We start from the raw sequence: 69759 nt of genomic DNA, 5'->3' as shown, positions 1-69759 counted from the left end.
TATTTTGGTGTATTGTTTTCTGAGTTCCAACAAATCTCGAGGACCTACAGAGACTGCATACTTTTTTTTTTTTTCATTTTTATTATTTTAATTGTGAGATAACCAAGCATAGGCAATTCGTTTTTTTGTTTTTGTTTTTCAGACAGGATTTTACTTTGTTGCCCAGGCTGGAGTGCAGTGACGTAATCATAGTTCACTGCTTCCTCAAACTTCTAGGCTCAAGAGATCCTCCCATCTTAACCACAACTGAGAGGTGCTACTAGCATTTAGTGAGTATAAGACAGATATGACTAGAGGCTCATTGAGTGTTTTGAGCCTTTACAGCTTTAAAATTGTCTTTGCTAACCCCTAACTTTTGGATGCTACAGAGGACCCCTGGAATATAAGAAGGAGAGGTAAACAGGATTATTTGACATGTTTAGTTATATAAGATTGTTGAAATAAGATGGTATTTGATCTTCAGGTTATATTTTAGTGAAAACTGTGAATGTGTGTTCCAAAATTATACAGGATTTCTAGAGTTCTGATATCTGAGTTTGTGTTATCAGTTATAATTAAGAGTTATTGTGTTAGGTTATTGTAAATCACACAGGTGATCAAATTTCTTTGTCAATTGTGTTTTTGACTGTGACTACCCTAGGACATTTTAACATTCATAGACAAATGTTGTCTTGTTTTGAAACTCTTCGAAGGATGGATTATAACCCTCGATTGCAGGTTTCCGATAACTTTGAAGATTGTGAACAGGAGTTAACTAGGTGAGCTGAACTATTGGAAGACTAATCTTCTTGACTCTTCCCTGTGTATGTAATTCTTCCTGGACGCAGGACAAGAACTGCAGCAAAGGTGCTGCAGCATAAAGTCTGGCCAGAGAAACTGACACTCCAGATGTTTTGTAACAATATTTTATGTTAAATAATTTATACATATTTCCTATTCTAAGCATTTCAAATGATTGTAAAAACTCAACTCATGAAAGCGTATAGCTGAGACGATGTATACTGTGATTTTTAACTCAACTTGACACCAATCTAAATTGATAAGCATTCTTACAAAGTTTAAGAAATTAAGATTTGCCATATTAAGTATTGTCTTAAGATTTTTAAGAATCGAAAAATTTGGAGCAGTTTTGCTCATTAGTCAATTGGATGCTTTAAAAGTCCAGTATGTCAGATTTAAAAAATGCAATTTATAAGTTTTTTCTTAAAGTTGGTCAAACTGCAAAAGCCTTGTCAAAAATGAATGTTAAAAATTTGGTAGATTATTTGTTCTATGGGTTCTATGGGGAAAAATTGGTAGATTAATAAATGCCAATAGTGAGCATTGTAAATTGAATTTAAAAGTTTAAGGAAGAGCTGTTAATTTAATTTTGTCATAATAATGAATTGAATATTATGTTTTTTAAGTGCCATAGTACTTGTTGAACGATCTTTCTGTATGGAAAAGGATGTAAAAATGCACATTGGTAACATCAACTCTATTTCAGTGGCGAGATGGTGGGGTGAGCTTATCTCCAGGTTTGGGGAGAATTTGTTGTATCATCTGCCCCTTGTGCGTGTACTACCTGCCATTGCTGCTTGGCGGCCAGCATCCACCTTGGTGAGTCCTATTTCCCTCTAAAAGACTCGAGCTGTGCTGTTCAATCCAGTAGCCCCTAGTTACATGTAGCTATTGTAATGAATTAAAATTAAGTAAAATAAACATTCTGCTCCTCAGACACCAGTCACATTTCAAGTGCACAATCGTCACAAGTGGTCAGTAGCTGGTTTTGAGCAGTGTGGAAAGATTTCTGTCATCACAGAGCATTCTATTAGCACTGTTGTAAAGCATTCTCTAGCTCTTGCAAACTTGTCAGATCCCTTGAAAGTTCTCAAAATAATTCGTTCCAATTTTGCTCAGACTAATTTTCAGGGAAGCCTTTTTCTGGATGCGTGGAATTGTGATCTCCATAATTCATCCCTTCTACTATGTGAGTTACCTTGGGCTGCCATAGCACAATACCATAGATTTAGTTGCCAAAAAAAAATAACTTTCTCACAGTTCTGGAAGCTCAGAACTCCAAGATCCAGGTGCTGGCCAATTCAGTTTCTAGGTGAACGCTCTCTTCCTGGCTTGTTGGTGGCAGCCTTCTCACTACGTGCTCACGTGGTGTCCTCTTTGTGCTTGTAGGGCTTGGGGAGTGGAGAGAAGAAGGAGAGTAAAAGAGGTCTCTCTGTTTTCTCCTTTTCCTGAGACAGGTCCTTGTGTAGCCCAGGCTAGACAGCAGTGGCTCACTGCAGCCTCCTCCTGGGCTCAAGTGATCCTCCCACCTCAACCTCCAGAGTAGCTGGGGTCTCACATGTGCACCGTCACACCTAGTTCATTTTTCAAATTTTTAGAAGATGGGGATCTCACTATTTTGTCCAAGCTGGTCTTGAACTCCTGGGCTAAAGTGATCCTCCTGCCTCAGCCTGTCATAGTGTTGGAATTATAGGCATCAGCTACAGCACCTGGCTTTATTGTCATTTTTTTTTTTTTTTTTTTTTTTGGGATGGAGTCTCTATCACCCAAGCTGGAGTACAGTGGTGTGATCTCACTGCAACTTCCACCTCACGGGTTCAAGGGATTCTCCTGCCTCAGCCTTCTAAGTAGCTGGGATTACAAGCATGCACCACCACACCTGGCTAATTTTGTATTTTTAGTAGACACGGGGTTTCACCATGTTGGCCAGGCTGGTCTCGAACTCCCGACCTCAGGTGATCCACCCACCTTGGCCTCCGAAAGTGCTGGGATTACAGGCTTGAGCCACCACACCTGGTCTGTTGTCTATTTTAATAAGGGCATGAATTTCATCATGAGAGACACATCCCGATGAGTTTGTCTAACTATAATGACTTCCCAAAGGCCCCAGCTCCAAGTGCCATCACATTGGGCATAAGGGTTTCAATTTATGAATTTTGGGACAGGGAGAGACAATTCAGTCCATAACACCTATTGTATTAGTTGTCTGGGGCTGTAGTAACAAAGTACCTCAAACTCGGTAGCTTAACAACAGATATTTATCGTCACACAGTCCTGGAAGCTGGAAGTCTGAAATCAAAGTATCATTAGGTTTGATTCCTTCTGATGGCAGTGAGGGATAATCTGTTCCAGGTTTCTCTCCCAGCTTCTGGTATCCCCAGACTAACTGCTTGACTCGAATGGAGATTCTCCCAGTGTCTACTCACCACATTTTCTCTCTATAGGTGTCAGTCTCTGTGTACAACATTTCTCCTTTTTATAAAGTCACCATTTATGTTGGGTTAGAGCCCACTCTTATCTTAACTGATCACGTGCAAAGACCCTATTTCCAAATGAGGCCACATTCACAGGTACTGATACAGGAGGGGGAAAGTGCTGGGAAGGGAAGGGTGTGGTCCCTTTAAATGATATGGGAGTGGAGAAGGGAAGGGCATGGTCCCTGGCTAGGGCTCCACCCCCAGGTCTGTGCCCAGGGACCACAGTGAGGACAGGCATTTTTGTTTTTCTACCCAAATGTTGCATTTCCCAAGATCTCCCCTGGCCTGCCGCAAGACACAAGCAGCTGGATGTCCAGGGGAGCACACTGGCAGAAGAGCACACAACAAACGTTTGCCTGGCAAAGTGAGGCGGAATTTGGCTGGAGCGGTTGGAGGAGAGCCCAGGCCACTGAGTGGCTGACTCCAAGGGAAAACTTTCCCACTCCATCCACTTTTGACTTCCCCCAACTGCTGAGACCTACCTCCACTTAATAAAACCTTGCACTCTTTCTCTAAGCCCAGGTGTGGTCTGATTTCTTCTGGTACACCAAGGCAAAAACCTGGGATACAGAAAGCCCTCTGTCACTGGGACAAGGTAGATGGTCTAATTGAGCTAGTTAACACCAGCTGCCTATAAATGACAAAACTAAGAGAGCACCGTGTAACACACACCCACTGTGGCTTCAGGAGCTGTAAACATTCAACCCTAGACACTGTTGTGGGGTTGTGGGGTTGGAGGCCCACAACCTGCCTGCCTTTATGTTCCCCTAGAGACTTGAGCAGTCAGGCACTGAAGAAATGAGCCACACCCCCATCACATGCCCTGTGAGGGGGACGAGGGAACTTTTCTCATTTTGGTACTGGAGGTTAGGAATTCAACAACTTTATTTTTGTGGGAAGGCATACTTCAACCCATAATATGAGAGTTCCTAGAATGTGGAGGAGGGCTGAGGCTGAAGCACTACCTAAGGGCCTGAGGCCAGCCTGCAGTTGGTTTCTGATTCTCATGAGTCAGCTAACATCTTGGGAGGGAGGAAGATAGGCCTAGGAAGAGCAGAGCCCAGGATTCGTTCTTCATTCCACCTCTGCTCTTCAGAACCTCCTTCAGTCTATGTGATCAGCCATCAGACCTCTTGGGGGGAAATGGTGCTGCCGTGCCTAGCCGTTTTTGATTGTGTTACCATGCTGAGCTTACTGAGGGACCAGGAAGGCCTGAACTCAGACCATATAGAGTGCCACCCTAGTGGGAATGGAACCTGTCAGTGCTGGATGAATGTGACCGTCCCATGATGAGAAGACAGACACTCTTGCCAAGCTGAGCATGGAGACCTGAATGGGATACTCATTATCATGAGGGGATAAAGATTCAAGCTCTCAAAGTTGGTACCACAGGGTGGCTATGGCAGGTACAGGGGTTTAGGATGAAGGACCCAGAATATAACATGCTGGCGAGGTAGGGAAAGGAGTCAGAAATTCAGTCTTGTTGAACCCTAAATATTGCATCTGTCTCTCTCTCTCTTTTTTTTTGGTCTGGAGATGGGGGTCTGACTCTATCATCTAGGCTGGGGTGTAGTGGCATGATCTCGGCTCACTGCAGTCTCCGCCTTCTGGGTTCAAGTGATTCTCCCACTTCAGCTTCCTGAGTAGCTGGGACTACAGGTGCACACCACCACTCCCAGCTCATTTTTGTACTTTTTGGTAGAGACATGGTCTCACCATGTTGTCCAGGCTGGTCTCAAATTCCTGGGCTTAAGTGATCTGTCGCCTCGGCCTCCCAAGAAGGATTGGGATTACAGGGCCTGAGCCACTGTGACCGGCCAACATTGCATCTAATTTTAGGGTATTTATCTGACTTTCATTAACACTGCTTCTTGGGTGCTCAGTTTAGCAGGCATTTGGCCATAGGTAGATTTAAAGTTTTGGTGGGTTTTGCTGTTTTTTTTGAGACAAAGTCTCACTCTGTTGCCCAGGTTGGAGTGCAGTGGCACAATCTCAGCTAACTTCAACCTCCATCTCTGCACTTCAAGTGAGTCTCCTGCCTCAGGCTCCCGAGTAGCTGGGACGACAGGTGTGTGCCACCATGCCCTGCTAATTTTTTGTATTTTTAGTAGAGACAGGGTTTCGCCATGTTGGCCAGGCTAGTGTCGACCTCCTGACTTAAGATGATCCGCCCACCTCGTCCTCCCGAAGTGCTGGCAGTACAGGCGTGAGCCACAACCCCTGGCCAAAGTTTTCTGAAAAAGTTATTCTAATCAGGTAGGAAAGCTGGGAAGCGGGTAGCAGGGTGTAATTTTTTCTGCATATTCAGTTGCAGGGTCCCAGACCAGAGAACAATCTTCAGTCTCTTAACTTCAATCTCCCTTCATGGAAGTCAGTGCTCTGCCCTGGCCATTTACTCTGTCCAGTAAGTGTGACGTAGAAAACCTCTAATCCTCCATGTCTACCTGCCAGGAACAATATACACAAAGGTGTGTGTGTGTGTTTTGTGGATTCTTCCAGGTAGTTTTGTGGACATCTAATCCATTGCTTCCAACTCTATACTGAGCAGTGACTTCATTTTACCTCCAGCTCTCTCTGCGAAGAATATAGGTCTGCCCACACCTTCCTGTCAGCTTTATGGGATATGTTTGAGATGATATTTGGAAAACATTCCCAGGAATGGGGTTAAAGCCCCAGTGTGCACTGCCCGCAGCAGTGCATGAGAACTCCTGAGTCTCCATATCCACACCAATACTGAGCATTATTCAGTTCTCTAATTTGTTAACGTTCTCTTTTACATGCAAAAGGACATATCACTTTACCTTTCTTTCATTACCAAGTGCTTTGGATTTTCCTGTATCTAAATTTCTTGTTCGTTTCTTTCATATATATATAGACATATACATATATATACACACACACATATATATACACTCCATGTGATCTTGGTTCACTGAAACCTCCACCTCTTGAGTTCAAGCGATTCTCCTACCTCAGCCTCCCAAGTAGCTGGGATTACAGGCACCCACTACCATGCCTGGCTATTTTTTTGTATTTTTTGTAGAGACAGGGTTTCACGATGTTGGCCAGCCTGGTCTCAAACTCCTGATCCGCCCACCCCGGCCTCCGAAAGTGCTGGGATTACAGGCATGAGCCACCGCGCCCAGCCTCATACATTTTTTATGTGGAGTTTCTGTTTTGTTCTTCTTGGCCTTGTGCATTCTAATTACTAATCCTTGTGTCTGTTTCAGACATTGCATTTAATTCTCTATCACCTTTACAGCAGTGTCTTAACTTTATCCATGGGATCCTTCATTGAACCGGAATTCTTAATTTTGACACAAACGATTCATCAATTTCTATTTTTTTGTGTGTTGTTTTGTTTGTGTGTGGTTTGTGTTTTTGACATTTCTGAGTATGACCTAGATTTATCCTTTGATAACTTCTTCTCACTTCCCCAATTTCCTCCACTGGAGGTCACGTATATGTGTGTGAGAGGGTTAGGTATATGTGGATGTATAGAGAAAGTTTAGGTATATATATATATGTGGAGAGGTCAGATAAATATGTATATATGGGAGAGATATTGGGTGTATATTTGGGAAGGGGAGGTCAGGTATATGTGGACATACGGAGAAGGGAAATCACAGCTCTCCTGGAGTCACCCTCTTCCTCTTCCCTTTTGGGGAGGTAAGCGTGGGGAGCGAGAGGGTGTTCCTCCCTTCCTATTATTAGCCCCTGGATACTTTAGGATCTCTAGTGGTTATTTTTCACAGAATTTTAACTGATAATTAATAAACAAATGTTTTCCCCCACAGAAACATCTTTACACCTTTTAAAATCATTTTTATTTTTTATGCCATAACTTTATTAATATTTGCCAATTTACTTGGGGTAGGACTTTGAATATTTTGTTTAACTTAAGGGAGGAGACCACCCCTCATATTGTCTTATGCCCAATTTCTGCCTCCAAAGAAAGAACAAGTAAAAACTAAAAGGGAGAAATGAAATCCACAGGCAGACAGCCCGGCGCCGCATCCTGAGTCCGGTTACAGATCGACACCCGACCTAACTGGTTATGTTATGTATAGATTCCAGACATTGTATGGAAATTCTTTGTGAAAATCTCTGTTCTGTTCTGTTCTGTTCTGTTCTGTTCTGTTCTGTCTGATTACCGGTGCATGCAGCCCCAGTCATGTACCCCCTGCTTGCTCAATCTATCAGGACTCTCTCACATGGAACCCCTTAGAGTTGTAAGCCTTTAAAAGGGACAGGAATTGCTCACTCAGGGAGCTGGTTTTTGGAGAGGTGAGAATTGCTGAAGCTCCCGGCTGAATAAAGCCCTTCCTTCTTTAACTCTGTGTCTGAGGGGTTTTGTCTGTGGCTTGTCCTGCTACATTTCTTGGTTCCCTGACCTAGAAGCGAGGTGATTAACAGACGGTCGAGGCAGCCCCTTAGGCGGCTTAGGCCTGCCCTGTGGAGCATCCCTACGGGGAACTCCAGCCAGCCTGAGCGACATAGATCCTGAGAGTGCTCCCAGGTAGGCAATTGCCCTGGTGGAACGCCGCACCAGAGCAGTGTGTGGCAGGCCCCCTTGGAGGATCAACACAGTGGCTGAGCACCGGGAAGGAACTGGCACTTTGCTGTCAGGGTATATTCCAAAAGCACTGAGACCTTCTTATCAAAAATCCTTAACCCAGTAACCCACGGATGGCCCAAATGCATTCAATCTGTAGCGGCAACTGCTTTGCTAACAGAAGAAAGTAAAACAAAACAAAACCAAAAAAGCTTTTAGAGGAAACTTCATTGTGAGCACACCTCACCAGTTCAGAAGTATCCTACCAAAAAAAAAAAAAGATGATTTAACATAAACCACTGAAAATTCCCTTAACCCAGCAGGTTTCCTAACAGGGGAGTTAAATCTTAGTTACCATGTGAAGGTCCGACCAGACCTAGGAGAAACTCCCTTCAGGACAGGAGTATAGATGTTTCCTCCCAGGTAATTAAAATAAAAAAAAAAAAAAACCATCTATACCAATTCTAAGTTAATTTGGACTAAGTAAGGTCTTATTAATAGCAAAGGATAATTGAAATCCCAAACTTACAAGGTTTTCAACAAAAAAGTTTACTAAAAGTTAACAGTGTAACATATATTATAGCAATGTCTAATCTTGTGGCCTTAGACAGTGTAGTCCACAGACATAAAGGAAGTTCGCTTTGGAAAAGAATGGTTATCATCCTTGGGGAAAAAAAAAAGAGGAAATAAAGGAGAGGCAGAATTTATATAAAAAAGAATGTTATATGGAAAATCCTTGTCCTGAAATAAATTAACTAGTTGTTTAAAGAAAGGGATGTTTGCAATAAGTCAGAAAGTTGAGGCATGTCGAAGAATTGTCTGTGAAAGTCATGAAAAAAAAAGGTGCGTTAGAAAAAGAAATTTATGCAAGAAATGTTGTATAATTTAAAAGTAATTAGGCCTCCTGAATGTAAAACTATTGAAGAAACAGTTTATGTACAAGGTATATAAGGAAAGTAAAATATACCTTTGGTAAAAGGATTATAAGGAGGCATAAGAATGTGGATTTTTACCTACATTAAAAGGTTACAAAAATTGTTTTGAAGGTTTAAGCAATTTTTGAAACATTAATTGTAAAGAAAATTCTGTGTCTAAACATATTGGCTAAAGTTAAAGGGGTATCATCCAGTTTTTCTGTGAACTGAACATTAAAATAAAAACACAACGGGTTTTTCTTAAAGCACTAACCTGTTTTTTAACAAAAATTATAAAAGGTTAAAAAAAGTATATAAAAATCTTACCTTATGGTCAGACATTAAATATTAAATAAATATGTCTACAAAGTTTTATTAAAACTAAGTTTAACATTAATAACACGCTAATATAAAGGTGAAATCTAGCTTATCTGGTATAAACATACAGGAAGTGTTGTCAAATATGAAATAGTGTTTGACTTTCTTTGGTCTAAAAACTAATAAACATAGGTGCTAAAGGAAATTTCTCAGTAAGAAGGCATCAGGGACTATAAAGTCCACTGCTGATGTCCCCACATTTTAAACAAAAGGTCAATTTCTTAAAAATTATATGCTTGGTTTATCTTCCACTTTCCTTTCCCTCAAAACTAAAAGTCTTTTAGCACATGTACCACCCCTAGAATTTCTGATAAACCAGCACCAGCCTGAAGATCATGTTCTCATCAAAGGGTGGGAAGAAGGAAAACTCGAGCCAGCCTAGGAAGGACCCTACCTTGTGCTGCTAACCACTGAGACTGCTGTTCATACAGTGAAAAAGGGATGGACTCATCACACCCAAGTCAAGAAAGTGCCACCCCCTGCAGAGTCATGGGAGACTGGGCTACATGGTCAGCTAACTGCAAAAACAAATTTCTTGTTCCCCTTAGTCCCAGGGTAAAACTCTACCAAACTAAAGCTAAGAAAAATTTAACTCCTTCATCTATTCTATTACTCTTTCTTCTTTCCTCACTCTATTTCTGACCATCTAGTTATTAACATAACCAAGTCAATTTTGCCTCAAACTGTTGAATTTAATGCTTGCCTTGTTATACCCTGTGGGGACTTGCCAAGTCAAAGACAACTCTCTACTTCAGAAAAGTACCTCTGTCCCTCCTGACTCTCCTTAGACTGGGCATTAGTGAATTGGAACCATTTAATCCAGGGAGATTTCGATAAAGACACCAGTGTCAACCAGGAGTCTTGCCCCCCAATATAGAGCTTTTATGCCATAGTTGGTCCAACATTGCATGGACCACTAAAGAGCAAGGATGGACTGCCCCAACCAGTTTTTGTAATTTCCTGAAATCATACATTCATTTTACTAGAGGATCATAGAAGTTAAAGACTTAAAACAAAATTTGGCAATTAAGCAGGATACCAAGATGCAAATGCCTGGTTGGAATTGATCAAATATTCCATCCGCACATTAAACAAAAGCAATTGTTATGCTTGTGCACATGGCAGGCCAGAGGCCCAGATTGTCCCTTTTCCACTTAGGTGGTCCTCCAGTTGACCAGACATGGTCTGCATGGTAACTGTTTTACAGCATTCTACAGCCTGGGGTAATAAGTCATGCCAAGCTCTCTCTGCTATATCTCAAAATCCGGCACCCTGCAGGTCAGCCCCTAAGGACCATCCAGTTTCCATATCCTAACACAAAATTCACTTCTTGTTTAATGACAGGGAGGAAACAGCATTCCTTGGAGACCTGAAGGGATGCAGAGAACTTAAGAATTTTCAAGAGCTTATCAATCAGTCAGCTCTTGTTCATCCCCGAGTGGATGTGTAGTGGTATTGTGGTAGACCTTTACTGGGCGCTCTGCCAAATAACTGGAGTGGCACTTGTACTTTAGTCCAGTTGGCTATCCCTTTCACCCTGGCATTTCATCAACCAGAGGGAGGAAAAACAAGACATCGTAAAGGGAGAGAAGCCCCTTATAGGTCTTTCAACTCTCACATCTGTTTAGAAGCAATTGGAGTTCCATGGGGAATACTAGATCAATTTAAAGCCCAAATCAAATAGTTGCAGGATTTGAGTCAATATTTTGGTGGGTGACAGTTAATAAAAATTTAGATTGGATAAACTACATCTATTACAACCAACAGGAATGAGTTTTTCGTGAGTTAAAGAAAAACTCATGTCGGCCCCAGCCATGGTGCTACCTGACCTGACAAAGCCCTTTATACTCTATGTGTCAGAAAGAGAAAAAATGGCGGTTGGAGTTTTACCCCAGACTGTAGGGCCCTGGCAGCGGCCAGTAGCCTACCTCTCCAAACAGCTAGATGGAGTTTCTAAGGGTTGGCCTCCGTGCTTAAGAGCCTTGGCAGTGACAGCCCCGCTAGCACAAGAGGCAGATAAGCTAATTCTTGGACAAAACCTAAACTTAAAGGCCTCTCATGCTGTGGTGACTTTAATGAATACATCATTGGCTAACAAATGCTAGATTAACCAAGAACCAAAACTTGCTATGTGAAAATCCCCGCAAGTTTACAATACCCTAAACCCCGCCACCTTGCTCCTGGTATCAGAGAGCCCAGTTGAACATAATTGTGTAGAGGTATTGGACTTAGTTTATTCTAGTGGGCCCAACCTCCAAAAGCATCCTTGAACATCAGTAGACTGTGAGCTGTATGTGGCAGCTTCGCCAACCCCTGCAAAGTGACTCTGAAGAAGGCAACAAGGCCTGCTCCAGTCACTCCTGGAAGCTGACTAGTCCATGCATGGCCGAAGCATGAGAAAACACATCACAGGACTCATTTTCCTTAAAATTTGAACTTGGACTGTAAAGACTTCAACTGATCTTCCTCAGACTGAGGACTCTTCCCAGTGTATACATCAAGTCACTGAGGTAGGACAAAAAGTTGCTACAGTCCTATTATTTCATGGTTATTATAAGTGTACAGGGACTCTAAAAAGAACTTGTTTGTATAATGCTATTCTATACAAGGTATATAGCCCAGGAAATGGCCAACCTGATGTGTGTTATGACCCATCTGAGCCTCCCATGACCACAGTTTTTGAAATAAGATTAAGGACTGAAGACTGGTGGGGGCTCATAAATGATATGAGTAAAGTGTTAGCCAAAACAGAAGAAAAAGGAGTGCCCAAACAAGTCACCTTGAAATTTGATGCCTGTGCTGTCATTAACAGTAATAAGTTAGAAATAGGATGTGGTTCTCTTAATTAGGAATGAGGCTATATGGCAGAAAATAAGTACATTTGTCATGAATTAGGACTGTGTGGAAATAAATCTAGATACTGGTCTTGTGTCATTTAGGCTACTTCGATAAAAAATAAAAATAATCCTGTCCACCTTCAGAAAGGGAAAAGTGGCCTTTCCTGTAACAGTGGTCAGTGTAACCCCTTAGACCTAGTGATAACCAATCCCCTTGATTCTCGCTGGAAAAAAGGGGAGCATGTAACCCTAGAAATAGATGGGGCTGGACTGGATCCTCGAATAAATATGGTGGTTTGAGGAGAAATTTATAAATGCTCTCCTGAGCCAGTATTTCAAACCTTCTATGATGAACGGAATGTGCCAGTACCAGAAATTCCAGGAAAAACAAGAAATTTGTTTTTGCAGTTAGCTGAGCATGTACCAAGTCTCTCAATGTCACTTCGTGTTATGTATGTGGAGGAACTGTAATGGGAAATCAATGGCTATGGGAAGCCCGGGAATTAGTACCTACAGACCCAGTTCCTGATAAATTCCTGGCTCAAAAGAATCACCCGGATAACTTCTGGGTCCTAAAAGCCTCAATCAGTATAGCAAGAGTGGGGAAGGACATCACTCTTCCTGTGGGAAGACTCAGCTACCTTGGGCAAAAATTGTATAATAGTACTACAAAAACAGCCACCTAGTGGAGTTCAAACCACACTAAGAAAAATCCATTTAGTAAATTCCGAAAGTTGCAAACTGTTTGGACCCACTCGGAGTCCCACTGGGACTGGACAGCCCCCACTGGATTATACTGGATATGTGGGCATACAGCTTATGCCAAATTACCCAACCAGTGGGCAGGTAGTTGTGTTATTGGCACTATTAAACCATCTTTCTTCCTACTTCCCATAAAGACAGGCAAACACCTGGGCTTCCCTGTCTATGCTTCCCACAAAAAAAAAAAAAAAAAAAAAAGCATTGCTATAGAAAATTGGAAAAATAACGAATGGCCCCCTGAGAGAATCATACAATATTATGGGCCTGCTACTTGGGCACAAGATAGCTCGTGGGGATACCAGACTGCCATTTACATGCTCAACTGAATCATACAGTTACAAGCTGTGTAGTGATCTTATTAGTGATTAGAAATAATCGCTAATAAGATCAGCAGAGCCTTGACTATTCTGGCCCGGAAAGAAACTCAGATGAGAAATGCTATCTATCAAAACAGATTGGCTCTCAACTACTTGCTAGCAACTGAAGGAGGGGTCTGTAGGAAATTTAACCTTACTAATTGCTGACTACACATAGATAATCAAGGGCAAGTAGTTAAAGATATAGTTAGAGATATGACAAAACTGGCACATGTGCCCATGCAAGGGTGGCATGGATTTGACCCTGGGGCCAAGTTTGAAAAATTGTTCCCAGTGCTAAGAAGATTCAAAACTCTTATAATAGTAGTTATAATAGCAATAGAAATCTGCTTATTGCTCCCTTGTTTGCTACCTGTGTTTCTTCAAATGATAAAAAGCTTCATTGCTACCTTAGCTCACCAAAATGCTGCAGCACAAGTGTACTACGTGAATCACTGTCAATCTGTCTTTCAAGAAGACATGAGTAGTGAGAATAAAAGTGAGAACTCCCACTAAAGAGTGAGATTCTCAAAGGGGGTGAGTAAGTGAGGAGACCACCCCTCATATTGTCTTATGCCCAATTTCTGCCTCCAAAGAAAGAAAAGTAAAAACTAAAAGGCAGAAATGAAATCCACAGGCAGACAGTCCAGTGCCTCACCCTGGGTCTGGTTAAAGATTGACCCCTGACCTAGCCAGTTATGTTATCTATAGATTCCAGAAATTGTATGGAAAACCATTGTGAAATCCCTGTTCTGTTCTGTTCTGGTTATTGGTGCATGCAGCTCCCAGTCACATACCCCCTGCTTGCTCAATTGATCACAACCCTCTCACATGGACCCCCTTAGAGTTGTAAGCCCTTAAAAGGGACAGGAATTGCTCACTCGGGGAGCTCGGTTTTTGGAGACGTGAATCTTGCCAAAGCTCCCAGCTGAATAAAGGCTTTCCTTCTTTAACTTGGTGTCTGAGGGGTTTTGTCTGTGGCTTGTCCTGTTACAAAATAAGTGTTAAATATGAGTTTTATATTACCTCATAGGTGGAAGAAGACAGGCCAAAAAAGTTGTTTTAACAACAACAAATGCACAAATATTTATACTAACAAGACAGATATCCATTGCAGTATGACACAAGAAACAAATAATTAAATGAGACAAGCAATCAATTCAGACATTTTAGGAAGTGATTCTTACAAAACATAGTGACAATTGCTGAGATCTGGTAGCCTTGCAAGATTCCTTTGTTATAATAAAAATAACATTGGCAAAGACCATTTTATGATGCAGACTTCTGCTTTTTTAAAGTTTGAGGGGAAGGGGAAACATTTTTATCCTATAATGCTGAAATTTCATTTTTCTTTTCTGAGACTGAGTCTTGCTCTGTCACCCAGGCTAGAGTGCAGTGGTATGATCTCAGCTCACTTCAACCTCCACCTCCCAGGTTCAAGTGATTCTCCTGCCTCAGCCTCCCGAGTAGCTGGAACTACAGATGTGTACCACCATGCCTGGCTAGGATAACTTTTTTTGTTTTTAGTAGAGATGGGGTTTCACCATGTTGGCCAGAGTAGTCTAGAACTCCTGACCTCAAGTGATCTGCCCCCCTCATCCTCCCAAAGTGCTGAGATTACAGGAGTGAAGTACAGCACCTGGCTTCATGCTGAGATTTCTTTCATCAGCAGTTCAAAGATCTTTCACTTTTCAAGGCACAAGGAGAGAAATTCCATGCGTTGACACTGGGAGGAAGGGGACAGACCTACTTAAAAGGCTCAAAACTTCTATGACAGTAAAAGGAATGTATATCAAGTTCCTTAGGGCTGCCATAACAAAGTACCATTAAGTGGGTGGCTTAGAACAAAAGAAAATTATTTTCTCACAGTTATGTAGGCCAGTTGAGATCAAGGTATTATCAAGGTCAAGATCCCTCTGTAGCCTCCGGGAGAGGATTCTTTCTTGCCTGTTTCCACTTCCAGCAGCTTCCTGTGTTCCTTGGTTTGTGGCGGCATAACTCCAATCTCTGCCTCCATCTCTAGCTGGCCATTGTGCCTCTATGTCTGTGAGGATACCAGTCATTGGTTGGAGGACTCACCCTATTCCACTATAATCTCTTCTTAACCAGTTAACTCACCCTATTCCAGATAAGATCATGTTCTCAGGTACTGAGGATTAGGACAGAATATCTTTTGGGGAGATGCAATTCATCCCATAAGTGGGTGGAAAAGGATGATTAACAAGTGTTATGTGGGGATGTATTGTTTTGCATCTACGTAGCTTTCAACCGATTTCTTTCCACAACACACATTTGTCACTCTATTCTGTATTAGGTTTATAGAGAAAAGTAGATCTTCAACTACTTTCCTGGGGTGTGGATACTGCTCTTTTTTTTGAGACAGGGTCTCATTCTGTCACCCAGACTGGTGTGCAGTAGCACTATCATGGCTCACTACAGCCTCAATGTCCCAGGCTTAAGTGATCCTCCCAGCCTCCTAAGTGGCTGGGACCACAAGTGTGTGCCACCACACCTGATTAATTTTATTTTTTAATTTTTTTGTGGAGACAGGGTCTCCCTATGTTTCCCAGACTGGTCTTGAATTCCTGGACTCAAGCCATCCTCCTGCCTCAGCCTCCCAAAGTGCTGGGATTACAGGCAAGAGCCACCATGCCTGGCCTTCAACTCTTGACCTTGTGAACACAGCCCTATACCTGTTCCCTTCATGCATGTGCCTGTACGCTAAACCCTTTCCCAAGTGTACATGGAAATCTGAACCCCAACAAATATGGCCTAATTCTGAATTTGACTTTCCCAGGAGTAATTTGTGTCATTTCCAGCTTACTAGCCTTTGTGACTGTTGAATTTCAGCATTTCTGTGTGCTTGCAGCAGAAGGTGGAGCCAGGGTAGAGTGGCTCAAGATGAGAGAGTTTCTTCCTTACCAGTTCAGTCAACTTTTCAGACCTGGATTTATAGCTTCCTACCTGCTCTCTTGAAGGGGAAATGGTCTATTCACCTTCAGACCATTTAACCTTGGGGTCTCACTGAGCAATCTATGGCTTAAGTCTCCTAAGTCTCTTAATGTCCAAATACAATGGACAATTTTCAGGTACATCTGACAACATTTCTCTGCAGCTTTTGGTACCAATAACCACTCCATGGCTTCCAGAATATGGTTGGTCATTTCTTTTTTGTTTATGAGTTTTTATCCTTCTTCTGCCTGTTAAATGCACCTGACCCCCAGTGTTCTGATTTTTACTATTTTTCTTAAAAAAAAAAATTAAATATATTCTTATGAAAATATTAAAACATATACAAAAATAGAATAGACATTGATAATAGATCCTAAAATTCCTATGGAAATTCAGCAGAATGAGAATAGCTGATATAGTCTTCCAAAAGAAGATCATATTTGAAGTTGAGAAAGTTCTTGAATTCAACTTACTACAAAGCTATAGTAATCAAGACAGTGTAGTCCTGACATAAAGATAGGATTACAGTCTGGGTGTGGTGGCTTACACCTGTAATCCCAGCACTTTGGGAGGCTGAAGTGGACAGATCACCTGAGGTCAGGACTTCCAGACCAGCCTGACCAACATGGTGAAACCCCACCTCTACTAAAAATACAAAAATTGGCCAGGCATGGCGGCAGGTAACTGTAATCCCAGCTGCTTGGGAGGCTGAGGCAGAAGAATCACTTGAACCCGGGAGGCAGAGGTTGCAGTGAGCCAGGATCACGCCACTGCAATCCAGCCTGGGCAACAGAGTGAGACTCTGTCAAAAAAAAAAAAAAAAAAAAAAAAAAAAAAAAAATGGATTATAGCATAATGGGATAAAATTGGGACTCCAGAAATAAACTCTCACATTTATGGTAGATTGATTTTTGATAAGCGTGCCAAAACACTTCAATGAAAAAAGGGTCTTCTCAACAAGTGATGGTGAAACAACTGAATAACCACATTTTTGTTCTATCTGGGGCCCTGATTCAAAAACCCAGGCAAAGATGGAGAGAAATCAGAACTCTCATATACTGCTGATAGGAGGGTAAAATGCTTACTTTGGAAAAGAATGTGGCTATTCCTCAAAAGGTTAAACAAAGTTACCATATGACCCAGCAAACCCACTCCTAGATATATAACCAAAAGAAATCAAAACATAAGTCCACAAAAAAGCTTGTACATAAATGTTTTTAGCAGCACTATTCCCAATAGTCATAAAGTAGAAACAAACCAATCTCCATCAGCTGATGAATGAAAAAATAAAATATGTTGTGGTATGTCCTTAAAATAGATATTATTGGTCCATGAAAAACATACATAAAAACATTATGCTAAATGAAAGAAGCCAGTCACGGCAAAGCAATGTATTATATGGGTTTATGAGTACTAAATGTTCCAAATAGAAAGAAAGTAGATTAATGATTGTCTGGGACTGGGAGGGAAGAAGGGGGAGAATGGAAGAACCTGAGAGGTGATGAATTAAGGGTACTGAATTAGGGGAACATAGTTTCTTTTTGGGGAGATAGAAAATGTTGTAAAATTTTGGTAATGGTTGCACATCTCTGTAAATATATTATAATCCATTACTTTTTGCATTTAATTTTATTTATTTTATCTTATTTTTGAGACGGAGTTTCGCTCTTGTTGCCCAGGCTGGAATGCAATGGCGCGATCTCGACTCATCACAACCTCCACCTCTGGGGTTCAAGCGATTCTCCTGTCTCAGCCTTCCAAGTAGCTGGGATTACAGGTGCATGCCACCACACCCAGCTAATTTTTTTTTTTTTTTTGGATGAAGTTTCACACTTGTCTCCCATGCTGGCATGCGATGGCACGATCTCAGCTCACTGCAACCTCCGCCTCCTAGGTTCAAGCGATTCTCCTGCCTCAGCCTCTTGTGTAGCTGGAATTACAGGTGCCTTCCACCACACCTGGCTAATTTTTGTGTTTTTAGTAAAGATGGGGTTTCACCATGTTGGCCAGGCTGGTCTCGAACTCCTGACCTCAGGTGATCTGCCTGCCTCGGCCTCCCAAAGTGCTGGGATTACAGGCGTGAGCCACTGAGTCAGGCCAATTTTGTATTTTAAATAGATGAATTACATGGTATGCGAATTATATGTTACCAAAAATTGAATAAAAGGAATAGTACTATCAGCCCCAATGTGCCCACCATCAATATTCTACATTTTTCCAATGTTATTTTATCTGTTCGCCTACAGTTGAGGCCCTGATATCCTAAGTTTGATTTTCTTGAATTGCCAAAATTTGTATACACACTTACAAAAATAATGCCTGTTGAATTTGCTAAATATGTAAAGGTTTGGAGCAAATCAGGTGTATTAAATTTATTTATATGGTTTGAAATGTCTAAGGCAATAATTCCCAAACTTCATTGAGAGAAGAGGAAAGCTTTTAAAATCTCGTTGCCGAGGTGGCATCCTGTTACTGGGAATTCTGCGTTGGGATGGAGCCTTTGACTGAGGAGATTATTAGAGCCGGAGCTCTGAACCAGCAATCTCAGTTCTTGTGATAGTGAGCAAAGAACTACAAACTAACACCAAAATGCAAGTTTAAAGCGAAGTTTATTGAAGCATAATAATACACTCACAGAGGGAGAGTGGGCTGATTTCTGCAAAGTGAAATCGGCACCTCTTTACAGAGCTTAAGGTGCTTTTATGGGGTTTGTGGGGAGGAGTTGAGGTTTGGGCTGTGTCTGAGTGACAGGATGATGTTATGTGATTGAATTTGATAGCTATATAAACTAAAATTAAACTGCGCATGTTCTTACCTATCATTCGTTAAGAAAAGCCTCCCAAGGATGGGGGGCAAAACTGTATGTAAATTCTATTATAATGATGGTCATGGGTAATATAATGAAGGACAGGGTTTTGTGTTATTGGGCATGTACCACTTTAGGGAATTTCCACCTGTACCCTCCTTTCTCTTTCTCCAGGATATTTTGGCCACAGACTTCATCATAAACTCCATCCCTTAGGGTGGCGTTAGGGTAGTCTTGGGCCTGAACTTAGGTGAGCCAGTGGCTGTCTTAGTGACCGCCTTTCTGCTGTCTTCTGTCGTCCCTTCCCAGCTGCTAATGTCTAACTACCTACCAATTACCCATTAAATCAGTGTATCTGGGGTTAGGAGCAGGCCTCAATATGTTTAATCATTTTCCAAGTCATCCCAATACTGTAAAGTTTGTGAAAAACTTGTCAGATAATTCAATTATGAAGGCTGTGGAAGGTGTTTCAGTAGGATCTAATTGGTTAACGTTATGATTTAATTAATTTGAATCAAAAAACAAAATGAAAAAGCTTTATATTTCTAAATCAAATAAGACACAAGTTGGTCTAAGGTCGAGATAAAATTTTTAAATGTATAATTGAATTTTGAAAATAATAAATATTTAAATATCTAAAGTTTACATCAGAACATTGCCAAGATACTTTCCCCAATCAGCAACATCCCTTCAGGATTTAAAAACCAAGGGGGACACTGGATCACCTAGAGTTTCACAAGCAGGTACCTTTTGCTGTAGGAGAGAGAGAATTAAAGTTCTGAAGACCTATTGCTTTTCACCAGGAAGTTTTACTGGGCATCTCCTGAGCCTAGGCAATAGCTGTAGGGTGACTTCTGGAGCCATCGCCGTTTCCCCGCCCCACCAAAGAAGCGGAGACTTAAAGGGGACGTGCAGTCAGAGCTGGGGAAATGGGCCCGCGAGCCAGGCCGGCGCTTCTCCTCCTGATGCTTTTGCAGACCGCGGTCCTGCAGGGGCGCTTGCTGCGTGAGTCCGAGGGCTGCGGGCCAACGAGGGGCGCGGCGGGGGTGGAAAAATCGAAACTAGCTTTTCTTTGCGCTTGGGAGTTTGCTAACTTTGGAGGACCTGCTCAACCCTATCCGCAGTCCCCTCTTCCTACATTCTGCGTCCAGACCCCGGGAGGGAATGCCTGCCACTGAGCTGCATATGGGGGTCCCTCGCCCCAGGACCTGCCCCCTCCCCCGGCTGTCCCGGCTCTTCGGAGTGACTTTTGGAACCGCCCACTCCCTTCCCCCAACCAGAATGCTTTTAAATAAATCTCGTAGTTCCTCACTGGAGCTGAGTTAAGCCTGGGGCTCCTTGGACCTGGATCTCGGGTTTATTTCCAATGTCAGCTGTGCGGTTTTTTCCCCAGTCATCTCCAAACAGGAAGTTCTTCCCTGCTTGCTTGCCGAGAAGGCTGAGCGAACCCACAGCAGGATCCGCACTGGGTTTCTACCTCGGAACAAATGCGCTGGGTGGTGGGGGCGCGGAAGAGTGGGGTTGGGGATCTGAATTCTTCACCATTCCACCCACTTTTGGTGAGACCTGGGGTGGAGGTCTCTGGGGTGGGAGGCTTCTGAGAGAGGCCTACCTCGGGCCTTTCCCCCCTCTTGGCAATTGTTCTGTTGCCTGGAAAATTGAGTATATGTTAGTTTTCAACGTTTGAACTGAACAGTTCTCTTTTCAGGCAGGCTTTATTGATTAGCAGTGTGCTGTGTAATTAAGAGTCCTCTAAAGAACGTCAAAGTACTGATAATGAACATGTAAGCAATGCACTCAGTTGTAAGTTACATTCATATCTGATCTTACTTGATTTTCACTAGGCATAGGGAGGTAGGAGCTAATAATATGTTTATTTACCAGAAGTTAACTGGAATTCAGATTAAATAACTCTTTTCAGGTTACAAAGTATATAAGTAATCAAGTTTTCTGATATTATTTCAAGTACTATAGCTACTTCTAATCTTAGTTGACAGTGATTTTGCCCTGTAGTCTAGCACAGTGTTCTGTGGGTCACACACCGGCCTCAGCACAGCACTTTGAGTTTTGGTACTTTGTGTATCTACATTTTACACATGACAAGAATGAGGCATGCACGGCTTGCTTCCTGGCAAGTTTATTCAATGGTACACTGGGCTTTGGTGGCAGAGCTCATTTCTCCACTTCATAGTTATGATTCTTAAACATCACACTGCATTAGAGGCTGCATAATAAAATTTCAGGTTGAGCGGAAATATTCATTGTTTACAAGTGTAAATGAGTCCCAACCATGTGTTGCACTGTTCAAGGCCCAAGGGAAAGAGCAGGGAAACAAGTCTTCACCCTTTGGTATTTTGCATTCTAGTGGGAGAGATGACAATAAGCGAATGAGCAGAAACATATGCAACATCAGGAAACAATGGGGGTTGTGAGAAGCAGAGAAGTCAGGACAAGTCACTCTGGGGCTGACACTTGAGCAAAGACATGAAGGAAATAAGAATGAGATTGACTGGGAGCAGTATTTCCCAGGCAAACTGAGTGGGCCTGGCAAGTTGGATTAAAAAGCAGGTTTTCTCAGCACTACTCGTGTGTGTGTGTGTGTGTTGGGGGTGGGAAGGGGGACTACCATCTGCATGTAGCATGTTCAGCAGTATCCTGTTGTCTCTACTCACTTGGTGCTAGGAGCACTCATCCTCCCTACTCACTAGGTGCTAGGAGCACTCCTCCAGTCTTGACAACCAAAAATGTCTCTAAACTTTGCCACATGTCACCTAGGAGACAAACTCCTGGTTGAGAAGCTCGGGTTGAAAAAAAAACAAGTAGTGCTGGGGGTTAGAGGCCAAGAAGTAGGTAATGGGTTCAGAAGAGGAGCCACAAACAAGGTCGTGCAGGTGCCTGTAGGCTGTGGTGTGAATTCTAGCCAAGGAGTAACAGTGATCCGTCACAGGCTTTAAAAAGATTGCTCTGGCTACTATGTGGAAAGCAGAATGAAGGGAGCAACAGTAAAAGCAGGGAGCCCATCCAGGAAGCTGTTACACAGTCCACACAAGAGATGGTGGAGTGGGCTGGGTGGGAACATAAAAGGGAGTGAGAAACCGTTGTCTCCTGAATATATTCTGAAGGAAGTTGCTGAAGGATTCTATGTTGTGTGAGAGAAAGAGAAGAATTAGCTGGGTGTGGTAGCTCATGCCAAGGAGTAGGCCAAGGAGGGCAGATTCTTGAGCTCAGGAGTTCAAGACCAGCCTGGGCAACATGGCAAAACCCCTTCTCTACAAAAAATACAAAAATTAGCCGGGTGTGGTGGCATGCACCTGTGATCCTAGCTACTAGGGAGGCTGAGGTGTGGGGGATTGCTTGAGCCCAGGAAGTTGAGGCTGCAGTGAGCCATGATTGTGCCACTATACTTCAGCCTAGATGACAGAGCAAGATCCTGTCTCCCCCATCCCCTGAAAAAAGAGAAGAGATAAAGTTGACTTTGTTCTTTTTTTTAATTTTATTGGCCTGAGCAGAGGGGTAATTGGCAATGCCATTTCTGAGATGGTGAAGGCAGAGGAAAGAGCAGTTTGGGGTAAATCAAGGATCTGGATTTGGACATGCTAAGTTTGAGATTCCAGTCAGGCATCCAAGTGGTGAGGCCATATAGGCAGTTCAGTGTAAGAATTCAGGGCCAAGGCTGGGCACGGTGGCTCACTCCTGTAATCCCAGCACTTTGGGAGGCTGAGGCAGGCCGATCACTTGAGGTCAGGAGTTTGAGACAAGCTTGGCTAACATGGTGAAACCCCATGTCTACTAAAAATACAAAAATTAGCCTGGTGTGGTGGCACATGCCTATAGTCCTAGGTTTTCAGGAGGCTTAGGCAGGAGAATCCCTTGAATCCAGGAGGTGCAGGTTGCAGTGAGCTGAGATTGTGCCACTGCACTCCAGCCTGGGCGATAGAGTGAGACTCAGTCTCAAAAACAAACAAACAAACAAACAAACAAAAAACCTGAATGAATTCCTCAGGATTTGGGTCTAATTTGCTCTGAGCACCAACTCCTGAGTTCAACTACCATAGCGAGAGACACCTTAACATTTTCTAGAATCCACCAGCTTTAGTGGAGTCTATCTAATCATGAGTATTGGAATAGGGTCTGGGGGCAGTGAGGGGATGGCAGCCATGTGTGGCAGAGAAAGGCACACAAGGAGAGAGCAGCCAGGACTGTCAAATGGAAGAAAGACAGGACTGCAACTCACCCTTCACAATATGAGGACCAGACACAACTGATGGTATGAGTTGATGCAGGTGTGTGGAGCCTCAACATCCCACTCCCCTCCTATTGCACATGGTGAAAGCCTGTTGCTCTGTCTCCAGGTTCACACTCTCTGCACTACCTCTTCATGGGTTCCTCAGAGCAGGACCTTGGTCTTTCCCTGTTTGAAGCTTTGGGCTATGTGGACGACCAGCTGTTCGTGTTCTATGATCATGAGAGTCGCCATGTGGAGCCCCGAACTCCATGGGTTTCCGGTAGAACGTCAAGCCAGATGTGGCTGCAGCTGAGTCAGAGTCTGAAAGGGTGGGATCACATGTTCACTGTTGACTTCTGGACTATTATGGAAAATCACAACCACAGCAAGGGTATGTGGAGAGGGGGCCTTACCTTCTGGAGGCTGTCAGAGCTTTTCATCTTTTCATGCATCTTGAAGGAAACAGCTGGAAATCTGATGTCTTGTGGGAGCAGGGAAGAGGGAAGGAATTTACTTCCTGAGGTCATTTGGTCCTTGGGGATGGTGGAAATAGGGACCTACTCCTTTGGTTGCAGTAACAAGGCTGGGGATTTTTCCAGAGTCCCACACCCTGCAGGTCATCCTGGGCTGCAAAATGCAAGAGGACAACAGTACCGAGGGCTTCTGGAAGTACGGGTACGATGGGCAGGACCACCTTGAATTCTGCCCTGACACACTGGATTGGAGAGCAGCAGAACCCAGGGCCTGGCCCACCAAGCTGGAGTGGGAAAGGCACAAAATTCGGGCCAGGCAGAACAGGGCCTACCTCGAGAGGGACTGCCCTGTGCAGCTGCAGCAGTTGCTGGAGCTGGGGAGAGGTGTTTTCGACCGGCCAGGTATGGTGGAAACACACTTCTGCCCCCATACTCTAGTGGCAGAGTGGAGGAGGATGTAGGGCATGGAATCCCTGGTTAGAGTTTCAGAGGTGGCTGAGGGTGTGTGCCTCTCCAAATTCTGGGAAGGGACTTTCTCAATCCTAGAGTCTCTACCTTATAATTGAGATGTATGAGGCAGCCACAAGTCATGGGTTTAATTTCTTTTCTCCATTCATATGGCTCAAAGGGAAGTGTCTGCAGCCCTTGCTTTTTATTTAACCAATAATCCTTTGTATATGTATACCTGTTAAGAATTCAGAAATGTCAAGGCCAGGCACGGTGACTCACCCTTGTAATCCCAGCAATTGGAGGCCAAGGCGGGTGGATCATGAGGTCAGGAGTTCGAGACCAGCCTGACCAACATGGTGAAACCCATCTCTAAAAAAATACAAAAATTAGCTGGGTGCAGTCATGCGTGCCTGTAGTCCCAGCCAATTGGGAGGCTGAGGAAGGAGAATCGCTTGAACCCGGGAAGCAGAGGTTGCACTGAGCTGAGATCATGCCACTGCACTCTAGCCTAGGCAACAGAGTGAGACTCCATCTTAAAAAAAAAAAAAAAAGAAAAGAGAGAATTCAGAGATGTCAGCTATCATATGAATACCAGGACAAAATATCAAGTGAGGCCACTTATCAGAGTAGCAGAATGCTTTAGGTTAAAAGTTTCTTTCACAGAACATAGCAATAATCACTGAAGCTACCTATTTTACAAGGCCCCTTCTTATAACAATGCCTCCTAGGTTGACCCAGGTGAAACTAACCATCTGTATTCAATCGTTTTCAATGCACATAAAGGGCAATTTTATCTATCAGAACAAAGAACATAGGTAACTGATATGTATATTTACATGTTAGGAGAACAAGCTGATCTGACTGCGCTCCAAGTGACACTGTGTTATAGCCCAATCTTAGGACACAAAATGGTGTCTCTCCTGTAGTTTGTTTTTTTTCTGAAAAGGGTATTTCCTTCCTCCAACCTATAGAAGGAAGTGAAAGTTCCAATCTTCCTGGCACGGGTAAACAGATCCCCTCTCCTCATCCTTCCTCTTTCCTGTCAAGTGCCTCCTTTGGTGAAGGTGACACATCATGTGACCTCTTCAGTGACCACTCTACGGTGTCGGGCCCTGAACTACTACCCCCAGAACATCACCATGAAGTGGCTGAAGGATAGGCAGCCAATGGATGCCAAGGAGGTCGAGCCTAAAGACGTATTGCCCAATGGGGATGGGACCTACCAGGGCTGGATAACCTTGACTGTACCCCCAGGGGAAGAACAGAGATATACTTGCCAGGTGGAGCACCCAGGCCTGGATCAGCCCCTCCTTGCTTTCTGGGGTATGTGACTGATGAGAGCCAGGAGCTGAGAAAATCTATTGGGGGTTGAGAGGAGTGCCTGAGGGGGTAATTATGGCAGTGAGACAAGGATCTGCTCTTTGTTAGGGGGTGGGCTGGGGGTGGCAATCAATGGCTTTAACTTGCTTTTTCTGTTTTAGAGCCCTCACCATCTAGAACTCTAGTCATTGGAGTCATCAGTGGAATTGCTGTTTTTGTCATCATCTTGTTCATTGGAATTTTGTTCATAATATTAAGGAAGAGGCAGACTTCAAGTGAGTAGGAACAAGGAGAAGTCTCTTAGTATCTCTGCCCCAGAGCACAGTGGGAAGAGGGGCAGAGGGGATCTGACATCCATGGGAAGCATTTTTCTTATTTATATTCTTTGGGGACACCAGTAGCTCCTTGGGAGACAGAAAATAATGGTTCTCCCTAGAATGAAAGTCTCTAATTCAACAAACATCTTCAGAGCACCTACTATTTTGCAAGAGCTGTTTAAGGTAGTGCAGGGGCTTTGAGATTGAGAAGTCACTGTGGCTATTCTCAGAACCCAAATCTGGTAGAGAATGAAAATTATAGCAAGTGAATGTAGTTAAAGAAGACCCCATGAGGTCCTAAAGCAGGCAGGAAGCAAATGCTTAGGATGTCAAAGGAAGGAATGATCACATTCAGCTGGGGATCAAGAAAGCCTTCTGGATCTTGAAGGAGAAGCTTGATTCCATTAGGTGAGGTTGAAGATGATGGGAGGTCTACACAGACGGAACAACCATGCCAAGTGGGAGAGTATAAGGCATACTGGGAGGTTAGAACTAATTACTGTACCTTAACCCCGAGTTTGCATAGCTATCGCTCACCAATTATGCATTTCTACTCCCTGAACATCTGTGGTGTGGGGAGAAGAGAGGCAGAAAGAAGCCAGCTCATACAGAGTCCGAGGGTCTTTGGGGATATTGGGTTATGATCACTGGAGTGTCACTGAAGGATCCTAAGAAAGGAGGACCATGATCTCCCTTATATGGTGAATGTGTTGTTAAGAAGTCAGATGGGAGGTGAGGAGACCAGTTAGAAAGCCAGTAAGCATTCCCAGATGAGAGATAATGGTTCTTGAAATCCAATAGTGCCCAGGTCTAAATTGAGATGGGTGAATGAGGAAAATAAGGAACAGAGAAGAGGCAAGATGATGCCTAGGTTTGTGATGCCTCTTTCCTGGTTCTCTTGTCTCCACAGGAGGAGTCATGGGGCACTACGTCTTAGCTGAACGTGAGTGACACGCAGCCTGCAGACTCATCGTGGGAAGGACACAAAACTAGAGATTCAAAAAGGGAGTGCACTTATGGAGCTCTTCATGTTTCAGGACAGAGTTGAACCTAAACATAGAAATCGCCTGAAGAACTCCTTGCTTTTAGCTTTCTCTGTTCATTTCCTCAAAAATATTTCCCCATTTAGGTTTCTGATTCCTGCACGCCAGTGATCCCCAGCTGTGACCTCTCCCCTGGAACTGCCTCTCATGAACCTCAAGCTGCATCTGCTTCCTTCATTTCCTCCATCACCTCAGACACATACACCTATGTCATTTCATTTCCTATTTTTGGAAGAGGACTCCTTAAATTTGGGGGACTTACATGATTCATTTTAACATCTCAGAAAAGCTTTGAATCCTGGGACATGGCTAGTCATAACCTTACCAGAATTTTACATATGTATCTAGGCATTTTCTGGACCCGTTCTACTTTTCCTTTGAATCATCCCTCTGTGTTACCCAGTAACTCATCTGTCACCAAGCCATGGGGATTCTTTCATCTGATTGTTATGTGAGTTGTAGGCTGTACACTGCACGAATGGAAGAGGCACCTTTCCCAGAAAAAGCATCATGGCTGTCTGTGGGTATTATGATGGGTGTTTTTAGCAGGTAGGAGGCAAATATCTTGAAAGGGGTTGCGAAGAGGTGTCTTTTTCTAATTGGCATGAAGGTGTCATACAGGTTTGCAAAGTTTAATGGTGCCTTCATTTGGAATGCTACTCTAGTATTGCAGACCTGAAGTATAACAATAATTTTCTCCCTGATCTCTCCTTGTTCTGATAATGAAAATTATAAGGATGATGATAATGATGATAAAAGCACTTACTTTGTGTCCCACTCTTCTGAGCACCTACTTACATGCATTATTGCATGCAATTCTTACAATAATTCTATGAGATAGGCACTATTATCTCAATTTTTTTTTTTAGATGAAGAAAGTGAAGTAGGCCGGGCACGGTGGCTCACGCCTGTAATCCCAGCACTTTGGGAGGCTGAGGCGGGTGGATCACGAGGTCAGGAGATCCAGACCATCCTGGCTAACACAATGAAACCCCGTCTCTACTAAAAATACAAAAAAATTAGCCGGGCCTGGTGGCAGGCACCTGTAGTTCCAGCTACTGGGGAGGCTGAGGCAGGAGAATGGCATGAACCCGGGAGGCAGAGCTTGCAGTGAGCGGAGATCTCGCCACTACACTCCAGCCTGAGTGATAGAGTGAGACTCTGTCTCAAAAACAAAAGGAAAGAACAACGAAAATAGAGTATCACACAGCTTGCCAGTGATAGAAACAGGTTTCAAACTCAGTCAATCTGACCGTATGATACATCTCACACACCACTACATTCAGGTAGTTTAGATGCCTAGAGTAAATAGAGACGGAAGGAGATGGCTCTTCTATTGTCTCATTGTGTTTCTTCTGAGTGAGCTTGAATCACATAAAGGGAAACAGCAGAAAACAACCAGCTGATCCTCAGCTGTCATGTTTCCTTTAAAAGTCCCCAAGGGAAGGTCCTGGAATGTGACTCCCTTGCTCCTCTGTTACTCTCTTTGGCATTCATTTCTTTGGCCCCTACGCAAGGACTGTAATTGGTGGGGACAGCTAGTGGTCCTGCTGGGCTTCACACACACTGTCCTCCCTAGGCCAGTGCCTCTGGAGTCAGAACTCTGGTAGTATTTCCCTCGATGAACTGGAGTAAACTCTCTCATTTTGAGATGATAAATGGAAGCCACCAAGTGGATTAGAGGATGCCCAGGCCCTGTCATGGGGCCACTGGGGTTCCAGTGCACATTAAAAAAAAAAAAAAAAAAAACTAAGCAGGACACTCAGGAATTGCTAGTTTCTGGGAAATCAGTTCACCATGTTCAAAAGAGTCTTTTTTTTTTTTTTTTTTTGAGACTCTATTGTGCAGACTGGAGTGCAACAGCGTGATCTCAGCTCACTGTAACCTCTGCCTCCCAGGTTTAAGAGATTCTCCTGCCTCAACCTCACGAGTAGCTGGGATTACAGGCATGCACCACCATGCCCAGCTAAGTTTTGCATTTTTAGTAGAGACGAGGTTTCACCATGTTGGCCAGGCTGGTCTCGAACTCCTGATCTCGTGATCTGCCCGCCTCGGCCTCCGAAAGTGCTGGGATTACATGCATGAGTCACCCTGCCCGACCATCAAAAGAGTCTTAATATATATATCCAGATGACATGTGTTTACTTTATGTTGCTACATGCATTTGGCTGCATAAATGTGGTACAAGCACTCTGTCTTGAAGGGCAGGTGCTTCAGGATACCAGGTACAGCTCAGAAGTTTCTTTTGTAGGCATTAAATTTTAGCAAAGATATCTCATCTCTTCTTTTAAACAATTTTCTTTTTTGCTGGTTAGAAAAGTCATGTAGAAAAAAGGAAATGTCATTTATGCTCATTGTAGAAAAGCTAAAAAATGAATACAATTAAAGCTGTTATTTAATTAGCCAGTGATAAACTATTAAAAACTTGTCTATTACTTGTTAGTATTATTGTTGCATTAAAAATGCATATACTTTAATAAATGTACATTGTATTGCATACTGCATGATTTTATTAATGTTCTTGTTCATCTTGTGTATATACTTAATCGCTTTGTCATTTTGAGATATTTATTTTGCTTCTAATTTCTTTACATTTTGTCTTATGGAATATTTTCATTCAACTGTGTTAGCCGAATTAATTGTTTTTCTTCACACTAGGGACATTGTCGTCTAAGTTGTAAGACATTGGTTATTTTACCAACAAACCATTCTGGAAGCATATGACAAATTCTTTCTCTCTTAATATGGTACCATACTGAAAGCAGACTGCTATAAGGCTTCACTTACTCTTCTACCTCATAAAGAATATGTTACAATTAATTAATTAGGTAAGCATTTGTTTTATATTGGTTTTATTTCACCTGGGCTGAGATTACAAGAAACACCCCAGTCTTCATAGTAACACATTTCGGTAACATATTTACTAAACATCAGCAACTGTGGCCTGTTAATTTTTTTAATAGAAATTTTAAGTCCTCATTTTCTTTCAGTGTTTTTTAAGCTTAATTTTTCTGGCTTTATTCATAAATTCTTAAGGTCAACTACATTTGAAAAATCAAAGACCTCATTTTAAATTCTTACCTCTGGCAAAACCACTCACAGACCATGGGGGTAAAGAGAAGTGTGACACCTGGTGGCCACAAGTAAACATACCACGGTGGTCCGGCGACCAGAGGTGCAGAGCTGAGGGTTTTCCTGAGGGTAAAGGAATAAACAGTGGGTGGAGGGATGTGCACTAAAAATCACTTGTAGAGAAAAGCCCCTGAAAATTTCAGAAAACAAACAAGAAACTACTTACCAGCTATTTGAATTGCTGGAATCACAGGCCATTGCTGAGCTGCCTGAACTGGGAACACAACAGAAGGAAAACAAACCACTCTGATAAGAATTCAGTCAAGTACAGCAGATGATTGAGGACTGCTGAGAGGTACAGGCCAAAATTCTTATGTTGTATTATAATAATGTCATCTTATGACATTATATAATACTTATGACATTATATAATAATGACATTATTAATATAACATATTATATAATATGACATCATATAACATCTTATGACATTATATAATAATGTCAGTATTGTATAAAACATTATTCATAAACTTACACACATTTAAAAACAAAACACTGTCTCTAAAATCCCGAAATTTCTCATAAGCTATCAGTTTTAAACGAACATTTTTCAAACCACAATCTGATTTAACCATGACCATCACTTAAATATTACTGACTTTCAAATTAAAGATTTTCACATACAGGCTGATATTTTTAATTGCGATTCTCTCTGTAGGCTTTGGGTATAATGTGTTCTTTTCCTTTTTTGCATCGGTGATTAACTTCTACACTGTAACATGTAGAATATTAATACAATATTAAAGTATTTTGTATGACAATTTTATTTGAAAGCCTAGGATGCCTTGACATCCTGCATACATTTATTACTTGATATGCATGCATTCTGGTATCTCAAGCATTCTATTTCTGAGTAATTGTTTAAGGTGTAGAAGAGATAGATATGGTAGATTTGGGGTGGATACTTACATGTTTTCTATTTCTTGGATGAATGAATTTGTATATTAAAAGTTTTCCATGGCAGAAATATTTCCAAAGACTTTTTTTTTCTGGTATGGATTGAAGGACCTGATTTCACCACAGTGCAATATATCAATGTAGCAAAATTGTACTTGTACCCCATGAATATATATAATTTAAAAAACTATTTTTTCCAGCCAATTATTATTACTTACTAGATATTAGGCTCTGTTCTGAATATTAATTTAATTCCTCCAAAGAATCTTATGAGATAGGTAGGAATAATTGCTTCTATTCTGTTATCCTTATGTTGCTGTTATGAAACCAAGGCACAGAAAGGTTAGTTAACTTACTGAAGAAGATGATTGTGCTAGATTTTTATTCTAGCCATTCTGGAATAACAACTACATAACCTTGTCTGAGCCAAGGAAACATATGGTGTGGCAACTGTTACCATCTTTTTAGGAATAGCAGCACTCCTAATGTTTGCTGCAGGGAAAAAGGAATCTCAGAATTTGCCTGATCCCTATGATTTTTTTCCTAAATATTTTGAAATATCTTTTAGATGTATTTTAAAATTTAAGGATGTTTTGTTCCATTCATACAGAATTTTTTTTTTTTCTTCCTTGAGACAGAGTCTCACTCTGTCACCCAGGCTGGAATGCAGTGGCATGATCTCAGCTCACTGCAACCTCTGCCTACTGGGTTCAAGCGATTTTACTGCCTCAGCCTCCTAAGCAGCTGAGACTACAGGCACACACCACCATATACGCCTAATTTTTTTGTATTTTTAGTAGAGATGGAGTTTCACCATGTTGGCCAGGCTGGTCTCGAACTCCTGACCTCAAATGAGCCGCCCTCCTCGGCCTCCCAAAGTGCTGGGATTACAGGTGTGAGCCACTGCTCCCGGCCAAATTTTTAACTTGTTTTGTTATTGTTAAGACAGGTCTCAGTCTGACACCAAGGCTGGTATGCAGTAGTGCCACCATGGCTCACTGCAGTCTCAACCTCCTGAGCTCAAGTGATCCTCTCACCTCAGCCTCCCGAGTAGCTGGGACCACCACGCCTGGCTCATGTTTTTCTGTTATTTATTGAAACGAGTTCTGGCTATGTTGTCCAGGCTGGTCTTGAACTCCGGAGCCCCGGTGATCCACCCGCCTCAGTGTCCGAAAGGTTTATCAGGCGTGAGACACAGTCCCCGGCCAGATTTCTAACTTTTGAATTCACATATTCATTTATTCTTGTTATCATTCAGGAAGAAATGTGGGGATGGGTAGCCTTGAAGCATCATCCACCAAGTTATTTTACACACTAGATTTAGATACAAAGTATTTTTTTATTTTTATTTTTTAAATCAAATTCTAACTTTTACTCTGAAGATTCTAAAAAGAATTTTGGAGTCTTTAATTCATACTTTGGGGGCAGAGGTATAAGTACCAATATTTGTATAACTTTCAGTGCAAGTCACGTAAGCTAACGTTAGTCTATTGAGTTAAATATCCTTGATTTATTCCTTAAACTGAGTCACCACATCGGCCCTTTTTTTTTTTTTTTTTTTTTTTTTTTTTTTTTTTAGACGGAGCCTTGCCTTGTTGCCCAGGCTGGAATGCAGTGGCGTCGATCGCAGCTCACTGCAACCTCCGCCTCCCGGGTTCAAGCGATTCTTCTGCCCCAGCCTCAAAAGTAGGTGGGACCACAGGCACACGCCACCACGCCCGGCTAAATTTTGTATTTTTAGTAGAGACGGGGTTTCACCATTTTGGTTAGGGTGGTCTCAAACTCCTGACCTCGTGATCCGCCTACTCCAGCCTCCCAAAGTGCTGGGATTACAGGCGTGAGCCACCGCACCCGGCCGAATGGCACTTTCATAAAACAGCAAATAACCAACTTCACTACTGCCCCAAGAGATTTACTATGTATATGAGGGCATCTGTTTTAAGTATGAGTATAATGTTACACAAAGAAGTGTAAGATTGGGTTCACAATTTCATCATTAAAACAAGTATAAAATACTTTGTGCTTTCTGTGTGCTATTAAGGAAGTATTCAAGGGAATTTTGAAAATCATATTTAATTACTATCATGTTTGTAAAATTTTTGAAACAAATGTTTAAGAGAGGATAAAGTTAAAAATTATCTTTCCAGCCAGACCTGTTGGCTCACGCCAGTAATCCTAGCATTTTGGGAGGACAAGGTGGGCAGATCGCTTAAGCCCAGGAGTTCAAAACCAGCCTGGACAACATAGGGAAAGCCCATCTCTACAAAATACACAAAATTAGTCAGGTGTGGTCGTGCACAACTGTAGTCCCAGCTACTTGGGAGGCTGAGGTGGGAGGAGCACTTGAGCCCAGGGAAGTGTAGCTACCATGAGCCATCATGGTGCCACTGCATTCCAGTCTGGGAAAACAAAAACAAAACAAAACAAAAAAACAAGAAAAGAAAAAGAAAAGAAATTTTCTGTCGAAATATCTTTATTTTTAACAAATCAAAATGTATTAATACTGTTTATGGGACAGTGCCCACACAAGTACAGCAAGCCTAGGAAGTTCAAGTTAAGAAACCTTTTAGTAAAATAATTTAAACTGAAAAGACAAAGCAGAGATTTTTTCCTAGAATAGTAAGGAGTGGAGGTAAAAAAAAAAACCCAGCAGAGACATAGGTTATCCTACAGAACCAAAGATGTGCCAATGGAAATGACAGTTTAATTCAGAAAAAAATAAACCAGAAAAATGGGTATTTTAAGATTGAGTATGCCTGAATTCTTCCCAGAGTGGAAAAATCCATTTTAAATATATATATATATACACCCTTTAATATTTGTTCTAACATTCATTGTTTTTGAGTCACTATCATTGATAAAAGTTTAGAAAGGAGATATTAGGAGCAGGAAATAGAAAGTAAATAAAGTATCAAAATAAAAATGGGGTTTTATAAATAATATAATAGGCAAAATAAAGGAAAGGCATCCTAGACCTCTGGTTTAAATGAAGATGGCACTTGGCGAGATGAGTTCCAGGGTAGTTCACATGAGGTATGTTTTCAGAGAATTGTCATATTGCATATGCTGCTATATTTTTTATTTTCATGAATTAAAAGGCATGTTGAGATTTCAGAGTTTTACTTATGATCTTGGACTCTGCACTTTTTCTCTGTAATGTTTGACATTTGTTCCTAGCTAAGTCTCTAGTTATAAGGTATGTGTTATGGCATGTGGATAGTGAGTGGAAAAATCTAATAACTCAATTTGGGTCAGAAGAATGTAATCAATTATTTCAGAAGTGATAGAAACAATATGACATTTAGAGCATTCTGGCCTTTCCTGGGTCTTTTTTCTCCATTTCTGGATTTCTTTTCATGCGAGCAAGTCTGAGGTTACTATATGACGTCTCTCACAGGCCACAGTTCATTATAAATATTACCAATGGATATTCATTTATTAACCAGAGAGAGGTGGGTGGGGTTGGGTTTTTGTTTTTTAAACAAAAGCGGATCTTATGGGCATTCTGGAAAGCTCTGGCAGGAAGCTAAGAATAAAATTTTGAATTGAGAAGTCCCTTTCTTCAAATCACATTCAGACCCAATTCTGCAATTCTATTTATTTTTCAAGGGGATTAGCCTTATTTTAACACCAATAATCTTATCACGAAAACCTCCCAGAGGAAGACCCTGTAGACTTTGTAATGACCTTAATCAAGTATTAGCCCTACACTTCAATTAATCCCCAACTGTACAAAACGTATGTTCTTTTCTCTAAAGCTGGAGCAAGTTGAAAGGGGATTAAAAATGGTGGGAAGGGAAGAGTGTTTGGAATTTCAGGCACACCAGACAGGCACAGCAGGCCAGGAAGAGCGTCCTGGGAAAACATTTTTTCCAGACTTAAGTTTATGTTCCCTATCTCTCTCACAGACTTTTGCACAAAAATAAGTCATTCAATAAATATTTGAATCGAGATAGGGAAGGTGACGAAGAAGAAGTTTGCACTTATGAGGTTTTAATTTGCAATTATTTGGCTATCTTTTTGCCTTCTCAAACATAGGATCTTTAGGAGTGAAACTTCATAGCCAAACTTATACTTTGTCCAGCACAGAGAAAACCATCAAAATGCCTGGTGTAAATAAAAATATGAAATGATTGGGAGGTTAAGTCCCTTGACCTATAAATCTGACCTCCTTTAAACATTATTTGTACTTTTCCCAATAAACTATTGCGTAATTTATTAGTTATTAAGTGGAAATAGAAATTTGGAATGGGGCTGTCCTTAGCGTCATTAAGCTGAGAGGAATACAGTGCATTCAGCTTGTAGAGACCCTTCCAGTCCCACGAAGAGCGAAGTCTCACTGGCCAATCAAAACAATGAACTCTTAATGAAAGTTTCTTGCTCCACCCACTTGGTGACCTAATTTGAAAAATAAAAAATCCGCGCCAACTCATGTTGTTTTCAATCAGGTCCGCCAAGTTTGTATATAAGGGACTGTGTGCGTTCATAATTTCCAATGCTGTGGGAATCATGTCTGGTCGTGGCAAAGGCGGAAAAGGATTGGGGAAGGGTGGTGCTAAGCGCCATCGTAAAGTGCTCCGGGATAACATCCAGGGCATCACAAAGCCGGCTATTCGCCGTTTGGCTCGGCGCGGTGGCGTCAAGCGCATTTCCGGTCTCATCTATGAGGAAACTCGAGGTGTGCTGAAGGTTTTCTTAGAGAACGTTATTCGAGACGCTGTTACCTATACGGAGCACGCCAAGCGCAAAACTGTCACAGCCATGGATGTAGTATATGCTCTAAAACGTCAGGGGCGCACTCTGTATGGCTTCGGCGGCTGAATCTAAGAATACGCGGTCTCCTGGAACTTCAAAAAAAACAAAAAAGGCCCTTTTCAGGGCCGCTCACAAAGTCGTCTAAAGAGCTGAAATGCGTTGCGAGAATGTGAGTCTGGATGGCAGAATTCACTGATAACTTGAATAAGAATGATCTGTGTTTATAATGACCGGCCACATTCTGACAAAATTTTGAAGCAGAAAGTAGGCATAGAGAGGTAAGCGCTAGTAAAGTGTCTCCAGAAAAGAAGCATTTGCTGGGCACAGTGGGTCACAATTGTAATCCAAGCCCTTTGGTAGGCCAAGGCGGGTGAATCACGTGGTCGGGCGTTCAAGACCAGCCTGGCCAAGACGGCCAAACCCCAGTCTACTAAAAATACAAGTTAGCCGGGTGTGGTGGCAGGCGCCTGTAATCCCAGCTACTTGGGAGGCTGAGCCAGAGAACTGCTTGAACCCGGGAGACGGAGGTTGCAGTGAGCCGAGATTGTGCCACTGCACTCCATGCACTCCAGCCTGGGTGACAGCTGGGTGACAGATTGAGTCTCCATCAAAAAAAAGAAAAAAAAAAAGTGGTCGTAATAATCCTCAGAACTGGAGGAAGAACCATAACTGGCTGATTTTGTTTTTAATCCTATGTATGCCAGGCATGCTAGCCTTGTATACACACAAGGCTAAAGGAGCAAAGGTGCAGGAAGCCATCTTGAGGGATTCGCATATTCTTGAGAGACTGGCCAGCTGCTGAGAGAAGTCAGTTGTTCATCCTCACTGTATATGATGAAAATCTGGTGACAGTCGATTGCTGGGCACAGAATTTAGACAAAAGGGCTCTCTGCTATGTCAGGCAAGTGAGGCATATTTTTGCACAATCCTTGTAATTCCAAACTCATTGGGAAACAATACAATTACATCCAAACAGGAAAGGTCTGTGGTTGATTTTATCTATACAAGTTTAAAACATAATGTTTAGTTGTTTCTCATTATAGGACACAACTTAATTTTTAAAAAGATTCCAAACTATACAAATAAGTTCAGAAAAGTGAGGTACTATTGAACCGTCTGGAAAACATACATGTCTGTGAAATAATGCAATGCATAGTTTTGCAGGGGACTTTGTTCAAAGTTTCTCGAAATACCATGGTCCAAGATAGACTAACATTGACTGAATATTTTTGATGGTCGGTAAGAATACTAAATCATAAATCATGGGAAAATTAAACTATGTTTGTTTAAAGAGAAATGTACTTTAGCTCAGACCCCGAGACTTAAAACAATTTTATGATTCAGGAAGGTTGAATTCAGACCCTAACTGGGCAGCCTCCAACATTTTCATTAAGGTTTGGATTCTTAAAATTTTTCAGTCTTCAGAATGCTCTGGCAGTCTGATGAAACCTACACTTTTTCTTTTTTTTTTTTTTTTTTTTTTTGAGACGGAGTCTCGCTCTGTCACCCAGGCTGGTGTGTGCAGTGGCGCGATCTCAGCTCACTGCAAGCTCCACCTCCCAGGTTCACGCCATTCTCCTGCCTCTGCCTCCTGAGTTAGCTGGGACTACAGGCACCCGCCACCACGCCCGGCTAACTTTTTTGTATTTTTAGTAGAGATGGGGTTTCACCGTGTTAGCCAGGATGGTCTCGATCTCCTGACCTCGTGATCCGCCTGCCTCGGCCTCCCAAGCTGCTGGGGTTACAAGCGTAAGCCACCACGTCCGACCCAGATTATTTTCATAAATAAGATACTTAAAGTAATTCATAAGGTTACAACTGTATTAGATCAATAATATTAAAATAATTATCAAACCACTTGACAGTGTGTTTTTGTTGATATATCAAATATAAATAAGCAAGCATGATTTTCAAGATTCTTGCAACAACTATAACCTACAAATTGGTTATTTCTATCAGTCATACTCAATGGAAGAAAATTCTAAATTTCAGCTAGTTAATGAATAGATGAAAAAAAAAAAAAAAAAACTCCCCTAATCCATATTCTGGGACACCTTGATTCCTATTTATTCATCCCTTGAAGTCGGTGGACAGCATATTAAGAAACAATAGTTATAATGACACCACAGAAAGACTAGAATGTAGTACTTGTGTTTAAAAATAAAAGTATCAGCAAATTGTTTGGATGCTGAATTGCTCTCCACTCCCTTCTTTGACACTGGCATTTCCAGAACTTAGATGCTGTTATATGTAAAAGCCTACTCTAGTGCACCATTGAGTTTTTCAGGATTGGACATCAGATTTTGTAGTTCTTGGACCTCTAGGTATACACCACGTCTCTGACAAGAAGCCCTTTTTCTTTTTTAACTTTTTTTTTTTTTAAGTTTTGAGACAAGGTCTCACTGTCATCCAGGCTGGAGTGAAGTAGTACGATCATAGCTCACTGTATCCTTAAAATCCTGGGCACAGGGACTAAGGGAGCGTGCCAACCATGCTTGACTAATTTACTTTTTTGTAAAACCAGTAGTCTCCAACCTTTTTGACACCAGAGACTGGTTTTGTCTAAGACAAATATACTGCGGACGAGGGGATGCAGGGGCTGGGGGCGATGGTTTCCAGACTAAAACTGCTCCAACCTCAGATCATCAGGCATTAGATTGTCACAAGGAGCCTGAAAGCTAGTTCCCTTGCATGCACCATTCACAATATGGTTTGAGCTTATGAGAATCTAATGCTGCAGCTAACCTAACAGGCGGTGCAGCTCAGGTGGTTAATGTTCACTCACCCCTCAGCTGTGCGGCCCAATTCATAACGTGCCACCGACAAGAACCGGTACCGGTCGGTGGCCAGGGGAAATGGGGACCACTGGTATAGATGGCAGTCCGGCTATATTGCACAGGATGGTCTTGAATCCTGGACTGAATTCTCCCACCTCAAGACTTTTCAACTCAGCTGCATCACAACTTAAACCTATAGTTAACTGTCACAGAAATTAAGTTTCCAGTGTTACGCCATTTTAAAATAATGTGGGTGGCTCTTAAAAGAGCCTTTGGGTTCTTTCGAAATCGGCCTCCTGGAAAGCTCTTTACTTCCTAGATGTGGCCTTTCTAATATTAGCTTTATGATGTTGAGTCAATTTTGGCTTCGTGGCCCTTGCCTTCACTGGGCTCTTCTGCTGTTGCTTACCCTTGGCTCCTTTAGCCTTTCTCCCGCTCCTAACAGCTTTTTTAGGAGCTGTCGCTCTCGGTTTCTTGGCTCTCTTATTGGTTTTAGCAGTCTTTGGTGACTTGGAGTCCCTGGATAAAACCAGCTTCTTGGTCTTGGCAGAAGCTGACTTGTTAGCCTTCCTTCTGGTAGATTTAGGAAAGACCTTCTTACTAAGCTTGAAGGAACCGGAGGCACCAGTACCCCTGGTTTGCACCAGAATTCCCTTGTTCACTAAGCTCTTGAGGGACAGTTTAATGCGGCTGTTATTCTTCTCCACGTCGTAGCCAGCAGCAGCCAGTGCCTTCTTGAGCGCAGCCAGAGACATACCTACTCGTTCCTGTGACACTGAAAGGGCCTCGGTGATCAACTTGGACACAGAGAGGTTCGGTGCTTTGCGACTTGCACTTGTCAAGCCAGCCGGCTTCTTCCCTCTTTTCTTGGTTAGAGGTTTCTCCATGACGGCTGGAACAGCACCGGCAGAAGCTGCAGGCACGGTTTCAGACATAACAGCAGAGAAACGCAAAATGTAATAACCAGCGAAAAGCGTAAAATGCCGCGGGGCCGCGGGGCCTTATATAGGGTAGGGCGCGCTGTGATTGGTGCATCACCTAGGCACCGCCCCCGCCCCTTGGAGGAGGAGTATTTGTGTTTGTTTTACCCGGAAAAGTTGACTATAACAAACCCCCTCTGTACAGAATCTCCCAGGGTCTAGTGCTGAATGACCTGGGGAGATTCATATTTCACATGACTTTTCGCTTTTTAATGAAAAATGACCCTGGATGCCAAAACTATTCGAGAAAGCCCTCGATTTTCAGTCAAATCAAGGAGAGGAACAAAACTTCCCCTTTCCCTTGTAAATTAATAAGTAATTTTTGGCAGAAGACTTATTTCATCTCTTCAGAGTGGTCTTCCAAATGAATAGCTTCAAATCGGTAGAGGACATAAATTATTCACGCCATGATTTTTATTTAAAATTATTTATATATGTGATGGAAGTAACACAGATCTCTTAGTTGTCTAATTGCAGAGTCACAAAATGCTTATAGAATTTTCAAAAGACTGCAGAGGATGTCTTTATTTAGGCATGTGCAATCTAATAAACCATAATCCACAGGAACATGGGTTGTCTGTGATTAAAGGTGCTCCCAAGTCCCTGTAGCTTTATAGAGAACTCTCAAGGATGGGGTAATATCAAGATCTCACACATTACGTAAGATTGGCCATAATCAGGCCACTCTCATGACCGGTGTCCTCAACTGAGTTTTGCTTATGGTTTCATTAATTGAACTCCCCTCTATACCCCTGCCCACCCCTACCTCCCCAGATAAACCAACACAGCCCTTCCCCTAAATTAACTATAAAACATGAGGTAGGAACCCTAGACTCAAGAACCTACTGGAAACTACAGACCCCATGTCTAACAAGACTGGGCAGGTTGGCTGGGTGCAGTGGTTCATGCCTATAATCCCAGCACTTCCAGAGGCTGGAGGCCAGGAGTTCAAGACTAAGTTGGCCTGGTCCCTACCAGAAAAAAAAAAAAAATTAGCTGGGTGTGGTGGCACATGCCTGCAGTCCCAGCTTCTGGGTAGACTGAAAAGGATCACTTAGAGCCCAGGAGTTTGAGGTTGCAGCTACTGTAGTCCAGCCTGGGCAGACCCCCATCTCTGAATTGCTTAATTAATTAATTAATTAACTGAGCTGGCAGATTTGGCTGCATAGCTGTGGGGAAGGGGTTGTTGGAATAATGTCCACTATGCTCCCCTGAGCTTCTACTGGAACAGGTCTTTGTGAGAGGCCTGGAGATAAGAGATTGCTCACAAAGGCCAAGGCCTTTCTGGGATGCTGAGTGAGTTTCCTGTGGTCACAGCCTAGGGTCTCAGCAAAGGAAAACTCCATAAGGGCCGTTTTGTGAAGATCCCCAAATACTTGTGTGAGACATTTGGTAGACACTGGAAGTTTGTTTTGTTTTGTTTTGTTTTGTTTTGTTTTGTTTTGTTTTGAGACAGAGTTTTGCTCTTGTTGCCCAGGCTGGAGTGCAGTGGTGTGATCTCGGCTCAGTTCAACCTCCACCTCCCAGGTTCAGGCAATTCTCCTGCCTCAGCCTCCCAATTAGCTGGGATTATAGGCGCCCACCACCACGTCTGGCTAATTTTTTGTATTTTTAGTAGAGATGGGGTTTCATCATGTTGGCCAGGCTAGTCTCGAACTCCCCACCTCAGGTGATCTGCCCGCCTCTGCCTCTAAAGTGCTGGGATTACAGGCCTGAGCCACCAGACCCGGCCGACATTGGAAGTTTTTAAGCACATAATTTGTTGTATCGTTGTAGTTGTCTTGGGTTTAGATTTATTACATAAACAATCATTATTGAGAAGGGCCCACACACAGTCAGAGGTTGGGAGTCTGTTGCAATAGTCTCAGAAACATGGCAAAGACCTTGCCTAAGGGGACAGTGTGGTAAAGGAGAGAGTCTACATTTGAAATATTTCTGAAACAAAAGCCAAAAGATAAGACTTCAAACTTCTGATTGCAAAGTGAGGTAGAAAAGTTTCTTTCTTTCTCTCTCTCTGTTATACGCATACAAACACACATATGCATAAACACCTGAAAAAAAAAAAAAATTCAGGAAACAGGCCAGGTAAGGTGACTCACACCTATAATCCCATAAATTTGGGAGGCTGAGGCTAGTGAATCACTAGAGCCCAGGAGTTCAAGGCCAGCCTAAGCAACATAGCAAGACCCTACCTCTACAATTAAAAAATTACCCGGGTGTGGTGGCATGTACCTGTGATCCCAGTTACTCAAAAGGCTGAGGTGGGAGAATCACTTGGGCCCAGAAGGTCAAGGCTGCAGTAAGCATGATCGTGCCACTACACTTTAGCCAGGGCAACAAAGTGAGACCCTGTCTCAAAAAAAAAAAAAAATTTTTTTTGGAAAACACCAGCACTTTAGTATATTCTATTGTGGACTAGTTCATTTTTAAAAGAACACTGGCTTGGAAATCATGAGATTGATTTCACAACTCACTAAAGCACTATGTCACTCAGTTTGGAAAATATTTCTCTTTAGAGAGATTACAGGTATATATTTCTGAGCACCTGTATGTTTTTACATTTGTTTGGCTTCTCTGACCTTTGATATTTCCTGAGTGTTGTACCAGTAAATATTAGTGGCTAGGGGTCAAATTGTGGATCAGGTTGATCCATATTTACAAGTTGACAGATATGTTACTCCATTGCTTTAAAACTAACACAGAATTAGAGAATTTAGAAAATTCTTACATTCCGTAATTTAAGACCCAGAAAAAAATGATTCATACTTTGCATTAGATAGCTAAAAAGGTACCATAAAAACAAACGATATCCACATATATATTGTATATAGTGCTTCTCCTGTGCCAGTCACTATCCTAAGTTTTTCTCCCCTCCCCTAAAACTGTAGGAATTCAGTTTATAGGTGAAAAAACTGAGGCACAGGAATGTCACATGACTTGCCCTCGCTGTGTTGCCCAGGCTGGTCTTGAATTCCTGGACTCAAGCAATCCTCTTTCTTCATCCTCTTAAAGTGCTGGGACCACAGGCATAAGCCACTGTGCCCAGTCAGGAAATTCAGTCTTCTAAACATTCATTATTGAAATCATACTTCCATAAACATTTTCTTAGATAAACTTTGGCATCTCTAACTTCTAAGTAGCAAAGTCATGGAAACAGTCACAAAGCAAATAACTATTCTCTTTTAAAAATAATAAATTCTTATCTCTGGTGACAAGAAAAGTATACAGCCCATTTTTTAAAGTATTAATTTTACATTCTAGTTTTTTTTTAATGTTTACCATATATTTCTCTTTCTACGTATGAGAGTGAATAAAATAAAGGCATCTACAGATTTTTACATGTTCAGTGAGATCAGCAGGATTTCACTTGACAGCACTCTTACCATACTCACTTCTTGGCTTTTCCTGATATCTAACATTTTTAAAACAAGTACTCCCTTTTCATACGATTCTTCCTTTTTCAAGAACTATTTTTGAACTTCATATTTGATTCGCAATAATTTTCACACATTATTTTACCATTAACCTTAACTCTCTGTTCAAATGATTTCTTCATTTTCAAAGTATTTTATTTGAACTGCTTTTTTTTGTTCAACTACTGAGTATTTAATTTGTCTGTTTTGTAGAAAGGGTATGTAGGTAATTCCATGTTTTGTAAAAGTTGTCTCTAAAAATCTACGAAGTGCAAGTATGATGCTATTACAGGGCTGAGAGACACAGAAACAAAAACAATAAAAAAATTTTTTTTTAAGTATTATTTGGTCTCTAAAGAATTTATCTATTTTGGGAGATAAAATCCAAACATAAGCAATGACAACAATTATTTTGTGCTTAAATCAACGTCCAAGACAATAATCGACCCAGGATTTCAAGGCAGGGTGTCTTGAAATCACTGAGAGAGTATAGCAAAGAGGGTGTCCTCTCTGTTCAGATGAACCTGAATAATTTGCTCAGTAGGTTTCTGCTGCTCATTTATAAACTGCATATCTTCTGTAGTCCTGGAAAATGTCTAAGAGGAGAGGGGAACTAACATCAAGGCCACCATTTAATTAGGAAGTTCTGGAAGTACCTGACCTGGAAGAAAGATTAACATAGCTGAAAATCACCCGTAGGGGAAACATCTAGGTAATCTTATTTCTGTTCCACCTGACATTTCAACCTCTCTTTTCAGCTCTAAGTATATAAGCACTTATATGTAAGTAAAGAAATGTACCTACATCATGTTGTTTTTTAAATCTATGCTTAACATGTATAATGCTAACAACACAGACTGATGTCCAAAACATTTCTATGAACAGCTCATTACTGGATGACTGAAATAATTTTTCCAAGCCACTTGGAGGCTAGTGAGTCAGTTTTCAAAAGCAAGGAGAGAAAAACATTAGAATTTAGGGTGATGTTTCTGTTGCATTGTAATCCAGAATACAGAATAGTCAGAAAAAAGCAGAAAGTCTTTCTTCTTAAATTTTCTGAAAACCAAGGTGTGAATTAAGATGGTACATGCCTACTTCCCTTTGCCTTTAGCCTTTTTTCCTGCATGGAACATAGATATGACCCCTAGACATGCTGCAGATGACCATGAGGTTGAAAGCTATATGGAAGATAGCTAACACAGGATGATAGAAGAGACCTGCATACTTGGGCAGCCTAGACAGCTCCTGACAGCCCCCAACAAACCACCCTAGCCTTCTTGCCAATCGAGAAAAACAAATCCCTTTCTGGCTAATCCACTGAAGTGAATTTCTGTAAAATGTGGCCCAATGTATCCATAATTGATATATAAATATTAGTTTAGTGGGTGGCACCTCTCCATGAGCATGTCGACTTCATAAGGCTAAAATTTTTGTCTGTCATGTGCAATTGTCCCATTACAGTGCCTGGTACATGGGAACAGCTCAACTGTGCATACCCATTGAAGAAATAGATGCATGGTCAATCAAATTTCCAGGTATATCTCATATCTTTCCATTAAAAAAAAGTAAGCATACAGCATATCTCCTTCCAGTTTATTTATTTTTCTCTCTAGGACCAATTTACAGTCTATCAGCAGTGCATGAGCACCTGTTTTAACACATACAAACCCCTCCAAGACTATAAGGATATCATTAAGCTTTATATCACTGTCAGTTAAGTGGTAAACAGTTTTGTACATACTTTGCATTTTTGTTTTTCATGAGGTTCAATGTTTTATATGGGTAAGTTGTTAGAATATATTTATTCAAGATGAGGCATTTCTCTCCTGGTGAGACATCTTGGTCTAATGCTGACTCTGGGGACATTTGGCTGTTGACTGTGAGGTGGCTATCTACATGTGGAGTTGAGGAGTCCTGACCTGGGATTGAGGAGAACAAGGTCAACTTCTCACCTCACTTGTTTCTGGCCTTTGTTACCTTGGACAAGTTTAACTTTTATCTTTCGGCCGGGCGCGGTGGCTCACGCCTGTAATCCCAGCTCTCAGGGAGGCAGAGACGGGAGGATAGCTTGAGCCCAGGAGTTCGAGACCTGCCTGGGTAATATAGCGAGACCCCGTTCTCCACAAAAAGGAAAAAAAAAAAAAAAACAAAAAAACTTTTATCTCTCCTAGTCTTAGTTTTCTTGTCTGTAAGTGACAGCAATGATGCTGTCTTAGTTGGCTTGGGCTGCCAGAACAAAATACCATAGATTGTGTGGTTTAAACAACAAAATTTTATCACAGTTCTGGAAGCTGGAAGTCTCAGAGCAGAGTATAGCATGGCTGGATTCTGGTGAGGGCTCTCTTGCTGGCTTGTAGAGTGCTACCTTCTCACAGTGAGCTCACATAGCCTTTCCTCAGTATGTGTGCAGAGCTCTCTTTCTCTTTTTTTAAAAAAATAATTTAATTTGGAAGACCACGTACAGAATCTTCCTCTTCTTATAAGGCCACCAATCCTGTCCAGTTAGGAACACATCCTAATAACCTCATTTAACCTTAATTACCTCTTATAAGTCCTGTCTAGGAATAGAGTCATATTGGGGCTTACGGCTTCAATATACGAATTTGGGGGGATGGGGAGACAATTCAGTCCATAGTAAACACTTTCTCAAAGAGTAGTTATAATGTTTATAAGAGACAATGTAGGTAACAGTAGTTTCAGTTGCATGCAGCTAAGTGCAGTTTCGTATCCCTTCAGAGTCCTCCGCAGAAGAAGCACCTGATAAATATTATTTATTTGGCCTTAACCTAAGGTATTATTCTTTATATAGTGCCTTCCCATGGAATGATTGATATCATGTTTATTATTTTGTAGCAGAGTTTATTTCTAATAGGGTCATGGCTAACAAGAAACATGGGAAAAATGACCCTCACTAATAAAGTCATTAAAATAAAGAAATGTAATTTCAATTTTTTTTCTTTTTGGGGGCCTATTAGGTTAACAATGCTTTTAAAAATCTATTGTAAATATGAGTGCTATAAAACAGGAATTTCCATATTATGGTGGGATTATAAATTGGCATGATGCTGATAGCAATTTGGCAATGTAGATGTTAAGAACCTTAGAAAATGTTTTTCACCTTTGATTTAGTATTTCCACTTCATGAAGTCTATCTTTAGGAAATAATATTGGAACAAAGATTTATGTAGAAAGATGTGTGAGCTTTACAATCTATAATGCATAAAATGGGAATCAATTAAAATAGTCAATAACGAATACATAATTATCAGTGTATCCATAAATTATACATCCATAAAAAATGTTTCTAAGTATATTTATCTAAATATATATATCATATGCATCTAAATTTATTTTATATATGATACATGATGTGAGATATAAATATATATGAATATGAACATATATGCTATACATATAAAAAGAATAGGAGATACTAGGAGTTATTTTAATTTTGTCTTTATGTTTCTCATTTCATAAATGTCTATGAAGAACATTTTAATAGTTTTATACATAGAAAAAAACAAGCTAATTTTTCTTAGCCAGGTGTTCACTGGTCTTTTTTTGATTGTTCAAAATACCTCCATTTATCTTCTTTTAGGATCATTCATTCTCATTGGTTTATTTGCAAGATGAAACAGTGTCCAGCAGTGACGACTGTTGGAAAAGATGTGTCTAAAAGCTGTTGTCTCCCCTGGAGAAAAGAGAGAGAGTGATTGATTCACTTCTGTAATTTATCAGATATGAGATATTATATTTGACTCTGAAAACAATGATAATGATGATGGCTAAAGTTCATTGGATGTTTGCTCTCTGCCAGGCAGTGTTTTAGGCACTTCACATAATAGATACCAAGGCATTTAGTTGTTACAACAACCTTATGAGACACCTACTGTCATTCTCCTTGTGTTATAGATGAGGAAATTAAGTCACAGAGAGGTTAAGTTTCCCAGGTAGCACACCTGTTGGATAGTGAGCCTGTGCAGTAAAGCCACACCCTCTAGCTCTTGAATTTCTATATGCTCTTAAAAGATGAACATAACCTAGTCATTGTCCTAAGGTTCCATTTGATCTAACCTTGAAGGATTTAAGTCCTTAGGAATATGCCTAGAGAGCTAATTTCATATAAGCGGGGAAAAAAAAGTGTATTTTTTTCTCAACATGTTGGACCCAGGTAAACATATTATGATCAACTGGCATTTTTATATCAAATAACTTATGAAATTCTTATAATGTATAGAAGGCCAACTCCTACCAAAGTTATCAGTCATAAGCTGCTTCAAGTCCTTTTAGGAGTGTCAAGATGGTTATAAATAAAATTTGTCAAACAGCAGTAAACACAGTGGTTTATATGCATTAAGGATCTTTAATCCTCACATATTTCTAGAAAGTAGGTGCTATTACCATCACCCATAACGTATAGAGAAGGATACTAATGCACAGAGAGATTAAATGACCTGCCTCAGAGTCCCACAGCTGATATGTGGTGATCTGGGAGTCAAACTTGGAGTTTGTCTCCAAAGGCTTCACTTTTTGTCATCATTGAGCAATGCTGTGCAGCCATTTTAGTAACATGATACCATGTCCAGAACTAGTGTTCTATAGTTGCTATTTCATTTAATCCTCACCTCATCTTTATGAGTAGGGCAATTATTACCACTCTATAGGCTCAGGGTAGTTGAGTTCGTTAAACTGTGACTCAAAGACATTTAATTATTGGCATACTATTTACTTGTGCACAGGGTATATCAAGCAATGGACTGATCTCACTCAACAAAGTATTTTAAAAAGATGGTTTATAAAATAGAAATGTGAGAAAAAAACACCAAACTGTCTAGGAATAGGATGTTATGTTTGCACATTATTTTCAGTAGAAAAGAGTTTAGTATGGATAGTCTCTTCTTGTATAAACCAATACTGTTAAAAGAAAACAATTACTGATTCTCTAGAAACACTTAAGATTGGCTGTGCAGCACTGTGGCTATCTCTGTGTAATATTTTCCACTGACAATCAACATTTCCATGTTAGGTAGGCCATGTCTTCATGATTTCTGGTACCAGAGTTTTTCAACTCCTCCATTCTTGGTAATAATAGCTCATAAAGGAGCAAGTATAACCATGTGAGTTTGTTTATTTATTTATCTAGTTATTGACAGCGGCTTTGTAACATCATTTAATCATTTGCATATTAGAGAAGCAGAGAAGTAGGGCAAAAAAAAAAAAAAGTTATGAGGGTAATTGCAAATATTATAAGAATTCCTTAAAGTCCAAATTGTCTCCAAGAATTTGATTGGCTTGTCTTAGTTAGATGAATAGGTCTCAGAGATCAGTTTGGTCAACTTTAATTAAACAAGTTCATTTTTCCTAATTGATTTTTTTGACTCAAATGTGGGCCATACGCAGAAATAAATTATCTAGTAAACATTCTTAAATAAATTATTTAGTAAACATTCTTGTTTAGGAACTTTTAGTCAAGGTATAAAGGTCCTTGTTACAAACCTGCAAAAAGTTAGCATGCCATTCTCATAGTAAAATATAACTGAGATTTGTTTATTTCTTTGTTTTTTAATACGTGGGAGGGCCAGATCAAAATTTAATAACTGGTAAGACAGATAATGGAGAAAAGGACAAAACAGAATAATACCACAGGTAAAAGAAGGAAGAAGCTATCTCTTTCAGACCTAATCTTCATCTGTAGACTTTGAAGAGGAAACTTCCCACTTCCAGAATTCTGGAGGTCTTTTAATGAATCTCAGAACTGTATTTTCAGTGACAGTGTATATCTCAGTGGGATTCCAAATAGGTTTACACTGGGAAGCACATATCCATCTGCTCTGAAGTATAAAAGCAGTATTTGTTGTTTGAAGTACTGAAAATGGAGGTTCCAGCATTGTTATAATGTTGTCAGAGAAGATTGGCTATTACATTAAGATATGAATATAAATCATGGCTATATAAAAATAAGAAAAAGATTGAAGTCTTATTTTAGAGTGACAATCCACAGTAAATTGAATGTACCACATTAACAAACAGTAACAACTTTTTAAATAAGTAAAGGCTCAAGGTAGTCATTATCTTGAATGCTTACTTGTGTTTCTCTGTAGCTACAGCGCTTGGTAGAGTCAGAGCTGTTTGGATTAACCATAGCCCTTAAATAAAGCAGGCAATTGTATTCCCTCATAGGCATGAAGAAAACAGAGGCAGTCATCCAAAACCTGCATGGTCCTCTAGGCCCACAGGTATACAGTACGTGATTTACAAATCTAAAGTGGCAAAAGCAAGAGTATCTATTCTAAGGCTATCGTATGTTCTCTTATCTGTTTATCAATGGTTATTCAAAACTGTGTAAAAATGTTATTTGCATAAACTACACAGGTTTTTGTGATTTGTATTTTGTACCCTCCAATTTAGAAATTCTCCAGGTATCCAAAGATTAATCATTAATTTACTCAATTTAATAATATTCATCTAAATTCTTAAAGTTATCACACATTGTGAATTCAGTACTTAAGCTCACACATTGAATCCTTATAATTAGTAACATAAAATTTAATTCCATTTTTTCAAATGACATTATCTATTATGATTTAATTTGGTTCAATGAATAATTTACAATTTTAAAATTATAAATAAAGTGATGTTAACTCATCTCACCAGTACAGGTAGTGGAAGAAATATAGTACACTCAAATTAAATTAGTTTTTGTTTTTTAGAAAATGAACCCTAAACTTGTATATACTATAATATTATACTAATATTATTTTTACATTATGATAAGAAGCCATTTTTAAAATGAAATTATTAAGCCAATTTGTCCAAAAAATAATCTTGATTAGATATATTATATATTTTCCCTATAAAAGAACATACCTAATAAAAAAGGTATTAACATTTGTAAGTTATGTAAAAATTGTGAAGTATTTTTTTTTCTTACAAAATACTTTAATCTGTTAACTAAGAACACTAATGAAACTCACAGTTAAACTTCTTTTCTCTGAGTTACAACTTAAACAGGTAGCACATTTAAAGCACAAGGAAAATTTTTAATTTTTTTTAGACAAATGAATTTTTATTTAAATTGATGTATTTTAAGTCTTTATGTAAGCCAACTAAAATTTAAGATTACATTATAATTAATTAATTCCCTGAAGTGGATAATTTCACAGTTATTTAAATTCATAAAATAAGATAGTATTTTCTGGGCACAGTGGCTCATGCCTGTAATGCCATCACTTTGGAAGGCTGAGGTGGATCACCTGAGTTCGAGACCAGCTTGGCCACCATGGCGAAACCCCATCTCTACTAAACCGTCTCAAAAAAAAAAAAAAAAATACAAAAATTAACCAGGCGTGGTGGTGTGCCTGTAATCATAGTTACTGGGGAGGCTGAGGGAGGAGAATCGCTAGAACCCGGGAGGCGGAGGTTGAAGTTAGCTGAGATTGTGCCACTGCACCCCAGCCTGGGCGACAGAGCAAAAGTCTGTGTCAAAAAAAAAAAAAAAAAAAAGATAGTCTCAATCTTATTGCCAATTAGAAAAGCTAACCGTGCTAATACAACAGAATTTAAAGTGGATTAAAAACAGAGCCATAGGTTTTCTATTTAGTATGTTGATCAGTTAAAGAAATAAAGGTATGTAATCAAGATCAGATGTCCCTCAGGTGGCACCGTTGCTGAAAATATGAATAATTCTCTGATCCTCAGTTTAGTAAAAAATTCTAGTTTCCAGTGTCATATCCCTTACAATAAACTCATTAAGGTTTAGAAAATATTAAATCTTTGTTTTATTCAGATATTGAAAGCAATCTTTTTTTTCCTGACTCAATAGTCCAATTTGTAACAACATGATGTTTCTTCTATCCTCTAACCTTACTTAAAGAACCTGAAGGGGCAATAATGTGAAATTAGTAAAATTAATAATAAGCTGTAGAGCCTTTGGCATAGCAGTTACTGAGACCAGACATTCGGTTTCCTTGATTTCCTTTTTGTCTCCTGTTAGTCTTAACACTTTCTTAAAGTCAAAAGTTACAACAGGGCAGCTATTTCATATTCATATCATCTTAACACAGGAATACTGGTTTTGCAGATATCGACAACTATTTGGACTCAAAAAAGACAAGTTTTCGAAGGTAGAAAGAGGCATACAAGCACAAAACATCAAATCCCATATAAAGCCAGAAAGAAAAACACCAACTCTCTAACCTTGTGTTCTCAGAGAGAATATCGACATCTTCAAACAAAAACACCCCAAAAAAAGGTTAATAAATAAACCAGATTTCCTGTCCTCTCCACTGACTAATCACTTAATGATGTGACCAGAAAACCATAATTCAAATTCTACTACTGCTACCAATATGCAACCAATCAGCCAAGTTCAAATAGAATAACCAAAGTTTATCGCGGACGATAAACTTTCAGGATGCAAAAGCCAAAGGAATGTGAACAGAAAACTCAAAAGGTTCAGGGCTAGACAAGATGTTTCCACGACACACATTTCTGTTGGTTCTTATTGTATGACTCACATAAACACTGTCTTGGTGGAAAATTCAGAAATAAATGACCAAGAAGTTAATGATTTGCTTACTGTGTACTTGTACAGAAGAGAGAACAAGCAATAGAATTATTTCATCTAACACAGGCAAAAACATAATTTACGTAAGATAAAGGGGAAAAGGCGGGGAAAGAATCAGCTTGGGAATACTGAATTTTGCTTGCAGATTTTGGTTACACTGATTAGTTAGTTGACAGGTAGAAGAGAGGTCAGTCTGAATGTGAATAGGTCTTTGACCAGGTCCATTAGAGGCATAAAAAAAAAAATTTAGGTACGGCGCGGGGACTCACACCTGTAATCCCAGAACTTCCGGAGGCCAAGGTGGGCGGATCACCTGACGTCCTCAGTTCGAGACCAGCCTGACCAACATGGAAGAAACTCGTCTCTAGTAAAAATACAAAATTAGCCCGGTGTGGTGGCGCATGCCTGTAATCCCAGCTACTCCGGAGGCTGAGGCAGGAGAATGGCTTGAACCCGGGAGGTGGAGGTTGCTGTGAGCCAAGATCGCGCCATTGCACTCCAACCTGGGCAGTAAGAGCGAAACTCCGTCTCAAAAAAAAAAAAAAAAAAAAAAAAGAAGAAGAAGAAGAAAATTTACTTGTGAGGGACTCCGGAAATTTCATTTCTCATCAGAATTTCTCAGATAAGTTATCTAGGCAAGGCAGCCTGTGATTGCACAGCAGGGTTCAACTATAAGACCTTGTCTGACACCAAAGAGAGGCCTTAGTTTATTTTCCAGTTGTGAAAGAAATTGCAGATTTAAGATCACACAGTCCTTATGTTAAATAACTTTGTAACCTAAATTACACGGTATTTAAATTTGTAAAAATCTGCTTTAACACTAATTTTATTTATTGTATATTCCCAGTTTTTAATGGAGAAAGCAAACTTCACTTCAAGGTGCTACAAACGTGTTCTAGACTTGAATAAAAAGATAGGTAAACTACTTCTAAACTTTCATCTTAAAATCTTTGCCTGGAAAAGACCATGAGTAAAATACTTAAGGGAATGTGGTATTTCCCAGGCCATAAAGCGGCCTGCAGTTGTCTAGGAAGGGAAGGTCTTCTAGGAGACACAGTGTATGTGCTAAGTTTAATGGCGTCTCCTCTTCATTCTCCCAACCAGCGCCTAGTCCTTACTGGCCTTCAGTTCAGTGTTCGAATGCTTGTCAATTTACCCAAGTTAGAGTTGGCTTCTTCTAAAGCAACTTTCAACCTTTTCTGCAGGTTACAAGCCCCCTACAGAGATTTTAAGTTTCAATCAGGCAACACACCATTTATGGCTGAGCACTGGGATTCAAGTAAAATTTGGTTTGAATCTTGAATAAACCAGTTGAATAGAATAAAATGTATGAAGCAACATCTGGCGCGGTGCTTACATCTTTAGGTTCTTACTGCCTTACTCTTATCAAAACCGACACGTATTATGTTAAAGGACTTTATTACCGGGGCAGTTGGAAACCAAGGAGACACAGCCTTCAGTATATTACGAAGGTGTGCGCCACGAAAACAGAGGGGGGTGTCCTTCCTTAGCCAGTTACTCCCCAGGTTTCCACTCCGGTCCGCTATGTAAATAAGGGCTTCAAACCAGCTTTCTCTCTATTGGTTAATATTAAAACTGACAGGACAGCCTATTGGCTAGAAACTGATGTCGAAATTATGACTTTACGGCAGCCGTTGATCTAGGCGACGTAAACAGGGACAGACAACTGGGTCCGAAACCCACGCGAGCCTGAAGTTTCTTCCGGGAACGCGGGGTTAGCAAAATGGCCGCATGTCTCCATTTTAAATTTAAGCGCAACGAATTGACCCCAAACCCATTTTTAGTGGCTGGTTTCTTCCAGGCTCAGGCCCCTTTGTCCCTCTCTAAGTTGTAGAACTTGTCCCCACCCTTCTCCAATCCCTAATATTCTTCCGCCGCCAAATAAAACTTTGGCGTCAGGCCACAGCTCTTTTAGTGGGTATGTGGGTGGCTCTTAAAAGAGCCTTTGGGGTTAAGTGTTAAGAGGCTTACTTGAAAAGTTTACTTGGAGCTGGTGTACTTGGTGACGGCCTTGGTGCCCTCCGACACGGCGTGCTTCGCCAGCTCTCCGGGAAGAAGCAGGCGCACGGCAGTCTGAATCTCCCTGGAGGTGATGGTCGAGCGCTTGTTGTAATGCGCCAGGCGGGAAGCCTCCCCCGCGATACGCTCAAATATGTCGTTAACGAAAGAATTCATGATCCCCATCGCCTTGGAAGAGATGCCGGTGTCGGGGTGGACCTGCTTCAGCACCTTGTACACATAAACAGAGTAGCTCTCCTTGCGGCTGCGCTTGCGCTTTTTCCCATCTTTTTTCTGCGCCTTGGTCACCGCCTTCTTGGAGCCCTTCTTCGGGGCGGGAGCAGACTTGGCTGGCTCAGGCATCTTTAACACCAGAAATGTGTCGGAAGTAAACAACGGATTTCTGCTACTTATAGGGCTTTTATGCTAATGAGGGATGGAGAGTACCTCTTAGTTAATTGGAAGACAAACTGCAGAGTTGTCATCCGTGGGCCGAGCTATGCAAATGAGGTATGAAAGTGCAGCTTTTCTATTGGCTACCTGACTAGTATTTGCTACCGACCAATCGAAAAGTCGGATTTACTCCCCAGCAACTACCTATAAAAGCAGCCATGTTTTACACATTTTTCGATTTTGTTTGTTTTCTCCTAAGCTTGGACTTCTTGTTTTGGTGCTGTTTTGTGTTATTGAGATGTCTGGACGCGGTAAGCAGGGAGGCAAAGCTCGCGCCAAAGCGAAATCTCGCTCTTCTCGTGCTGGTCTCCAGTTCCCGGTGGGCCGAGTGCACCGCCTGCTCCGCAAAGGCAATTACGCAGAGCGGGTCGGGGCAGGCGCGCCGGTGTACCTGGCGGCTGTTTTGGAGTACCTGACTGCCGAGATCTTGGAGCTGGCCGGCAACGCGGCTCGCGACAACAAGAAGACCCGCATCATCCCGCGCCACTTGCAGCTGGCCATCCGTAACGACGAGGAGCTCAACAAGCTGCTAGGTCGGGTGACAATTGCTCAGGGCGGCGTCCTTCCTAATATCCAGGCCGTGCTTTTGCCTAAGAAAACCGAGAGTCACCACAAGGCCAAGGGCAAGTGATTTGACAGGCATCTGAGCTTCCGGAAACGCTATCAAACCCAAAGGCTCTTTTCAGAGCCCCCCTACCGTTTCAGAGGAAGAGCTAACCTCACTGCTTGTACGTACGAGGGAAAAAAGCACTAAGGTAAGTTAATTTTATCTCAATCTGGAGCAACGTGTATTCTTGCTTTTCAGTTTTTTGGGGAACTGTGTTACTAAAGGTTGGTCTATTAGGTCAGTTAGGATCTAATGTTCGCATGTGCTATCAGTATATTCTAACTAACTAATCTAGTGTTTTGTGAGATCGACCATAGTTGGTGCCTAATTAGTTTACATGCTAGGGATACCTGGTGATCTAAAAAACTGATTGCTTTTAAAATGTAAATTCAAGGCAAAACTGTAGCGTGACGGTAACCTCGTTCGGCCCTCCGACTAGTCCCCCTTCTATTTTGTTCTCAATTTAGGCTGTAGGCAGCCTCATTTTCTTAATTCTGTTAAACTTCTAGGTTCCATTCCTGCTAAAGTGCAGAGTATACTGTCTAAAAGTTAACCAGGAAGTTGAAAGGTGTCTAAAAAACAGACTAATGTCTCTACTCTAGAACGATGCCTGACACGCAACGTGCTGTTTTAAGAGACTCAAGCGTCTAGGTTTCCAGGACAGCCAGAAAAGGAGACTGGGGCCTGTGGCCACTCAAAAACCTTTGCTTTCTGCTCACCTCTCTAATCCTAGCACTTTGGGAGGCCGAGGGGCGCGGATCACCTGAGGTCACGAGTTCGACGCTAGCCTGGCCAACATGATGAAACTCGTCTCTAAAAAAAATTACAAAAACTAGTCGGGCGTGGTGGCACATACCTTTCAATTGCAGCTACTCTTGAGTCTGACTCAGGACAGTCGCTTGAGGTGGGAGGGAGGGGGAGGCTGCAGTTAAGCGGAGACCGTGCCACTGTCATCCAGCCTGGGCAACAGAGTGAGACACCGTCTCCAAAAAAGAAAACCTTTGCTTCTGTCTGGTAACAGCTGCCCCACCCACAAGAAATGGAGATCTGGGACCGTGGGCAAATTTCTAGGGACCTGTTTTCCTGGATTCTGAGTCTCGCCGAGGTTTTCTTCCGGATCTCGGTTTCTGCGCTTTTTGAAATCTGTTTGCTTTTTTGAAATGGAGTTTTGCTCTTGTTGCCCAAGCTGGAGTGCAGTGGCGCGATCTTGACTCACGGCATGCAAACTCCGCCTCACGTTTTCAGACGACTCTCCTGCCTCAGCCTCAGCCTGCCTAGTAGATGGGATTACAGACGCCCGCCACTAGTAGAAACGGAGTTTCACCATGTTAGCTGGGCTGGTCTCCTGACTTCAGGTGATCCGCCGGCCTCTCTGCCTCCCAAAGTGCTGGAATTACAGGCGTGAGCCACCGCGCCCGGCCGGTTTCTGCTTTGATCGGAATTAAGTGGGCAGGGAAGTCTAGGCGGGCTGAGTCTTGCCTACGCCTCAGCGCCCAGCTCCTCAGACTGGCCAAACAGACCCCAGTCGTTTAGTCGAACGCTTCTGGAATTCCACTGAAACGTTTTGCATTTTTTGTTTCGAGCCTTCAAATCTGAGTGTGTGGGCAGGAGATAATCCAAGCAGAGGCTGTTTACTGCTGACGCTCCTCCCACTTCCCAGATACTGACACCAGCTTGGGGCGGGTCCAGCCTTTTCCGCTCTTTCCTCCTTCCACCCACTCCTTTCCCTACAACTACCATCAAAGGAAAAGGGTTGGATGTCCCGTTTGGGAGAAAACAAAGTGGCATAGACGCAAGTGATCACCTTTGATAGCCACGTTAGAATTTTCCGAGGATATTTTTAAATTATAACGATTCTAATGGGCAGTTGGGCTGAGAGTCATCAGATTTGAGGAAGGTCTGGTTTCATATGGCTCTTGGGCTGAGAGGACCGGATTTTTCCCCCTAGCATTTCCTGTATGTCTGAGAATTTGGATCTTAAGGTTGGAACTGCTTTATATGGGCCTTGGAATCCTTTTCATTGCCAGGCCAAATTGCCTTTGATTCCAGCTCCCAATCGGTGTGTGACCTTGGCCTAGGGCTTAATTTCTTCCTGCCTCCTCTTCCTTGCATGCTTTTGCTCACCTTGAAATGAAAAGAAGCTGGCTCAGCAAGTGTAGATTCTGAAATCAGACAACAGGCTAAATAAGAGAGATGGTTTATTAGGCACTACTGTGTGCCAGGCAAATTTCATGAGCTTCCAGTATGTTAATTCATTTAATCCAACAATCTTAGAAATAGATTTTATCCTTATTCCGAATTTTGAGATGAGCAAACTAAGAAACAGCTTTAAAAAAGTTCCAAGGCCAGAAAAACAGTACTTATAACAGCTGACTATTCTATAACCACACCTCCTTAAGAGATTATTGTCAGAAAAATAAAAAGAGTAAAACATCCATACATAATGGGTAAACTTTGTCCACATACCAGAATGTTACTAATGGCTTTCTAACCTCTCTGAAGAATTTAAGGGAAGGAGGAAAGGTAATTTTCCCCAGGGAATCTACATGAAGAGGTAAATCTTGACAATGTATCAACACTGTAAATCCAGGGGAAAAAAAAGCCAGTACAATTTTTATTTAGGGTGTGACAAATGAAACAAGGGGACAGGTGAGAAGATGGCTCAGTAAAGAGCTACAGGACTTGACGCAACTGACTTATTGTGGTGAGTGAGAAAAGGAGAGAGAGAAAACCTGAATTTCAATTCTCTCTGGGGACCAATAACAAGATTTTGTATTTGGTCTGTTTAGTAGTGAAACATTGTGTTAAGTTTGTTAACCTAGAGGCTTTCATCTTAAGCAATACTTAAGATCTAGACCCCCTCTTATTCAATTACTGATAATCAGCATAGAACTCGGCATACAAGAGACACTTGGTGGTTGGGCATTAAGAAAATGTGGAACCGAATGAATCAATGACTAGGCAGCCAGGAAGCACTTTGTTCTAGACTTAGTTTATTACTAAGGAAGACATTAAGTATTAAACACTAATAGGTTGCTAATCGTGTTTTCTCTTTCCAATAGAAAATGTCTTCTAAGGCAGGTATGGTGTCTCACATCTGTAATCCCAGCACTTGGGGAGGCTGAGGTGGGTAGATCACCTGAGGTCAGGAGTTCAAGACCAACCTGGCCAACATGGCGAAACCCTGTCTCTAATAAAACTACACAAATTAGTCAGGCATGGTGGGGTTCACCTGTAGGTGCCTGTAGTCCCAGCTACTCAGGAGGCTGAGGCAGAAGAATCACTTGAACCCGGTAGGTGGAGGTTTTAGTGAGCCAAGATCATGCCACTGCACTGCAGCCTGGGCGACAAAGTGAAACTCCATCTCAATAAAAAAAACCAACCTCATCTCTAAAAAAAATACAAAAATTAGCTGGGCATGCTGGTGCACGCCTATAGTCCCAGCTACTAGGGAGACTGAGGCAAGAGAATCACTTGAACATAGGAGGGGGAGGTTGCAGTGAGCCGAGATGGCACCACTGCACTCTAGCACTCCAACCTGGACGACAGAGTGAGACTGTCTCCAAGAAAAAAAAAAAAAGTAACAACAACAACAAAAAAATCTACTCTGAAAATCCAAATTGCATTGGCAGTTTGTTCTGGAAACTTCAGAGAAACAGAAGGTGCCAGTTAACCAGTTCATACCTAAGAGGTACTGCTAAGGGCCTACTCCCTAAACAAAGGACATTCCTCATAGCTCTGTCCTGTCTCCTTATCTTGGAAATACTTTATGTTCTACTTTGAAAAGCCACTATTATATCCAAAAGCCCTAGTTACTTCTGGGGAAAATTCTCTATTGAGCAGTGAATTTCGGTAGCTTAAATTGGATTCCAACTCTTGAGCAAGTTTTCATCTACCTTGCCTGAATGGCCCTGGGGAGGACTATTTAAATTGGGGCGAGTGGATGAGAATGCTAAACCTAGAGGTCTCCCAATTACCAAAGGCACCAGGGACAAAAGTTTATCTCAGGAATTTACTGAGATGTGAGGCTGAGATAAAATCATTTCTTGGTACATAAGATATCCTGAACAAAGCAGATCAGTTTAACACAAAATCAGCAGTTGTAATTTCCCTTTTTAAATTTCCAAATAATCTATGGAGCAATATCCTTTCCTTTAATTCATCCATCATCTCTATTCACTTTTTATATTCTGTAAATCATTTGAACTCTTTTTTATAAGAATTATATTTTCCCCTTGAGGTCACAAAAAAGAAAGTATTAGAAATTTTATAACCAATTTTTAAAAATTGTATTTTAAGGTTAAATACAAACCTTCTAAAGGTTTGCCATCTGTTGATCCTAAATTATAATTATAAATTTATATATTCCTGTTAAATATGTATCATAAGATCATGTGTATCATAAGATTATTAGCAATTTGAGAATTTCCCATGTGTATTGGAGATGAGCAAATGGAATAAGGGTTCATATGTAGCGACAAGATTCTGTATTTCAATACTTAATATTGTACCAAACCAAGTAAGAGGAGCATCATGAGAAAATGTACTAAAAGACAGTCATTACCTATATTTACACCTAGAAAAAAAAACTATATTATTGATAAACTGATAAATCTATTTTATTTATGTATTTATTATTTTGCTCTGTCGCCCAGGCTGGAGTATATTGGTGCGATTTCCACTCATTGCAACCTCGTGCTCCCAGGTTCAAGCAATTCTCCTACCTCAGCCTCCCTAGTGACTAGGACTACAGGCATGCACCACCATGCCCAGCTAATTTTTGTATTTATACTGCAGACAGGTTTCACCATGTTCACCAGCCTGCTCTCAAACTCCTGACCTCAGGTGATTTACCCACCTCAGCCTCTCAAAGTGCTAGGATTACAGGTGTGAGCCACCGCGCCCAGCCTGATAAATCTATATTAAAAAGGATAAATATAACCATTGCACCTTAAACAGAAATTGGAATATGGCATGTAGATTTCAAAATAAAATTAATTTTCTGGCATTGAATTAGTGTAGTCATGTTAAAGAAGTGTCAGAACTTCATTGGATGTTATTATATTACAGGTGTTTGATTTTGATTTGTAGTTTGGGCAGAGTAAAGGAGCCAACATGTCTTAGGATTTAGAACTTGTGCCCATTGCCTACAGTTGAAAGAAGAAAGTGTGCTAAATTCCAGCCTCTTTGGTATGTGGTTGGGACCTAAAGTTTTACCACATCCTTCATTGTCTTAGCCTATTCAGGCTGCCATAACAAAATACCAGAGACTGGATCACTTAAACAACAGAATATTTTTTCCCATATCTAAGAGGCTTGGAATGGAAATTCGTTTTCTCACACTTTTGGAGCCTGGAAGTTTAAGATCAAGGTGCCAACATAGTGTGTGGAGAATCTGTTCCTGGCTTACAGACAGCTGCCATCACTGTGTGTTTATATGGTGTTTCCTTGCTTCCTGAGTGGAGAATGAGCTCTAAGTGTCTCCTTACCTTCTATAAGGACACCAGCCCCAGTGGGATTAGGGCCCTATCCTATGACCTTTAGTTTTATGTACCTCCTAAAGGCCCTATCTCCAAATACAGTCACATTGGGGTTTAGAGTTTTAATAAATGAATTTTGGGGGACACAATTTAGTCCATAATATTCTGTCCCTGGCCTGCCAAAATGTGTGTCCTTCTCCCATACAAAAAATTTATTCCATCGCCTGGCACGGTGGCTCACGCCTGTAATCCCAGCACTTTGGGAGGCCAAGGCGGGTGGATCACAAGGTCAAGACATTGAGACCATTCTGGCTAACACGGTGAAACCCCGTCTCTACTAAAACACAAAAAAATGAATCAGGCCTGGTGGCGAGCCCCTGTAGTCCCAGCTACTCAAGGCTAAATAAGGCAGGAGAATGGCATAAACCCGGGAGGCGGAGCTTGCAATGAGCTGAGATCACGCCACTGCACTCCAGCCTGAGCAACAGAGCTAGACTCCTTAAAAAAAAAAAAAAAAAATTATTCCATCCCAACAGCCCCCTGAAAGTCTTAACTCATTCTAGCATCAACTCTAAAGTTCAAAGTGTCATCTAAAAAATCATCTAAATCAGGTTATGGGTGAGACTCAATGTGCGATTCATCCAGAGACAAAATTCCTTTCCAGCTTTGAACCTGTGAAACCAGAAATGTTACATGCTTCTGAGGTACAATGGTGAAACAGGCATAATAGACATTCCCATTAGAAAATGGAGAAATAGGAAAGAAGGAAGGTGTAATGTGTCCTAATCAAGTCCAAAACCTGGCAAGGCAAATTATGTTCGGTCTTAGGAAAAACCCTCTTTGGCTTGATGCCCTGACTTCCAGGCCCAGTGCTCTCACAGTGTCACCTCTGGCTCTGTGGGTGGCCTACTCCATCTGCCCTACCTGAAGTCTCGCTCTTTCAGTTTCGTGGGGTCCCGCCCAGGCAGCCATCTGTGAGGGACTCTCCTGCCCAGTTCTTCAAGGCATCTTTGAAGAAGATGGTAGTCATCTTCTCTACCCTATCTTTGAGGTAGAGTCAGCCTTGACTACCTGTTCCCACCCCCACCTTATCCCATCTATACTCTCTGAGTCTTAGATCAAAGTAGCAGCCCTGGTGGCTCCTGCCTGTAATCCCAGCACTTTGGGAGGCCAATGAGAGTGGATCACTTGAGGTCAGGAGTTCCAGACTAGCCTGACCAACATGGTGAAACCCCATCTCTACTAAAAATACAAAAATTAGCTGGGTGTGGTGGCAGGCACGCTACTCGGCAGGCTACAGATTTAGTCTGTCATCCCAGCTACTTGGGAGGCTGAGGCAGGAGAATCCCTTGAACCTGGGAGGTGGAGATTGCAGTGAGCTGAGATCGCACCACTGCCCTACAGCCTGGGTGACAGAGTGAGAGTCTACCTCAAAAAAAAAAAAAAAAAGAAAGTGGCACCCCTAATGATCTCATAAATTGCCTTTGGTGGGTCAGTCTTTCCTTTTCTTAAAGAATAGTACACATTGACAGCCAGATAGCTCTATGATCCTGTTCTATAGAATTCAAAAAGTCGACAACCTTCCTTTGTTCCTTTCTGTTTTTGCTGCCTACTTTAGTTCAAATTGGCAGTGTCTCCGCTGGAATAATCTAATCTCTTCCTAGCTTCTGCTGAGATGGCTGATTAAATCCTTGTGTCACACCCATTATCTCTTTATCAAGTGGTTGTTCAGGTCAGGCTCAATGTTTCACGAAAGCCTGTAATCCCAACACTTTAGGGAGACTGAGGAGGGCAGATCACTTGAGCTCAGGAGTTAGAGACCAGCCTGGGCAACATGTCAAAACCCCATATCTATAAACAACAGCAACAAAAAATTAGCCAGGGTGTGGTAGTGCAATTAGCTGGGCATGGTGATGAGCTCCTGTAGTCCCAGCTACTTGGGAGGCTGAGGTGGGAGGATTTCTTGAGCCTAAAGGCAAAGGTTGCACTAAACTGAGATTGTGCCACTGTATTCCAGCCTGGATGACATAGCCAGACCCTGTCTCAAAAAGAAAAAAAAGAAAAAGAAAAAGAAAAGATTGTTCAACCATACCTCTTCAAGAAAAGCTTTCTCAATGTTCGCACTATAGATTGAGAAATCTATCCCAAATCTCCAAGTTATGATTGTGTTTTGCTTAAAAATTCCTTCTTTGGCCAGGCGCGGTGGCTCAAGCCTGTAATCCCAGCACTTTGGGAGGCTGAGACGGGCGGATCACGAGGTCAGGAGTTCGAGACCATCCTGGCTAAGACGGTGAAACCCCGTCTCTACTAAAAAATACAAAAAACTAGCCAAGCGAGGTGGTGGGCGCCTGTAGTCCCGGCTACTCGGGAGGCTGAGGCAGGAGAATGGCGTAAAAACCCGGGAGGCGGAGCTTGCAGTGAGCTGAGATCCTGAGTGAGCCACTGCACTCCACCCTGGGCGACAAAGCGAGACTCCGTCTCAAAAAAAAAAAAAAATCTTTCTTTATTTCAGCTGTTTCCTTTCACATTTTACTATAAGCAATAAGGAGGACCTAAACCACACCTTCAATACTTTTCTTAGACATCTCTTCTGCTAAATATCCAGTTTTACTGCTTGTAAGTTCTTTCCAGTAAACACTAGAGCGTAATTCAGCCAAGTTCTTGACACATTATAACAAGAACAGCGATTTCTACAGTTTCCAATAACCTGTCCCTCATTTTCATCTGAGTCCTCACTAGAGTTGCCTTTAATGTCCATATATATATATATATGTATATGTATATTTTTTTTAGATGGAGCTCTGTCTCCCAGACTGGAGTGCAGTGGTGCGATCTTGCTTGGCTCACTGCAACCTCCACCCCCCCACCCCGCCCCAGGTTTCAGCAATTCTTCTGCCTCCGCCTCCGGAGTAGCTGGGACTACAGGAGCGCATCACCATGCCCAGCTAATTGTTGTATTTTTAGTGGAGATGGGATTTTGCCATATTGGCCAGGCTGGTCTCAAACTCCCAGCCTCGTGATCTGCCCCCTTCAGCCTCTCAAAGTGCTGGGATTACAGGCGTTAGCCACCACGCCTGGCCTAATTTCCATATTTTAACCAACATATTTAACCATATTCTATTCATGATCGTTATAAATCTAAGATTCTATGAAAATGGAAGCTTTCTTTCCAGCTGTCTTCCTTTCTGATCCTTTGCCAGAATTGCCTTTAATGTCCATATTTCTATCAATAGTCTCTTCACAATTGGCTTTTTCTAGTATGAACCTGAAACTCTTCTACCCTTTACCCATCACCAGTTTCCCAAGCCACTTCCCCGTGTTTAGGTATTTGTTGTTGCAGCATCCCATGTCTGGGTACCAAAACCTGTTTTAGTCAGCTTGGGCAGCCATAACAAAATACTACAGACTGGTGGCTTAAACGGTAGACATTTATTTTCTAACAATTCTACTGGCTGGAAGTCTAAAATCCAAGTTGCCAGCATAGTCAGTTTCTGGTGAGGATCTCTTCCTGGCTTAAATTATTTCACAGACACCAGGCAGATAACCATATCCATTCTTTCTTGTATTCGTTAATAATCAGAGCTGAAAGTATAGGGCTCTAAATTTACACTTCAGCAAATTGTTCTGTCATTAAGTATTCACCTCAAAATGACCAGACTGTACTATGCTCTAAATTTTAGAAACGTGTAGCTTGGTTCTGGTCCCTAGTCTTTGTTCTGTCTAGTTAATAGATTCATCAATACAACGGTTCCAAAGACTGTCTATATGCAGTAAACTTCCAATTTTACATCTCCAGCCTGACCTTTTTTCTGAAATTCAAATGTGTGTAGCCACATTTTCATTTGACATCTCCATTTAGAGCTCTAATAGGTCTTTCACCATAAACACTTCCAAGACACAGGAATAAACATTGTGCTCCTTAAGCCTGTTATCCCTTCCAGTTCTTCCCAGTTCAATAACTGACACTACCATTTACTCAAATCAACATTCTAAGAGTGGCACTTGCTACATTTCCTTCATCTCTACAAATCCAAAGTTACCTGTGAGTCACGTCACCTACATATTCAATAATTCATTCTCCATACTCCTTACCATGACTTGAGGACCCACTCAGTGACCACCTCTGACCTCTGTTCACCTCTTCTGCTGTTCTCCTTTGCTGTTCCAACCACTCTGGTCTCTTTTCCCATCAAGCAGCTAAACTCTGCTGATTTAAGACATTTACCTTATTGGCCTCAGTCTCGGAAATGCCTGTTCTTTGATTTTTCTTCTGGTGAGCTCATTTTCACTCATCAGGTCTTATCTCTGTTTCAGACAAGCCTATCTAAAATAAACCTACCTAAATGGATTAAAAATTAATTTGTGTGTGTATGTGTTTGGAAATGGTGGTGGGAGAGTGTCTTTACTAAGTGAGGAAGAAACACAAAAGCCATTATAGGAAAAGACACAAACTAGATAGGTCCAAAAGTGGCCTAAGACAGAATATATGTAAAGAGAGTTGTAGAAAGAGCAATAAATTGGGATAAAGGATTTCCAAAACATATACAGGGTTAGTAACCTCAATTTACAAGGACGAACTGGAAACGTTAGTAAAAAGACAAACAACATAATATAAAAACTGATTAAATGGTATTTTATATCATGTATTAAATTCAAATGGCCAATACATATGAAAAACAAGAAAAAAAACCTAGTAATTCAAAATTATACATATTAATACAACAAAGGGATACTATTTTTGTTGTTGTTGTTGTTGTTGTTGTGAGACAGTCTTGCTCAGCTACCCAGGCTGGAGTGCAGTGGTGCGATCTTGACTCACTGCAACCTCGACCCCCCCGGGTTCAAGCGATTCTCCTGCCTCAGCCTCCCGAGTAGCTGGGACTACAGGCGCCTACTACCATGCTCAGATAATTTTTGTATTTTTAGTAGAGATGGGGTTTTACCATGTTGGTTGGCCAGGATGGTCTCGATCTCTTGACCTTGTGATCCGCCCGCCTCGGCCTCCCAAAGTGTGCTGTGATTACAGGCGTGAACCACCGCACCCAGCCTAATTTTTTGTATTACTAGTAGAGACAGGGTTTCACCATGTTGGCCAGGCTGGTGTCAAACTCCTCCTGACCTCAGATGATCCACCCACTTCAGGCTCCCAAAGTGCTGGAATTACAGGCGTGAGCCACCGCACCTAGCCTGGGATACCATTTCTTACCTATGAATAGACAACCACTAAAGCCAGTAATACTCAGGACTGTGAAGGATGAGGAAGAATTGTCATTATCATGTAATTTTTCAGAAGTTTTCCTGGCAATGTCTATTAAATTTTATTAATAGACATTTGGAAAGGGAGAGTGTCAACAATAGAATAAAGGCCCCACTAGGTAAGGTTACATATGTAAGGTCTCTTTCAAAACTGTCACGAGAGGTTGGGTGCAGTGACTCATGCCTGTAATTCTAGCATTTTGGGAGGCTGAGGCGAGTGGATCACTTGAGGTCAGGGGTTTGAGACCCTCCTGGCCAACATGGTGAAACCCTATCTCTACTAAAAATACAGAAATTAGCCAGGCATGGTGGCACATGCCTGTAATCCCAGCTACTTGGTAGGCTGAGGCAGGAGAATAGCTTGAACCCAGGAGGCAGAGGTTACAGTGAGCCGAGATTGCGCCACTGCACTCCGGTCTAGGCAACAGAGTGAGACTCCGTCTGAAAACAAAACAAAAAAAACAAATAAAAACTGTTTAAAAAAAAAAAAAAAAAAACTAATTATACATGTAAAACGTTTAAGTAACTATAAATAAGAGTACTGTTGACATAGTGAGACATCCATTTATACTATGGAATGTTACACAGCTACCCACAACAATAATCTGGTGAAACAAAATCACACACACAACTGATGAGAGTAAATAGAGAACTGTATGGAAGAAAACCTATCACATTAATTACCTCAGAGAGCTGAAACTAAGTTGGTGCAAAAGTAATTGTGGTTCTTACCATTACTTTCACGGGCAAAAACTGCAATTACGTTTGTACCAACCTAATAGAATGGGATGAGGAGAGGTTAACCTTTATAAACGTCTCTGTGTGAACTGTTAAAATGAGCAAGTATATTTTTTTAAAGTATAAAGAGAAACAAAAAAGTAAGCTTTCTCCATTTCCCACCTCAAATTATGTTCTATCACTCATTCTGTTTAGATTCTTTCAACTGCAGTTTGAAGTTTTATCAGATTCCTTGTTGTTTGCCTCTTTCCATTAAACCTAGCTCCACAAAGTAGGGACCTGATCTAGTCATTCACTGTTATGTCCCAGCATCTAGCAGAGGGCCTGACACTTAGTGGGAACCCAAGTATCTGGTAAATAAACCAGAGAATAGATACTTTTTAGCCCAGAAATAATTTCTATATAAAAATGATTATATTTCAGATATGCACAGAGTGATTATCTGAATTTCTGTATAAAAATGTCTTCCTATAAATCATTGTTAATACATTACCTACTCACCTTACCCAGCTACTAGGAACACAGTGAAGTTTAGAATTACACCCCATTTGTTTTCCACACTCTTACCATTTTCCCAGTTTCTACACTAACCTTTCCAGACATCATGTATACTGATAATTCTAAGTTGTCTAGATCGTTAATTCTTTTAAGGGCCAGTTCTCTGCTAGCTGGCATCATGCATAAAATAATTATCTTTAATATACTCTGGGTCTAGGGTTAATAGATGTTTGCTTAAAATCATGGAAAGAAAATGGTCACACAACTGGTGGGTGTGATCAAATTTGTGCTGTTTCATCCACTTAATGTTTGCTTTGTGATAATGGAACCTCCCAGCTTTTATCTTCCTTCCTTCCTTCCTTCCTTCCTTCCTTCCTTCCTTCCTTCCTTCCTTCCTCCCTCCCTCCCTCCCTCCCCCCCTCCCTCCCTCCCCTTTCTTTCTTGACAGAGTTTAGCTCTGTTGCCCAGGCTGGAGTGCAGTGGCGCGATCTCAGCTCACTGCAACCTCTGCCTCCCGGGTTCAAGCTATTCTCCTGCCTCAGCCTCCCAATTAGCTAGGGTTACAGGTGCGTGCTGTCACACCTGGCTAGTTTTTGTATTTTTAGTAGATGGAGTTTCAGATGTTGGCCAGGCTGGTCTCCAACACCGGGCCTCAAGTGATCCGCCTGCCTTAGCCTCCCAAATAGCTGGGATTACAGGCCTCAGCCACTGTGCCCGACCCCAGCTTCTATATTCTAATGCTGAGATTATTCAGTTAACACTCTTACCTACTAGGATAAGTTTGTTGAAGAATTTTACCTTACCTTATACCCTATACCTTCACATCTACCTGTACCCTGGTCCTTCACATCCTTTCCATACAATAGATCTTGTAAATACAGGGGGAAAAAAACCCAGAATGATTATGTTGACAACAAAACATTTTTGTGCAAAAATGAAGTAGTCACTATCTAAGCTACAGAGACTTAGGATTGTATTCCTGAGTTATGTGTCATTTTAGCCATCACTAGATCTTAAATCCCAGTTGCTAAATTGAAGGGAGATACATTACTCTTTTTAGAGCTTTGCTCTCTGATACAGTAGCCATTAGCCACATGTGATATTTTAAATTTAAATAATTAAATCAAAAATTCAGTTTCTCAGTCTCACCACATTTCAAGTTACTGGTGTCTACTGTATTGGATACACACACATAAAACATGTCTATCATCACAGAAAATTCTATTGGATTGCACTGGGCTGTGTACATTTTGTGTCCCTGGGCTAATAAGTTCAAGTGCACTTAACTAGCCTCCTCCAGGTGAAATCAGAGGATAAATTTACCATATAAAATACAGGACATCCAATTATATTTGAATTTCAAACAGGCAACAAATAATGGCTTAAGTATGCCCCTCGCTGCACACTCAAATACTACATAAGACATCCTATACATTAAATATATATATATATATGCGCTGTATATCTGAAATTCAGATTTAACTGGACATTCAGTATTTTTAATGTGCCAAATCTGTCAACCCTATCTGAAGAGCAACATTGAAGTGTCTAGCCTGGATAGGTCCTTTTACACCACAGGGAGTTATTTGAGAACTTGAGAAGGGCTGGTACCTGTAAAGAAGCTAACTCATTATGAAGAAAAGGATCTGTTAGTTTTTCTGTATGTGTAAGGAAGGCCAAGAAGGAGGTTTCCAGATATATTTACTTTTTCTTCTCTCTCTTAGGTTGCAAAAACTTCTCATTTCAGAGAGATGCCAGGATCCCGAGTGCCTGCCACACCTACCAATTCTAAGGAATAAGTGGATGGATGGTGTCAATGTTCCTACATCACTGATTGATTCTGCATCCGCAAATTTTTTTATTAAAAACATTCTATATCATGTGTTGGGGGGGATAAGGAGGGTAAAATGAAGAGAAAGAAATTATTGAGGGGAAGTTCTTCTGAGTACAAAATGTGTTTAATTTTTTAAATAAGTATTACATGTACAGGGTTCAAACGATTTGATGTAAAAAGATAAATAGAAAGAATCCACCCCTCAACTTACCCCAGGTGATCACTTTTCTTTTTCTTGTGTATCTGCCCAGTATTCATTCCTGCTAATATCAGTCAATAATGAATGATACGTGTTACCTACTTTTGTCATCTTTGCCCAGATATCAGACTGTATACACTGTTCTGCACTTGCCCTTTTCATAACAATCTATCTTCTAAAACTTTCCCTGTGAGAACATACAGAGCTTCCTGTACATAGTTGCATGTATTGTGTTATGCAAATGCATTATATTTTATGTAACCTGTCTACTGTTGGTAGGCACTTGAGTTTTTTTAGTCTTTTGCTATCAAACAGTTCTGGGATGATTAACCCTGATTTACTGCAAAATTGAAATTGCTGTGCTATCCTGCTGGAATAGTGGTAAGTGAACAGGAAATTCCAGTCACTCTTGGGCTAGACTCAAGGTTCTTCTTAAAAATTACATGGCCATCACCAAGTTAGTTGTTTTGAACCTTAATTTCTTCACCTCTAAAATGGAGGTAATATTTACCTTAATAGACTATGAGAATGAAGATTATGTATGTGAATTGTTTGGTGCTCTAAAGAACACCACAAATAAAATTATTTTATTTTGAAATTAAATTTAATTTTAATTGTACTGTGTGTAATTTCTTAATTTTGAAATAATTTTATTTGTAATGCGCATAATCTTACTTAATGTATAATGTATATACTACATTGTAATAGAAGATTTCCCAAATTCCAGCCTGGCATGAGGTAATAAAAGGTAATGCAAAGGGAGAGGAAGGCATGTGTCATTAATTTTCTGCCTAGGTTACCTCCCTGGTTAAATTGCTATTTCCTGCCTTCCTTGCATAGAGATTAGGAAACATCCTCCTGACCTGCCTGCCCTCTTTTGCCTCCTTTTTCATTTGCCTTGTCAAAGTCTTTCAAAACTTGTCAAGGTCTGGTTTTAAGACTGTCTGTTACTCTTACAAAATCTGTGTGTATTGGTGGCTAAGGGCCTGTATGGTCCACTGCTGTATTCCAGCTCCCAGCATGGTGCCTGACGCTGCGTGGCAAATAGTAGTCACTCGAGAAATGGCTGATGAATTCGTGAGGCCTACTCTGGATGGAAATTTCAATTCTGGCCCTGAATTTTCAGGAGCTGACAAGAGAACCACCTTAATATCATAGGCTGAGTTGGAAGAAGGGAACACCCAATTTATTCTTAAGAAATACCTTGCCAGTTACTGTGGCTTAGGGCAGTAATCCTAGCATTTGGGGAAGCCAAGTTGGGCAGATGGCTTGAACCCAGGATTTCAAGACCAGCCTGGACAACATGACGAAACCCCATCTCTACAAAATATGTAAAATTTAACTCTGCGTGGTGGGCCTGCACTTCTGGTCCCAGCTACTCCAGGGCTGGGGTGGGAGGATTGCTTGAGCCCTGAAGGTCAAGGCTGCAGTGAGCTACAATTGCAGCACTACACTCCAGCTCTGGGCAATAGAGCGAGACCCTGTTTCAAAAAAAAAAAACAAAAAT

The 69759-nt window shown here is 41.3% G+C and overlaps 5 protein-coding genes across 8 annotated transcripts; 3 read left to right on the top strand and 2 right to left on the bottom strand.

Annotated features, from left to right (window-relative positions):
- Positions 1–19668: 19668 nt before the first annotated feature.
- Positions 19669–26677, top strand: LOC105482576 (homeostatic iron regulator). 3 transcript variants are annotated; one of them, XM_011742773.3, is made up of 6 exons: positions 19669–19822; positions 23170–23433; positions 23642–23917; positions 25013–25288; positions 25447–25560; positions 26513–26677. In XM_011742773.3, exons 1-6 carry the CDS (start codon positions 19747–19749, stop codon positions 26551–26553), a joined length of 1047 nt encoding a protein of 348 aa, XP_011741075.2. In that variant the 5' UTR covers positions 19669–19746; the 3' UTR covers positions 26554–26677. The 3 variants fall into 3 exon arrangements, with proteins under 3 accessions (XP_011741075.2, XP_011741076.2, XP_011741077.1); XM_011742774.2 differs by lacking the exon at positions 23642–23917; XM_011742775.3 differs by lacking the exons at positions 23170–23433; positions 23642–23917 and having other exon boundaries at positions 19678–19822.
- An 8481-nt stretch (positions 26678–35158) lies between these two features.
- On the top strand, positions 35159–35575 carry LOC139363485 (histone H4). Its single transcript, XM_071097483.1, has one exon. It carries the CDS (start codon positions 35187–35189, stop codon positions 35496–35498), a length of 312 nt encoding a protein of 103 aa, XP_070953584.1. The 5' UTR covers positions 35159–35186; the 3' UTR covers positions 35499–35575.
- A 1430-nt stretch (positions 35576–37005) lies between these two features.
- Positions 37006–39184, bottom strand: H1-6 (H1.6 linker histone, cluster member). Its single transcript, XM_011742778.3, has one exon. The coding sequence runs from the start codon at positions 39142–39144 to the stop codon at positions 38518–38520; it is 627 nt and encodes a 208-aa protein (XP_011741080.1). The 5' UTR covers positions 39145–39184; the 3' UTR covers positions 37006–38517.
- A 6844-nt stretch (positions 39185–46028) lies between these two features.
- LOC105482579 (histone H2B type 1-C/E/F/G/I) lies at positions 46029–53680 on the bottom strand. 2 transcript variants are annotated; one of them, XR_011623953.1, is made up of 2 exons: positions 52593–53677; positions 46029–46293 (listed from the first exon to the last, which is right to left on the bottom strand). XR_011623953.1 is itself a non-coding variant. In XM_011742779.3 (2 exons), exon 1 carries the CDS (start codon positions 53548–53550, stop codon positions 53170–53172), a length of 381 nt encoding a protein of 126 aa, XP_011741081.1. In that variant the 5' UTR covers positions 53551–53680; the 3' UTR covers positions 46040–46293; positions 53161–53169. The 2 variants fall into 2 exon arrangements, 1 of the variants encoding a protein (XP_011741081.1); XM_011742779.3 differs by having other exon boundaries at positions 46040–46293; positions 53161–53680.
- Positions 53681–53801: 121 nt separating this feature from the next.
- Positions 53802–68860, top strand: LOC105482583 (histone H2A type 1-C). The gene is made up of 2 exons (XM_011742783.3): positions 53802–54395; positions 67944–68860. Exon 1 carries the CDS (start codon positions 53879–53881, stop codon positions 54269–54271), a length of 393 nt encoding a protein of 130 aa, XP_011741085.1. The 5' UTR covers positions 53802–53878; the 3' UTR covers positions 54272–54395; positions 67944–68860.
- The last annotated feature ends 899 nt before the right edge of the window (positions 68861–69759 follow it).

This window comes from Macaca nemestrina, chromosome 5, assembly GCF_043159975.1.
Source record: "Macaca nemestrina isolate mMacNem1 chromosome 5, mMacNem.hap1, whole genome shotgun sequence".
Taxonomy (NCBI): Eukaryota; Metazoa; Chordata; class Mammalia; order Primates; family Cercopithecidae; genus Macaca; species Macaca nemestrina.
The sequence above is the reverse complement of the archived record's forward strand: the minus strand, read 5'-3'. Positions and strand labels throughout refer to the sequence as shown.

Excerpts from the sequence above, each read along its gene's own strand:
- LOC105482583 (XM_011742783.3), top strand. The coding sequence starts at position 53,879 with ATGTCTGGACGCGGTAAGCAGGGAGGCAAAGCTCGCGCCAAAGCGAAA.
- LOC105482576 (XM_011742773.3), top strand. The coding sequence starts at position 19,747 with ATGGGCCCGCGAGCCAGGCCGGCGCTTCTCCTCCTGATGCTTTTGCAG. Across the intron at positions 19,823-23,169 it reads CCTGCAGGGGCGCTTGCTGC|GTTCACACTCTCTGCACTAC; the intron begins GTGAGTCCGAGG and ends CTCTGTCTCCAG. Across the intron at positions 23,434-23,641 it reads AAATCACAACCACAGCAAGG|AGTCCCACACCCTGCAGGTC; the intron begins GTATGTGGAGAG and ends GGATTTTTCCAG.
- LOC105482579 (XM_011742779.3), bottom strand. The coding sequence starts at position 53,550 with ATGCCTGAGCCAGCCAAGTCTGCTCCCGCCCCGAAGAAGGGCTCCAAG.
- H1-6 (XM_011742778.3), bottom strand. The coding sequence starts at position 39,144 with ATGTCTGAAACCGTGCCTGCAGCTTCTGCCGGTGCTGTTCCAGCCGTC.
- LOC139363485 (XM_071097483.1), top strand. The coding sequence starts at position 35,187 with ATGTCTGGTCGTGGCAAAGGCGGAAAAGGATTGGGGAAGGGTGGTGCT.